At 42.3% G+C, this 72,089-nt stretch overlaps 3 protein-coding genes across 4 annotated transcripts in view; 2 read left to right on the forward strand and 1 right to left on the reverse strand.

Annotated features, from left to right (window-relative positions):
• LOC310854075 (grancalcin-like) overlaps positions 1-6,031 on the forward strand; it is a 13,370-nt gene extending 7,339 nt beyond the window's left edge. Inside the window, exons 6-8 of the mRNA XM_083758556.1 lie at positions 2,110-2,223; positions 3,154-3,212; positions 4,412-6,031. Coding sequence (XP_083614682.1) covers positions 2,110-2,223; positions 3,154-3,212; positions 4,412-4,438 — 200 coding nt within the window. The 3' untranslated portion in view covers positions 4,439-6,031. The remainder of the gene's footprint in view (positions 1-2,109; positions 2,224-3,153; positions 3,213-4,411) is intronic.
• Positions 6,032-8,851: 2,820 nt separating this feature from the next.
• On the forward strand, positions 8,852-40,916 carry zc3h13 (zinc finger CCCH-type containing 13). Of its 2 annotated transcripts, none has more exons than XM_083758741.1 (25): positions 8,852-8,989; positions 10,778-10,960; positions 12,580-12,683; positions 12,852-12,966; positions 14,196-14,307; positions 16,674-16,837; positions 17,282-17,433; positions 17,593-17,799; positions 18,538-18,711; positions 19,238-19,638; positions 20,501-20,932; positions 22,038-22,268; positions 23,927-24,392; positions 25,421-25,617; positions 25,953-26,414; positions 27,171-27,632; positions 27,986-28,582; positions 28,978-29,107; positions 30,992-31,294; positions 32,075-32,253; positions 33,297-33,467; positions 34,914-35,057; positions 35,491-35,691; positions 36,392-36,555; positions 40,238-40,916. In XM_083758741.1, exons 2-25 carry the CDS (start codon positions 10,787-10,789, stop codon positions 40,427-40,429), a joined length of 5,934 nt encoding a protein of 1,977 aa, XP_083614867.1. In that variant the 5' UTR covers positions 8,852-8,989; positions 10,778-10,786; the 3' UTR covers positions 40,430-40,916. The 2 variants fall into 2 exon arrangements, with proteins under 2 accessions (XP_083614867.1, XP_083614868.1); XM_083758742.1 differs by having other exon boundaries at positions 33,306-33,467.
• Positions 40,917-43,875: 2,959 nt separating this feature from the next.
• On the reverse strand, positions 43,876-49,733 carry LOC310854165 (stonustoxin subunit alpha-like). Its single transcript, XM_083758695.1, has 6 exons — positions 49,665-49,733; positions 48,085-48,355; positions 47,642-47,721; positions 46,835-46,865; positions 44,976-45,029; positions 43,876-44,677 (listed from the first exon to the last, which is right to left on the reverse strand). The coding sequence occupies exons 2-6, from the start codon at positions 48,344-48,346 to the stop codon at positions 44,148-44,150; spliced, it is 957 nt and encodes a 318-aa protein (XP_083614821.1). The 5' UTR covers positions 48,347-48,355; positions 49,665-49,733; the 3' UTR covers positions 43,876-44,147.
• Between the last annotated feature and the right edge of the window lie 22,356 nt (positions 49,734-72,089).

Raw genomic sequence — 72,089 nt, forward strand, 5'->3', positions numbered from 1 at the left:
CACACACACACACACACACACACACACACACACACACACACACACACACACACACACACACACACACACACACACACACACACAAAAACATGGAGAAGTTGGAGGGCCCTTGTCTCATCAGAGCAACCAAATATAATGCAGAAATCTGGCTGTCCCTTTCCAATTGTCTGGAGAACCAATTAAATATATTTCCCCAGAAATGTGTTATTAGTATTATTTCTGTGACAGAGAACCCTCTGCAATATACCACATCTATCACTCATAGGGGAGACTTTAGATTAGGAGTAATGCAATCTGTGCAAAACTTTAAATTGAATCAATCTATACTAGAATTGATAGAGCAGCTCTAGACGGGCCCTCCTCCCACAACTCATCTGATATTGAAATAGCCCAGCTCCTCAACCCACAGCCCCACACATCTGATGACCAGAGTCCACTGACGCCCCAAAGACAGCAACAAAGCTAGAAACTAAATGTATAGAGTTCGGATGTGTGAGAATTATGTCATAGAACCAGTGGCCCTTGGGTTTGACTGTATGTCCTGGGATTGTTCACCCCCAAGGTGCCTAATTTGGAGGAACCGGAGAAAATGTGCTTGAGGAAGATGATTTAGTCTACAATTGAGTTTATTGTAAAGATCTTTAATGCAGCTCAGTCCCCTCCTCCTCCAATCTGAAAATACGCCATTGATAATACCTGGTTTAAATAATACAGAGACATTAGGCAAAACAAAACCCTTTATAATCTGGTTCAGTACACAATTAGGATTTAACCGTTTACGTGAATGCTGTGCTCTGGAGAGAAGCAGAGATCGAGTGAGGTTACTGAGACTGCCATGGATTCAACCAGAGGGGGGCGTCAGAGGACCAGGCAGTCATGCATTTGCAGCCCAATAATAATGTTTAAACATTGGGAGGTCAAGGCCTCCTTCACTTTCTTACATCCAGCGCCGTATCCGGCACTTCACAGATGGGGGGGACGAATCCGAACCGGCCCACATGCACGGGCGCGAAGCGCCCGTGCATGTGGGGCGATTCGCACGGGCGCTTTGCGCCCGTGCGGAAAAAAATCGGGTATTTGCGGTTATAAAGTCGTTATTTTCGGGTAAAAACGGGTCTGCACAGCAGAAATAGCCTAGTGCAAATCTTACCTTTTTGATGAGCCTGCCCGAGACATACACGGCTTTAACCAGCACTGGGCATAACATATAAACAACTTCCTGAATCCTATCCAAGTTCCCCCATAGAAATACATTGAAATCTCCACTATAGCAGAATCACACGCACTCGCACAACACTGACAGCGAGTCAGCGGCGGCCGCATGGTCCAAGTGCCTGCCCAATTTGAGGCTTTTTTATTCCCCGTGGCCGGCGGCCCAAAACGGTTCGCGGCCCCGAGTGGGCCGCTCCGCGGCCCGCCGGGGACGTGTCCCCGGGGACCCCCGTGGTTCCTACGGCCCTGCTTACATCCTTCTGTAAGTGAGTTTTGGAAATGTGAGGTGTTTTATCCACCCATATAAATGAAGTAACAATTGAATCCAGTTGTTTAAAAAAAGACAGGCAAAAAAAATCAGGGAGATTTTGGAACAAGTATAAAAAGCCGTGGCATTGATGCGAATCTACTTTTAGGGACATTTGTGGGGGAGATGAATAATTGACGTACAGCACACTTATTGAACAAACAGTGATATTCTTTTCTAGCTATGCGACATGTGCACATGGAATTTAACTTAGTCCTCTTGTTACTCAATTGAACTCACTATTCTACTCAGTGACGGACGCACATACCTGCCATGCCCTTAATCCCTGTCGTGCTTATCAGATAAGCTAATTTGGTGATCCAGTCCAAACAACTATGCAGCAAGCACACAAAAACAGTTGATGTCACATACCACACATGCATGCAGCACACACAATGATATTGCAGGAGTTAACCTGAGCACTATAAAATGGTTATTTCGATATTAAATGTTAAATGCATCACGAGACTGTCTCTTGTTTCACTGTCTGTTGCCTTTTGGGGCCGGGATTGAACCCGTAGTGTTTCCTCCATTTCAGGATAATCTATAACTCCCAAGTTTATTGTCTTTTCTTTGTTGTGATATTACAGGCTACAGAGTCAGCCCACAGGCCCTCAATGTGATGATCAAGCGCTACAGCAAATCAGGAAGAATCTACTTTGACGACTACGTGGCCTGCTGTGTTAAACTCAGGGCTCTTACAGGTATCATACTATTCACTACCGGACCCAACAGTCGTCATCTAGTCTGCATTGAGCCATCAGTGGACTGCCACAAGTGTTTGCTTGTGAGGAGTTTTGGATCATTTGGCGTTGACAAGGTTGTAGAACGTTTCCAACATGGAAACGATTGATAATTATTCAAAAATAATTGCGATTTATCAATTTATCTCAATTGTGATTAGGAGATTATGTAATAATTGTGAGAGGCATAATCTGGACGATTTTAGCTGAGATTATGTGCCACAGTTTAACAAGACAAGTTTTATTGCAGAATGATGCAATTTGCAAAAGGAAATTGCATCCCGTTCGATATACTGACAGTACTATTCCCTCGACTAATACATGTAGACCTATACTGTACACGTTATGAGGTGCACAGCTTGTTATGTTTACTACAAGCACCAAACACTTACAGTAATGACCAGTATTGTCAGTCAATGTGATCCTATCATGACATGAGGACTAATGAATGATGCATCTTTTAAAAATATAGCTGCAAGATTAATATTAATGGGGCAAGGAACAACTGTGCACTTGAATCTGCAGTGCAGTATTTCCCAAACCTTTCAGCCTGTGACCCAAAACAGAAATTAGATATTCGCCCGGGACCCAAACTGCGTGAAAATAGCCGATCTACAAGCTCACAACGTGTCTCTTCGCACCGCATTGTGAGGTTGTAGATCGGCCATTTTCCCTACTTCTTAAACATTTGTTTTCTAATTCATGAGATTTCTTTAAAATGTTCTTTGATTTCTTCATGAAATTACTGACAAATCATTTATTTGTTATAATAATTTGTTTTTAATTCATGAAAATTGTTGCTTCTTTGGGAACCTTGAGTCCCGACCCAGTGTTTGGGAACCACTGCAGTAGTGTATCTGTGAGTTGACACTGTACCTCTGCTCTGTACAGACACCTTCAGACGGAGAGACTCTATGCAGCAGGGAAATGTGTCCTTCCAATATGATGATGTAAGTCTGTCCATTTGTTACAGGGGTTATTTTTGTCTGGGGACCCCCGGAGATGCTTTTGCCATGTCTTGCGACCCCTGCCCCACCCTCACTCCCCACCCCCAATACAAACTGACTGCAAAAATACCGGTAACCTAAAACCTAAAATAATAGAGAAAATATATCATAAATGAATACGGAAACCAGATATGAATGAAACCAGATATAATCATTAACCCATTTTGGGGCGGGAACCCATTTTGGTGTTAGCATTATGTTATGCTTTTTAACTATTGAAAAATAGCAGATCTACAAGCTCATAGCGTGCCAGCGAGCTTGTAGGTCTGCTATTTTTGAAAAGTCGAAGAACGACTGACATAGAAACATAGCTTTTTCAGAAAATTGTTGAGATCCAGCTTGAGAACCCCTGCATTTACACACACACACACACACACACACACATACGCTCTCTCCTGGCCGCATGCAGCCTTGTGTTACATTCAGTTGCATGGCAGAGCCGTGCCCGAAATAAGCTCACAACGTGCCGCAAGCTTGTGGATCGTCTGTTTTTGTCTTGTGATACTGTTGGGTGGTATTAGTAGTATGAATCAGGCTTCAGTCTTTATTTTTCTCTTTTAAGTAAAACTAATATATATATTAGGGCTGTCAAAGTTAACGCACTATTAACTAGTTAACTCACAATCCTTTTAACGGCACTATTTTTTTTGACGCACGATTAACGCACTGTGAAGTTTGACAGAATGGTTGAGAGACGCATGGCAATTTTACACTGAAGAGTTGAATAATTGTTAAACAGCTGCATTACTTAACTTAATTTAAGTCCACACAATTAGAAAACTTGGAAAACATGTTATTTTGATCAACATGGCCTGTTATCTCTCGTAATGGTACCATTGGCCAACATCAATACAGTTCTTTAGTTTGGGTCTGGAAGGCTAAATGTCATCAAATGGTGGTCCGTGGCTCAAATGCAGAATAAATAATGGACCTTGATATGAAAAATCTTGAAAACCACTGATTTAAGGTATATTTAGAATGGATAAAAAATATGCGATTAATTTGCGATTAATCACAGTTAACTATGGACAATCATGCGATTAATCAGATTAAATATTTTAATCGATTGACAGCCCTAATATATATATATATATATATATATAAATAATAAAATCATCATCCTTCCTTTCTCTCTTTCTCAGTTCATCCAGTGCACGATGGCCATCTAAATGCTTGCCGTCCCAACGCTGTTAAAGGCTGGCGCATTTGAGAATGACCCTGTCGGTGGTCTCTGCCCACTGCCCCGGAGGAATGCAAATGGAGGTTAGACCACTACTTCTCAGCGCCGGTTCCGGGGACCACCATCGGTCCAAATGGAGACTCTTGTGGGTCTGTAACTCTGGAGAGTTTATAGTGCAGTAAAGTGCAGTACATTGATCTACACTGTAAAATCTGCAGCGTTGATTTAACTCTGAGAGTGTAACAAATGGATTTGTTACACTCTCAGTGTTACAGACCTGTAAGGGTCCATTTGGAGTTTTGGACCCCTGGTGGTCCCCGAAGCCGATGTTGAGGGCCAGTGTGTTAGAATAACTGATAGACGATAGGCTGCCAAGGGAACATAATAATCGGCAGTCGTTTGCTTGCTTTACCGCTTTACTCTTATAATGCTGCAGAGAGACACGCTGAACAGGTCTCGAATATAGACGGACACAGCCACAAGTACCTGTTTGATTACATGCTAATGCTAAATATAAATGAAACACAGATGTGTGTGATATATATGTTGAGGATATATATGTTGAGGATATTTTCCCACTGCAATAGTGCCATAGATCTGGGTACCTTACCTTGACCACACTGCCTGTGCAAAACTGGATTTTAACCAAACCTAAAACGGACCATGCTGTGGCATTATGGGTACGATTATGGGACACTTGCGCACTGGAGAAAATGCATAACGGAGGAGTCTTACATAATTACATTGATGCTAATCTGTGAGTCGCCTATTGTGCCATCAACTACTCTGAATGTACGTGTTGACCCCGTCTATATGTGCCGTTGCAAACACTCTTTCACTAATAGTGAGACAGCGCCATAGTTACTGCTTACAGATTTACATATCCCCTTACATTAAAATGCCTGAAAAATCTAACATGTATTTCCTGGTGCTAGGACCTTTTCACATGTCGTGTGTGATGCCATGTCAAACTTAGCCTGGTTATAGCTTAAATGGCTTGACTTAAAAAGTTAAAAGCCATTTAAGCTATAACTGGGCTAAGTTTGAACTTAGTGTGAGGTGGTGCAACTGGCTCCCAGGAGAATTACAAAGCATTTCTTTATTTTAGGGAAGAAGAAAAACAAATGTATTCTAAATGTGTGTAATAGCTAGACAGTTAAAGGAGCACTAAGTGTTTTTTTCCCCACAACCGTTCCTGGAGTTTTTTTAATCATCTGCTTGAGAGTGAAATCAGATACATTTTTGTATCAAATCTTTTGGGGTAAAAAAATAATTTAGTGCTATTTTAATAATAAGTTAATAACATACTAATAACTGTTGATAACAAGGTGTGAAGTTATGTGCCACTGTGCTGAGATAAATATGCACTGATAATCATTACTAATATGGACGCATGTCAGCATTTGTTTTATTTTGCAGATATTCAGTCAAAGTATGTTACTTGAGTGAGAACGATTTATGTTACAGATCAAACACAAGTCTTGCGTTTGTGTTGTGAGTCCTGTGCTGTGAGTTCTGCCTCCATATGTGCTCAACAAAATTTTATATTGTTATTCACCAGTAAACTCATTTTTGTACCCTGTATGCATTCATTCTCTCGTTTATTGTGTGTGTGTGTGTGTGTGTGTGTGTGTGGTGGACTGCATCAGTAGTAGTCAAATTTCCTGAAAACATTGCACAGGGGTTGAGCCTTGAGGCAGATATCTTTTATCACAATAGAACATGTGACATGCAGACGCCCCATCCAGAAATATTTTAAAGGACAAGTTTGTTTAGTTTTTTCTTGTTTTTTAGGTTATCAGAGAATGTAAAAGATGATACATTTTTGCATTTGCTGCTTTCTTTTGTTTGACGGGGCGGGGGCATTCCAACAAGTGGCATTTTTCTTTTTTTTTTTTACAAATGTTTGTGGAAATTCCAGCTGTCCACAAAAGATACGGGATCCACTGAATGTGAAGGGGGATACCTTACTGTGTCGTAGGCTCAATATGTCAGTTTGTAATCTCCCCCTTCACATTCAATAGATCCCGTGATCTTTTGTGGGCAGATGTAATTAGCTGAGGTCTAGTAGGACTGTAGTAAATGATAATAAAGAAATCTGCGTAAAAACGCTAAAACGAAAGCAGCAAATGAAAAATAAATGAACACTCTTCTTTTACTTAACCACCTAAAACATGATACTTGGTTGAAAAAAACCAACCATTAAAAAGAATCTGAAGAGAGAATCATATTTTCACATCAAAGGTTTACAAATTAGATTTTGTGCAAGCTCCATGAATTATTCTTATCTGAAATAAAACTATGAAAAGAAGGTAGTACACTACAGTGTACACACCTTGTTGATGCACCTCATGCAAAGAAGATATGGAATTATGTAAAGCAGGAGTTCTCAAAGTGGGTTCCACTGGCTTTTTCTGCCTTTGATAGTGGATAGTGAAGATGGACAAGAAAGATGGAGGGGGAGAGACATGCAGCAAAGGTCATCATGAACGGGACTCGAACATGCGACATGCTGTGTGGCATGCGCCTGGACCACTGGCCCAAGCTCTTGATATTAGACTTTGTGGTATATTTTTTTTACTATTTAAAAAATATATATATATCAACTAGCCGATCTACATTGACACGTGAGCTTGTAGATTTGCTATTTGAACTATTGTAAAAGCTTTTAAAAGAATAGTAAAAAAAATGGCAAATAGGTTTAGGGATATACTGTAGGAGTAAGTGATAGAGATCAGCACCTGATCTTTAAGGTCATTACAAACTGGCGAATTGGCGACGCGATATATTCGTGCGAATAATTCGCATTTAAAAAAAAACAATTGAAGTCCAGTCTGTTATCAACCTGTGTTTAGCCTAATAGTGGTTCCTTCCTTCCTCGCCTGTTATTTCACATTGGTAGTCTCCACTTCTCCTGCTCATATTCATATCTCTGTATCCTACTTTGTAATAATTGTAGGCCATTACTGCTTTGTGACATTGTTCATTTTAACTCTTGTTTTTATTGTTGTAATTCAGTGTGAAATTGATCTGCTACCCATATAAAAAGGTTTTATGTATACATAACTTGTTTCCTTTATGAATTATGTATTAAAAATAATATCAATGTGGTTATTTGTCCAATTGTTTTCAAGTTCACCTTTCCTTAGAATCCTGCCAACTTGTACATCACATTGCCTGTTTCTTGGTGAAGTCGATGCAATATGAGTACCCGTGCACGCATCCGCATCGTTGACGGCAGACTACTGGGCAAGCGCTGGCGCTTTGGCATGGGGGTCAGATCAACACGGAATTAATTCTGTACTGGCCATATAAGGAGCATCCGAGCATGTCTTGAGTGTACATGGTTTGATGAGGTCAGATATAGGTCCACTCCATATACATATGGAATATCAGATGGAGATCTAAAGGTGGTAGCGGGGACATTCTTTTGAATGCACAGCGTTTGATGACGGCCCATGTTGGTATACGGGCCTTCATTTTCAGGCCTGTTGAGAACTCTAGTTTTTGCAGGCTGCCGGGCGAGGCTGCACTAATAACTTTTGGGCAGGCCCGTCTAGAGTTTGAAATTTGAATGGACTGGAATCAGTCAAAAGGGAGACATCGAAGAGGAAGGATGGATGGGGAAGGATCAACATAATGGAATGTCAGAACAGGCTCTGATATATATCCATAATTATGTGGAGATCTAAGGGTTTGAGGCTTGAGGTCAGATGTAGAGTTGCTGGACAATATTGATCACATCAGAGATCTCCATATATGGGCTTAACTACGAGTCTACGACAGCACGCCGCATTTACTATGACATCAGGGTCTCCACATCTCCATCCCTGATGATGTCACATGATGTCACAATTTAAGACCTCGGCACCATATGTGGGGGCTTGCCTGGGGTGACCAACCAACCAACACACTGACTGGATTTGGAAATGCACGTGACGATTCCATGGTACTGTAGTGTAAATATAGTACTGAATGGCTACTATATAGTACCTATAGTATAGTACTACCTATAGTACTTATAGTACTATACTGTATGTAGCAATTTGTGTATTGACCTATACTTTAGTTTGAAATGTACCCATTCTATAGACTATAGCCTGGCTTGGCCAGCCTCATAGTGGGGATTCACTGAAGATCCCTGCTATGAGGATCGATCGATCAATCAATCAATCGATCAATCGATCAATCAATCAATCAATCAATCAATCAATCAATCAATCAATCAATCAATCAATCAATCAATCAATCAATCAATCAATCAATCAACTCACTCTGCAGGCTGCGGATCCGGTCAATAACCGGATACAGTGGGCGGGCTGAGCTCTCTGAGCTGAGCCCGGATATGAGCACCAGTTTTGACCACATCTCGTTGTCGTCGCCGATAGTACCGCGTCGGTCCCTCCGCGATTAGCTTCGTTGCCAACATGAAGGCACACAGGGAAGCTGCATCTTGTTTTTCCTCCACTGCTTCTTGTTGTTCTTCCTCCTCCATTGAGATAAAAGAATAAACCTTCAGTGTTTATTTCTCTTGAAGGCAGTGAGTGGCTCTTATTTGGACTCTTGACATACACGACAAACTCTTCACATTCTGAGTGTGTGTGTGTGTGTGTGTGTGTGAGAGAGAGAGCTTTGTTGTGCTAGCCTTCTGCTATAGCTTAGCTTCGTTAGTTAGCCCCGCGTTAAGACGCCGAGGCTAACCTCGTTAGCTTTAGCATGTGCTGTTGTGTGTGTGTTGTTCAAAGGTAGGCTCTGTTCACTACACCACCACCCACCCTAGGCTCTTTCATTATTTAGTTTGAATTAATTCGGAACAGACTAACAGTCGCTTACTAGCCACAGAGTTTCTGGAGTTAGCATTTAGCCCTGAGCACAACAAACCCAAAATGCTTCATATTGTTGTCGTTTGGGATACAGGCTAGGTGGGCACTGACTAGTGACTATGCACATTAAAGTAAAGTATACAATTCAATTCAAATGAGCTTTATTGACATGAGAAAACATTTAGTTTTCATTGCCAAAGCAAGTGTCAAAATACAATAAAAACTGTTGCAAATGGGGATTATGTGCAGTTGGAGGGGGTACAGCATTTTGACATGATGTGATTGTGAACATGCACGGTACATCATTATCAGACTTTACGAGATTTAGCCTCTCAGACCCAAGAACAAGACTTTGAGTATGTTGTCGTTGGATAAGATTTTGTCCACAATGCATGCTCTGCTGTATTGATGTGGCCCCATTAGGACAGGCAAATGTTGATACAAAAAAGTCTACATTAAGTTATTGTTACAGATGTGTAACAATAACTTAACTTTTGAGACCATACAATGAACGGGTCCATTCGGTTTCATGATGTTACGCGCTCAAGAGTTAAAGATCTATAAGGGTCCATTAGCTCTGGTCCATAGCTCTAATGCCGTTGCTATATGGACCAGAGCTAAGGGTCCATTTGGTGAGTTACCAACTCCCCATCATTTAGCTGGGGACCCCCTGAAGGACCACTGGTTGAGACGCCAATGGTCTAATATTCATTTAAAACAGTGACATGATATTTGTTGTCCATGTCGACTCCACAGTGAAATAATCACTGTCCCTCACTCACCACTTGTGTTAAGAGACTATATACGATTATACGTCAACCTGATTTAATGTTTACAAATGAGCCGTGCCGACACTGACTGTGTGCATTATGTACATGCCATGAGTGGCTTATTGAAATAATATACGTATTTATTTATCCATCATTCTCAAAGGAGATGACGATAAAATTAACATGCATTCATTTAAAGTCCTGCAGAATGTGATGGGAGATTAATCAGCAAACGGTACATCGGTAAACAAAACTCGGTATCTGCCGATTCTAATAGTTTTTTGATGAATCGGTATCGGTCTGATTAATCTTTAGAGATAAACAAGCCCAAAGTAACAGCTTGAACAGATCTACAAGCTTACAATATTAAATATAAGGTATTTCAGTTAAATGTGACTTGCTTAAGCCTGCAGTGCAGACACCCTGTTACATGTCATGTATTACATCGGTAATATCGATTATCAGCCATAACAGCAATTAATTATATCGGATATTGTATCGGCCAAAATGTCTCATCGGCACATCCCTAGTGTTTCTAGTTTCAATGTACGGATATTCTACTGATAGACTGACAATGTTCTTTGTTTACTGATGATCCTTACCTAGATCACTATTTATATGCAAGCATGCCTTTGTGGTGTTCTGGCTTACTGTAAATTGCTCTGGATTAAGAGCGTCTGCTAAATGCCTAAATTGTAAATGTGAAACTTAACTGTTGCTGTGGTCTCGTTCCAGTCCTGCAGAATGTCCAAGATAAGGCGGAAGGTAACAGTGGAGAATTCGAAGACCATATCGGACAGCAGCAGCACCACCGCCGCCCCCAGCAGCAGCACCAGTAACCCGGCAGCAGCACCACCGTCCCGCCGGCCCAGCGTGTTCGAGAGACTCGGCCCCAGCACTGGGAGTAATGCTGTTGACGTACGTACAGCTTATTGCCATTATCAGGCAGGGCAGGGCAGGGGGCCTTGGAGATACTCAGGGGCCCAGGCTGACTGGTTTGCTGTTGGCATTTTCTCTTATTTTCTAGGAAAACAAATAATACGCTTGACTTAACCTGTGTATTGTGAACACAATACACAGCGCTCCGTGTTTTGCTTCACCCTTTTGCCATTGCATTTGTGGCACTCTAGGCTTTCTGTAGAGTAGACAGATCTGTGACGCTGCACAGACACCTGTAGAAACCAAGCCCCCAGGGAGGCTCTCCAGGGTTGAAGTACTCGGCCCTAGTGGTTAGAGCGTGAACTGCAGGCGCACCCGTGGATTCATGACGAGGAAACCCCGTGCAGCTGGGCTTTGACATTGAGCGCTTGTTTGCACTTCCGCATTTGACCACCAAAATGTGGTGGTCAAATGCGGAAGTAGACAGTTCTTCCGGGTGCTTCAAAACACCACTGAGTAACTTCCACTGAAATAAATAGTGGGGGGTGGGGCTGTCGCTCCGGTTTGGTTTCTATCCTTTTATTACTCTATGGTAGAAACGGTGTGAGCAAAAACAGGATTGAAGCGTATCACAACCAGAGAGCAAGTCCTCTTTCTAATGAACTGACAAAGAATGCAACCTCTCTTGTGCTGGGAGTTTGTTTAAAAGGGATTATATGTGGAAATATCCTAGTCTGGAAGGCTGGACAAGTGCTAATTGACTAATTGGCATCAGGTGTGGCCCATGGCGCCTGCTAGCAGTTCCTCTGACCAAGTGTACCAGACTGCCAGTCCAGTCCCCACACATTTCTATTCTGATGGTAGGGTTGTCTGCCACTGAGGGGGATTACAAGTTCCATACACTTTGTTTTGCAACACATATATTTGCTTGTATATGTTGAAAGGGATTCAAAGAATGAATTCTCCCACATAATAAGTGAAGAAGAGTCAGTGTTATTCTGAATGTTCTGCACTGCTCTTTTATCTTATGTGCTTCATCTGATGTATACGATGTGTGCAGTTTTGTGTGCGCACTATTTGATGAAGCTATTGTAGCTGATGATGTTATGGCGTGTTTTTTATATGCCAGCAATGATGACAGTAACAGTGTCATTAGATATATTATGTTGGTTACTTGTTCACACACTTTTGTAATTTAGAATTAGTTTTGCTTGACAAAATTATGTTAATTATTTAGATGCCATGTTTATGGACAGATGCTAGGTGTGATGTTTACCTCTTGTCTTAGTTGCTCTTGAGGCACTACATTCACATTATTCTCTCTGTAACTCTACATATCATCGCTGTTGGCTAGAAACCTATCTCCATATTTTAGCTTTTTGTGTCCCCCCCCCCCCCCCCCCCTGTAAATTAACGCCCTACTTGATCATACTACAACTTCAAACAAAAGCATCAAAAGTAACAGATCCACAACAAGCTTGTACATCTGTTACTTTACATTTTTTTAATCCTGAAAAGTAACAATGTTAGACATAAAAGGGGACGATAGTACGTGACTTTATTTGTAGTTTGTTGACTAGGATGTGGATAACAGAGCATCTACTAAATGCCTGCATTGTAATGAATGCCACTGTGTGTGTGTTTGTGTCATTCTTCAGAGTCATTGTAGAAATTGGTTGAAAACCGGTATTTGCAGTTACGGCAACACTTGTCGCTACACACATGGAACTCAGCCACGGGGCAAGGGATTTAGTTTTAGCAGGTAAGGTGATCTTTCCAACTTGGCTCGGTTTTTGGCTTTCAAATATTCTTGGTCCATCCTACATGCTTTATTGCTGTCTCACTGTGTGTGTGTGTGTGTGTGTGTGTGTGTGCGTATTTGCGTGTGGGTGTGTGTGTGTGTGTGTGCGTGCGCATGCGCGTGGAGCAGGTCAGCAGAGAGACCCACTGGTGATCTGCGGGAGAGGATGAAGAACAAGCGACAGGATGTTGACCCAGAGAATCTGAAGCGAGAACTAGAAGAGCCCACATCCCCTACAGTTAGAGTGAGTTTACTGTCCTTTAGTTTAGAACTAGAAGAGCCCACATCCCCTACAGTTAGAGTAGAGTTTACTGTCCTTTAGTTTAGAACTAGAAGAGCCCACATCCCCTACAGTTAGAGTAGAGTTTACTGTCCTTTAGTTTAGAACTAGAAGAGCCCACATCCCCTACAGTTAGAGTAGAGTTTACTGTCCTTTAGTTTAGAACTAGAAGAGCCCACATCCCCTACAGTTAGAGTGAGTTTACTGTCCTTTAGTTTAGAACTAGAAGAGCCCACATCCCCTACAGTTAGAGTAGAGTTTACTGTCCTTTAGTTTAGAACTAGAAGAGCCCACATCCCCTACAGTTAGAGTAGAGTTTACTGTCCTTTAGTTTAGAACTAGAAGAGCCCACATCCCCTACAGTTAGAGTAGAGTTTACTGTCCTTTAGTTTAGAACTAGAAGAGCCCACATCCCCTACAGTTAGAGTAGAGTTTACTGTCCTTTAGTTTAGAACTAGAAGAGCCCACATCCCCTACAGTTAGAGTAGAGTTTACTGTCCTTTAGTTTAGAACTAGAAGAGCCCACATCCCCTACAGTTAGAGTAGAGTTTACTGTCCTTTAGTTTAGAACTAGAAGAGCCCACATCCCCTACAGTTAGAGTAGAGTTGACTGTCCTTTAGTTTAGAACTAGAAGAGCCCACATCCCCTACAGTTAGAGTAGAGTTTAGTTTAGAACTAGAAGAGCCCACATCACCTACAGTTAGAGTAGAGTTTACTGTCCCTTAGTTTAGAACTAGAAGAGCCCACATCCCCTACAGTTAGAGTAGAGTTTACTGTCCTTTAGTTTAGAACTAGAAGAGCCCACATCCCCTACAGTTAGAGAAGAGTTTACTGTTCCCTCCATACACTTTGCTTTTGAATTCTGTCAAATATGAACTGCTAGTTGGCCTTCAGTATCGGGCTGTCAGTGCACCGATATGATTACAAACGTAACATTTGTAAAAGAAAAGAAAAATCAATTCTAGAGAATTATTCTTCAAAAACCAAGGGGTTAAGTGTGTGTGTGTGTGTGTGTGTGTGTGTGTGTGTGTGTGTGTGTGTGTGTGTGTGTGTGTGTGTGTGTGTGTGTGTGTGTGTGTGTGTGTGTGTGTGTGTGTGTGTGTGTGTGTGTGTGTGTGTGTGTGTGTGTGTGTGTGTGTGTGTGTGTGTGTGTGTGTGTGTGTGTGTGTGTGTGTGCGTGCGTGTGTTACAGAAGAGAGATTCGTCCAGAGGCCGACACAGGGAGAAGGAGGACATAAAGATAACGAAGGAACGCACGCCTGCCAGTGAGGAAGAGACCGCTGAGTGGGAAGGCAACCGAGAAGGTTTGACCGACTTCCTGTCTGTCTCCCGCTCTTTATCACACGACGGCCAATCATAGCTTCAGGTCGGAGCTGTGGTTCTCAAAGTGGGGTCCGGGGACCCCCGGGGATCAACTGTTTTGGAAGCAAATTCTTAATAAATTAAAAAAAAATCTCTAAAATCTTTTCAGATGGGGCTCTGTGGCCAAATGCAATGTCAATGTGGGGGTCCTTCCTTGACATGAAAATGTTTGAGAACCCCTTTCTAAATACCGTACCCCTTCCACCTCCCATGCATCAACTAGCAGCACCCAGCACTTTGTAGTGCAAATGTTCCCCAAAATTATCATAATTTGAACCGGTAAGCACTTGGAATATAGGAGTTGAGGCATTCAATTTCGTTTGACTTGGTTCCACAGATAAATATAGTAAAAATAGCCAATCTACAAGCTCACACTGCCTCACGTTTTTGCCTCTATCTTATTTTATTAATTGGCCAATGTTTGACCAGTTTTGATAGTATAGGTTGTAGATTACTTTTGAAAAAATGTTTTTTTTTAATTATTATTAAAAAGGTCTTAAAAGTCCTTAAATTATCACTTCACTGTCGTCTCCGACCCTCCCCCCCCCCCCAAATCATGTGTGGAACCCCAGGTTGAGAACCACTGCTCTAGAATGCTCTTAACGTTCGTTGTCTGTGCAACTGTATGCTTAGTTTTTGAGTGGTGCAACCACTCCAAGGAACAGCAATGTCCGTGTGTCTGTGTTCATCTATGTGTGTATGTGTTCACCTATGTCAGGGGTCGGCAACCCAAGATGTTGAATGAGCCATTTTCGACCAAAAAAACTAATTCAAAATCTATCTGGAGCCGCAAAAAAAATGTAAGCCTTAAAATGCTTATATAATGAAGACAACAGGGCTGCAAGTGGATATTAGCCTATCTATCAAAATAAAAAGTGCGCTATGGTTCAAGCCCGTTCAGAAATAGCGCACTGTGCAATGCAAACTAATAGGCGAGTGCGCTCCCGGTGCGCATTTCCGAACGCAGTCAACGCACCCTCCATTATTATGCCATGTTTTTTGCATTGTGTTCTTACCCGTTTAATGTGATTTCTGTGTGTGGACATCGCTGGAGAGCTTCTCAACATTGGGCATGTAAAATGTCACTTTAATCTTCACACACGACTGCAAGCTCTCATCGGTGAGGCGTGTGCGGTATTTGGATTTAATGTAGTTCATGTTTGAGAATATCTGCTCACAAAAGTACGTTGATCCAAAGATGGATAATACTCCAGATGCGAGTTTCTTCATGTTCACATAATTCCCGGGAGATAATAAAACGTCTATATGACTCCTTCATATAGTCACCGTCTGTGAATGGCTTGCCACGTTTTATTTATTGTTTGATAGTTTGTCACTGCAGATTTAGCCATGGTGCGTCATGGCAACTGCAGCCTGTTTTACGCAATCGCTACATTTACATTGTAAACGTGTACATAAACATTCAGATTCCAAATATAAAGTCCTCGCCACATGTGCCACGGGTGTTAGAATGTTGCTGGTACAGCGATTAGCATTGCTGCATCCCGCGTTGTTTAATAAAAAGCATTTTTATCCGAGCAGTTATTTACTGGCCATTGGCTTTCAACTACGCGCCCCCACCCGGTGTGCAACTGTTTCCCAACCACGTTTGAGAAAAGGGGCGGTCGGATAAAAATGCTTTTTATTAAACAACGCGGGATGCAGCAATGCTAATCGCTGTACCAGCACATTTCTAACTCCCGTGGCACATGTGGCGAGGACTTTATATTTTAAATCGGAATGTTTATATACACGTTTGGACTGCGATTGCGTAAAACAGGCTGCTGTTGCGTCATGACTGACAGTCATGTTTCAGGGCTATACTGCAGATTAAGCATAGGCTACAGGCAATCCATCATAATATTTATTCTACACACTTTTTACAAAATTGGGAAACTTAAGAATGTTTCTGTCACGTTTGGCCTCCTACAGAAACCATAAATGAAAAATAAAAATGTGAAAAAATAAACATTATACATTTTCATAGATTCTTTTGTAATGCTACAGGGAGCCACTAGGGGAGTGCTCAAGAGCCGCAAGCGGCTCTTGAGCCGCCGGTTGCCGACCCCTGACCTATGTGTACGTTAATGAGCACCAGTATATGACTATTAGTACCAGTAGGGGCGCCGTTTGCCAGAAACAGAGAGACAGTGACAGCACTGTTGCCTGCTAATGAGAGAGAGAGAGAGGGGAGTTGCACCACTCGGTTCTCACAGGTGTGATTTTCTTTCTTTAGACTCTGACATTGACCACCATGAGTTGTCCTATAGTGTCTCTGAGTGACTGTATGCTTTGGGGGTTTCTTTAGACTCGGACATTGGCGACTACGACTACGAGTTGTCCCTGGAGATGAAGCGGCAGAAGATCCAGCGTGAGCTGATGAAGCTGGAGCAGGAGAACCAGGAGAAGAGAGAGGAGATCGTCATCAAGAAAGAGGAGCCGCTGACCAAGGCACGCACCAGCAGCTCCAAGGTAATGTCCAACTAGCAGCATGTCGCCACGACTGACTTCAGTCATCCAGAGTCCAACAGACTCTATATTCATACTTAGTTGTATGCCGGTGTCGTCACTGAAAATTGCAGATTTACAAGCTCTTTGCTTTCTGTTACTACAGAACTATAAACGTGGGGAAGCAGCATTTAGTTTTTATGCACCACATACTCTGGAACGAACTGTAGAAAACTGCAAGTCTGCTGCCACTTCTTGTAAAACACAACTAAAGACGGTTCTGTTTGCCGCTACCTTTGATTGAGTTACTTTTCTTTTCTCTTTCTCTTCTGCACTGTAACCATATCTTTTATTTTTAATTGTGTTTCCTTTGCTTGATGTTCTGCGTAAAGCACATTGAATTGCCTTGATGTCGAAATGTGCTATACAAATAAAAGTGCCTTGTCTTGTCCGTTGTCCTGCTCTCAGGTGTCTCCTGAGCGCTCCAGCTCCAAGGACTCCCCCTCGTCCCGGAAGTCAAACGGTTCCCCCAAACACAACAAGAGTGGAAACAAAACCCCAGGCTCTGGGAAGAAGGAGAAGAAGATATCTGTGTCCTCCCCCGTGTCAGACTCCGCTAGGTTAGGAGGCTGTTTCTCTAATAATGTGTGTTCCAGTGTTTTTTAGACAGCTTTCGCCCTGGCATTTTATGGGTGAACTACTCCTTTTAGCGTTGTTTATTTATGCAGCTTCCGTGGGAGGTTGTAGTTCAGTGGTTTAATGATTTCCTCTTTATCCAGGTCCTCTAAAGGGAGCCACAGCAAGAAGAAAGGTCCGCGTACCCCCAGCCCCCTTCCCCTGGTGCCCCCCGCTGACCCCCCGCCGACGGGGAAGAAGCACAAGGGCAAGCACAAGAACAAAGACAAGTCTGATGAGAAGACCCCCAAAGAGGGGAAGGACCGTGGGAGAGATGCTGAGAAACACAAGGAGAAGAAGGAGAAACGAAGGTACTGATGATAGCATTTTATACAGACTTATAGCATGTTACGCAGATAGCACTAGAATCGCATTTTATGTAGTCATAGCACTTTATAGTATATATGAATAGTATAGTATGTATAGTTTATATGTATAGTTTCATTACATAGATATTCCACTGTTACGGTCTTACCTTACGCATGTTTCATGATAACTACTTTTTATGTATGTGATGTATTGCCATGCTTTTTGTTCTTGCTTAATGTAAGTCGCTCTGGATTAAGAGCATCTGCTAAATGCCTAAATAGTTTAGTGTTGTTCACCAGTATCGGAAAAGCTGCCGATACTGCTTAAAATGCAGTATCGGCGACTCTATGCCAGTCTGTGCTATTCCGATATCACGTCATTTATCACATGACGATTTCAAGTTTTTAACGCTTCAGTTGATGTTGTCTTGACTGCCTTACTGTTCTATTTACATTATCTTTGCTAACTTGTAGCTGCACATTAACAACTATTAATGGAATTTGTATTTATTCCTGGATCAGTGGTTCTCAAACCTTTTAATTACATGGACCCCCATAACTGAGAGTTCTGGTCTGTAACTCTGAGAGTCTGTAACTCTCAGAGTTTTGGTGGATCCCCAGTTGAAATATTTGGGGGGTCCCCAGTTGAAATATGATCATTTTGGGGGGTCGATGCCTGAAAGGTTTGGGAACCCAACCCTTCCTTGTCTTAAACAGATGTTTTTATGTGTGTTCTTTCAGGGACCGCTCCCACAGCTCCCACAAGGCCAAGCGGTCTGTGATGTCAGAGGAGCGTTCAGGAAGTGTGTCGTCTCCCTGCAGAGAGCTGTCTCCTCCTCCGGCCAGGAAGAAATCCCCCTCCTCCCCTAAAGCCTCGTCCCAGAAGACCCCCGTGCTGCCCTCCCCTCCTCGCAGGTCAGCCACGTTTTTATTTTACATCTTTATTATAATTATAATTATTGTCCAAGATGGACTTTTCAGGATTCAAATGTCAAAATTGGCAAAAATAGCAGACCTGCAAGCTTCGGTGCTTTTGTGTGGTCAAGTAGAGCATTCATTTATGAAAAACATCACACGTGTGAAGTGAGGGGTCATGTTGAATGAAGCATCATTTTGACTTTTAGAAGCCTATGAGTCACTTTCGTTCATTGCACTAAATAGACAAATCCACAGAGAGCGGCTGCGGTGAAAAAGCAGCTAACAGCTAGAGTGAATGGGAACGTGACAGCTGTTCGTCTGCTCAAGTTATTCTTTACCTGCTTCTTACTAACTTTACAAAGATGCCCAGGACATCGGGACAAACCGGTTTAGTTTATGACGGTAGTGGCAAAATTCAACTTTATAGAGAAACGGAATGGCAAATTCATAAACCTCTACTACCTCTGCAAGCACCCGCCCGAATTGCGTTGTGCATTAATATGTTCTCTTCTGTGCCCTGCAGGTCTCCCAGTCCCCCTCACCGCCAGCGGACGCCCACCTCCCCCCCTCGCCACCACTCCCCTTCCTCCCACTCCGGTTCGTCCGCCCAGAGGCACTCCTCGCCATCTCCGCGCCGCCGGGGCCGCTCGCTCTCGCCGGCCTACCACCACCACCACCACCACCACCGCAGCAGCGGCGGGGGCGACGCCGCCCCCACCTCTCCCTCGGCCCCGGGAGGAGGAGGCTCGTCCTCCAGGTGCTCCCGCTCGCCCCTCCCCTCCTCGTCTCCCTCCCACCGGCGCTCGGAGCGCTCCAGCCCGGCCGCCACCCGGCGACACTCGTCGCCGGGCCGCGAGAGGAGCCGCGGCGAGAGGGAGAGGAGCCCGCCGCCCGTCCAGGAGCGCAGGCACGAGCGCAGGGATGGTAAATGTTCCTTTGACACCCATTCTGACCTGAGATCAGATTCATACGAGGTTTCCACTGGACACACACTGGTCTGATTAACCCATTCTGACCTGAGATCACATTCTAAAAATGTAGGTCTGTCGAAGAACGACTGACGTAGAAACATAGCCTTTTCCGAAAACTGTCATTTTCAAACAGCCATTTTTAGAATCTGATCTTGGGTCAAAATGGGTTAAATGTTCGCCGTTAGACTTCCATGCTTCTGTTCACAGTTGTGGATTTATATCTCGGGTCAGGACGATAATCCTTATCATTTATCGTGATGAAAAGACGAATAATCGTATCGCAGTGATTTGTATTTATGGTGAAATCGTCCTGTCGTACACTAGGATGAAATAGCTTTCGTTGAGCTGCACACGACGTCCTAATTTGAACCAGTAGTTTTATTTTATTTTTTAAGTAACACATTTAAAACCAGGGACTTTAAAACTCATTCAGACTTTTACATTTTTCTCCAGTTGTGCGTGATTGTGGTTATTTCCTGTTTAAACCATTAAATCCAGCAAAGCATCTGTGTGATTTTAACCATTATTTTATACTTCATGGCTATTCAAAAATAGAAGATATACAAGCTCATAGCGTGGCACGGAATCTTTGAAACAAACACAACATTTAACTCCAATCCTTTCTTCTGTCGGGTCCCTGTAACAACAGTGGTCAAAATACACATCATTTTGGGGGTTCTTGACATGAAAAGGTTTGAGAACTACTGATATAGCAACATACATTTTTCAGAAAACTGTTAGGATTCATTAGAAATTTGTAGAATCTTCTCAGGTTCTTCTCTTCATACGTTTCTCTGCTTTCCCCCGCTGGACAGAAAGCCGCAGCAAGCGCGAGAAGGACAGCGGCCGTGACGACCGCGACTACGACTCGGAGCAGGCCTCGTCCAGAGACGAGCGCGAGGGCCGCGAGCGCCGCGACGGCGGCCGCGAGCGAGGGAGGGAGGCGTCTCGCGGCGACCATCGGGACCCCAGGGACGGCAGGGGAGCGGAGACCCGCTCCAGCCGGGAGTCTCTGGAGCGGCGTGAGCGCGACAGGGAGCGGAGCGACAGGGAGCGTGACAGCAAGGACGCCCGGGACAAGGACAGGGACAAGGACAGGAAGGAGGAGCTTCCACCTCCTCCCCAGGAGGAGAAGGGCTACGGAGGGAGAGGTGCTCATGGGGGACGAGACGACGGGAGGGCCGGGGAAGTCCGCTCGGAGAGGAACGGCCGAGGGAGGGGCCGCGCTGCCGACACGGCGGAGAAAGGTTGGAACATGAAAGGGTTCGATTTATGCTCTCATCATACGCCGACACAATTATTACATTCTCGCCTAATCACAATTATTTGAGATAATTGCGATACGTTTCTGAATAATCGGCATAATTATTTCCATGTTGAAAAATGTAGAATGTATTTTCAAAACATTTTCACCTGATTGTGAATGTGAACGTGAAATAATAAATAACAGATGGCAAATTACCATGATTCCAAAAATCTGCCCCCATCAACCAAGACCGTTCTATTATTGAGCATTTCACTTTTAATATGTCCATTCATTTCACATATGGAATATCATCTTAAATATGGGGCCAAACCCCTCTGTGTCGTCCGTCAGACTGCAGCTCGACACTTCGGATATCTTCCCAAATCTCGCAAGAGTGTGTTGATGGGATAGAGCAGTGGATAACAAAGTAGATTTTCTCATGATTTGTCTCGCCAAAAAAAAAAAAGGCATTTTAGTATGAACTTCTTGGACGTGAGCCATGTGATGATTGGGTCCAATATTTAGTTCAGTAACCATGGAGCTAAAGAATGGTTCAGAAGCTGTGTTCACGTTCATTCTCCCATGGAATGAATAGACTTCAACCTGCTTCCCGTCTCCGTAAAAGGTGTGTGCCACATCACACAGACAGGGGATGTAAACCAGATCCTGTGTCTTGCTATTTCCGTCTTGGCCTTTATTCATGTTGTGGCTAACATGTTGCTAACCAAACAAACACGGTAGAATATGTCGGATGAAGATGATTCTAAGAATCGCCAAACTGTATTTATCAACGGGCCATTTACAAACATAATTATGCTCCTATATTTGGGTGACCAACACAGCCTTAGAGAAAACACTGTCCGATCGCTAGTTATTGACGTCATCGTGTTGCAACGACACTGTTTTGGCCATGCAGATTTTCAACCGAGTCTTCCCCGCCATAGGCGGCGCCACCAGACCTGAATCAGCCAGAACATACTTTTGAGTGTCGCAAAGGGGCAGCCCGTGGCTAGCGACTCAGGGGCTGGAACCAGGCTAGGACGATTAAGACTCACCCAAAGCACCACATGGCTGTGACATCAATGTGTCTTTCCCTCTTCCATCAGCCTCCAGCAGAAACGCCAGGGGCTCTCAGCTGGAGAGCAGCCATGACAGCTGGGAGTCGCGGGGCGGCAGCGTGCGCGAGAGGAGCGCGGAGCGCAGCGCTGCGGACCGCGGCTCAGAGAGGAGCTCGGAGCGCGACCGCGACCGCTACGAGGGCGACCGCCGGGAGCAGGGAAGAGACTCCTCCTACGACAGGCGAGGAGGCCACGATCGCAGGGACAACCGAGACAGAGGTAGGGGAGACTTGCAGGGTTCATTTTGATTTGAGTTTTAGTCAGCCTTTTGTGTCTCGTTGACAACTAAATCGAAGAATGAGTCAGGTGTTGAGTGCGTTTAGTTTCTACATGGCACTAGAAACTGAAAGCGGATTTGAATCTTAATACTGGGACTATGGGTAATTTGAAAGTTGAGGTCTGTGGCCTGCTCTCAGCATGCACAAGAAATGGCGCTCATCTGCCCAGTAACATGCCATATTAGCTACACACACACACACGCACACGCACACACACAGAGGAGCGAATGCATCGCCTGGTGGAGATGAAATGGCGTACAATGTGCTGGACACATTCAAAGGGACATGCCATTTAGTGGCGGATATCGCCAGGTACCTGGCGATGCGATTACACATCGTTTCCGAGGGTCACGATTCGATTAATCCCGATTAATCCTGATTAATTGGGCTATGTTACGATTCGATTAATCCCGATTAATCATGATTAATCACTCACTGTTAATCACTCAGTCACTGTGTGACTAATAAACAAAGTGCTTTATAATGATTATGAATATATATATTCTTTCACAGTGCACGTTTTTAACTCAAGTCTTTGCTTCTGGGGGGGCCCATAGAAGAAAATATTTTCAGATGGGTGTCCGTGCCGTGGCCAAATACAGAACAGCAATAAGCAGCTTTCTTTAAAAAAAAAAGAATGAGTTTGTACAAGCATACAATAAATATATATTAATAATGACATAAGGTGTCATGTCATAGAAATACATGGGCAGGATTTCGGTTGAGGTCAGCAGCACTCTGTCAAATTGCCTTTATTCTTTGTTAGGACAAAAAAAGGTGCTTTTCTTTGTTTCCTTATTCAGGGATTTAATTTTCAGTTACTGAAGTGTCATTAAGGAAGCTTTGGGTCAGTTCTTGAGACTATATGTTGCACTTTTCTGTTTGTTTGCACACATTAAGGAGCATTTGGTTTAAAGTATTTTACAAGTGTATGGCAACATTTTGGATTCTATGATGTTGAGGGGACACGGTAACTCGATACACTCAGTGTACCATATTGCCCACTGACATCCAGAGATGCAGTCAAGACAACCATCCCGATCCCGAACACACGGACAGCTGCCCATGCACTCAGAAAAGGCGACTAGAATTACGAAGTCCATCGGCACTTTTATTGCAAAGGATTTACGTTCACATTCGGTCGTGGGGAGCGATGGATTCCGGGCCATGTTAGCACTTTGGAGCCACACCACATCGTCCCATCTCGGCCACATTTCACAGGCGGTCGATGGTGTGAGTTTTATCGAGTTCTCGTGTCCCCTCAACCTCATACGATCCAAAATGTTCCCTTTCTGTCCCTTTCTTTTTTCTCTTCCCCTCCGCGTTGGTAACTCGTTGTTTTGGTTGTTGAAAGCTAAAGCGTGTGCGAGCGCTGTGTGCGTCACTCTAAACAGTCCGGTACGACGACGCAGCGCAGTCGCAGATTAGTTCCGCCCTTTTGCTCCGGTAAAAAAAATACATTATATAATCGATGTTTGACATTTGTGCATCGATGAATTATCGCCCATGATGGCATCGCGATTAATTGACTAATCGATTTTTTTCCCCACCACTAATGCCATTGGTTGTTCTTAACCGAATGCCTTGTGTTTCTTTCAGAGCCAAGAGTGTCTTCTCCCAGTAGACACCAGGGCAGCAGGGAGGAGTCGGAGAGAGACGACAGGAGGGACGAGCGCCGTGTGGACAGAGGAGGCGAGGACAGAAGGGACGACAGGGGCCGCGACCGCGACAGAGAGCGGGAACGGGAGAGGGAGAAGGAGAAGGAGCGCGAGAGGGAGAAGGAGGCGGAGAGAGAGCGGGCCAGGGAGAGGGAGCGCGAGCGAGAGACGAGGGAGCGCGAGAGGGAGCGGGAGCGTGAGGAGCGCGACAGGGAACGGGAGCGCGAGGAGCGCGACCGCGAGAGGAAGGAGCGAGAGAGGGAGCGCGAGCAGCGGGAGAGGGAGCGGGAGAGGGAGAGGCAGCGGGAATGGGAGGAGCGGGAGAAGCGCGAGGACCGCCGCGACAGAAGGGACGACCCCAGAGACGAGCGGGCGGTGCGAGACGCCCACGAGGAGCGCAAAACCAGGCACGTATCAGCAGAGCCAGCGTAACTCTGACCTCGGCCATCGCTGTAGCTCAAGACTCCTTCACATACATAGTGGTTAAACTAGCAATAGTTTGACCACAATAATGTTAAATCCTCCAGAAAATCCTAATGATCTTCGGGGGTGTGCAGAATTTAACATCCTTTGAATAGAGGGTATGCGTGTGACATCATCATCAAACCAGGAAGTTATGCAGGAATGCCTGCAAAAATCTTTCTAGCCTTGACAGCTCATACATCCAAACAGAAAAGTCCAATATGATTGCATTAAACGACGTTAAACAACATTAAACTCACTTTGCCAGTTTGCCCCTCACTTTGCCACTCGATTTGTCACTTTATGCATGCGCATACCCTCTATTGAAAGTTCTGCACAAGCTGTCAACAACAACAACACTGATTTTACCACACCGTTTACGGCAGACATTTGTAGGAATGTCTGTACCTTTTAAAGTTACATTACAATGTTAGAAATTGGGACAAAATTTACCCATATCCTCCCGCCTTCCCCAGTCCTGGATGGCAACACTGTGACCGTGTGATGTCACAGATAGGTCTAGCTTGCCTTTCGTAAGACTGCAGCCATTCTTTAGAATTCACTGTAGGTCAATGTTTTAGCATGACATTTTTGATGTTTTTTGATGTTTCTTTTTAATATATTTGGCTATTCGTACCGGCAGAGAACATTGGTCAAGATTGCGTCAACTCAAGACCTGTGACATAACTTGTTTGGAATGCATGTTAGCAGCTAGATAGTAATATTCTGTACAGATATGTAAGCGACAAATCATAATATGGCCTAAAATCTTTGAACTTACCCTCTACGTTTTTGGGAGTGTGTGTGTGTGTGTATATACAATTGCATATGCTCAGAAAACTGGCTTATATAAAGGCACCATTAATAAAATATAAAGTTTAAGCTTCTATAAAGTCACCGTTATTGGTCACCATAAACATTGCCTCATGTTAAAGGGCTTTCCTTCTCTCCCCCTTTTCTCTCTCCTCCTCAGTCGTAAGAGGCACAGGGTAGAGAGCAGCCCCAGCCCGCGGCCGTCTCCCAAGCGGGTGGCGCGAGACCTCACACCGGGAGACAGCGACGGCTACAACAGCGCCGATGAGAAAAGTGAGCGCCCGAGTGGCCGAGGGCAGGCCAAGCTCCACCCCCAGCCCCTCCTCCCCAACCCAGTGTGTCTTCCTCCACCTGACAGTAGGGACATTATTTATTAAAGGGACACACTCTTTTTCTCTTTGGAAACACACCTCTTAAAGGGAAGTATAGGCATGTTTGCGGTTGTCTTGATAAACAGTGCTGCTCTCTTGCTAGTCGGCACAGAGAGTCTGTTAAACCTTTATTTATTACTGTAAGTTTATGGCAGAAAACGAAAAATACATTTTAAATGGAAAATCCCACAGTAGTCGCAGCTACTCGACTCAATTTCAACTCAAAGTTCTTTTGCAATGTTTTGTGACGATGAGAGTACACTCTGTGTGTGTGTGTGTGTGTGTGTGTGTGTGTGTGTGCGCGTGTGCGTGTGCATGCAGGTGGGGACAAGCATCGCCTGCTGAGCCAGGTGGTCCGCCCCCAGGAGCCTCTGCTCCGCACCCCACCCAGCGCAGCCCTCCTATTGGACGAGAGGCCCGGCCGCTGGAAGGACGAAGAGCGACGCCCGGCAGTACCGGGCGACAAGCGGGAGGGCCGCGGTGGTGGCGCCCGCCACGAAGAGGAGCGGGGCAGGGGAGGCGACCGGCGAGGGGGGGAGCACCTCCTCCTCCCCTCGGACGCTGGAGGCCCACTCCTCCGCGACGCTCGCAGAGACCAGCGGGAGCCCAGCCCCCCACCGCCAACGCCGCCACCCCCCGTCACGGCCGCCGCCTCCCTCCTGCCCAGCGTGGGCCCCGAGGAGCCCCAGGGTCACGAGGAAGGCAAGAAGAAGACCAAGTCTCAGAGGAAAGGCCAAAAAAAGGGCCGCAAGGACGAGGAGGCGGGGGGAGCCCCCGCAGGAGGTAGGCCCTGTCACATTATGATCATCAACCCGTTTCATATCATTTGAGCCACACGGACCACCATTTGATGAGATTTAGCCTCTCAGACTCAAGACTTGGAATATTTTGTTAATGTCAGACTCAAGACGTAGAACATTTTGTTACTGTTGGATAAGACTTTGTCCACAATTCCATGCTGTATTGATGTTGTTAGCATTAGGAAGAGATAACGGGCAAACGGTAATCAAAATAACAATCGTCTGCGGTCTCTAATTGTGTAGACTTCATGTAAATTAGAACTGCAGATGTTTAACAATTATTTTACTCTTGGAAGCATAAAATGAAGCCAAATGGACCTGTAAGGGTCCATTTCTTTTCATTGTACACTCTTATCTTTTTTTGGAAAGTAGAAAATAGTAAGTGTCCGTAATTTTTCTTTGTATATTTCAGTTATTTGTCATCTCTGCCCCTGTGCAACTTTTGATTACGAAACCTAAATCAGAAAAATAAATGTAATTTCTACTCCTAATGGTCCAGTGACAAAAACAATTATTTGCGTGACAATTAATGGTTGCATGAAAAGAAAAAAGTCCCGCACACTAGCTGTATTGTAAATATAAAATAAAAACAGATTTAATGGGAAAAAAACCTCCAGCCATGTAAACATAAAATAAATCAAAAGATTTAATGGGAATAAAATGTCGGTCTTTGAGACCGTCATCAGGTCATCGGGTTATTTCGTTTTAATGTAAAATGCCATAATCGTTCCATTAACAGCCCTAATTCCCGGAGGAGGAGGAGCAGCGGACCAGCGCTTCAACCCCGAGCCCCCTGGAGCCAGCTGCCCACCCGGGGCAGACGGCGGCGCCCCGCCCCCTCCGCCGCCGCTGCTGCACTCCCCCCGCAAAGGCCCCAAGAAGAAGGCCCTGGAGCGGAAGAGGAAGCGCGGCGTGGACTCGGAGGTCTCCGACGAGGACTCTGCGGTGGCGGCGGCCACGGCGGCTCACCAGCCCGCGGGCAAGAGGAAGCGCGGGCCGCGGACCCCGCCCCCGTCCTCCTCCTTGAGGTCGGACCAGCGGGCGGGCACCGTCCCGCCAGGGGGCGGGGCCGGCAGTGGGGGAGGGGGAGGCGGCGGCGCTAGCGCGGAGCCTTTGACACTCCCCAAGATGGACGCCAACTTCAGCGACTGGTCGGACGAGGAGGTCGGGGAACGGGCAGCAGGAGGAGGAGGAGGAGGAGGTGGGTTTTGTCAGTTATTACCGCTACGTAATGATCGTCTGATCGCAATTATTTGAGATTATCGCAATTATTTTGTCATCATTTCATGACCGTTTCAATGTTTTCAAATATTTTAAATGGCAGAAATGGCAGATCTACATGTTTGCAACGCTTGTCGATCTGCTATTTCCGTGTAAAAAAAAAAACTTATTTTATATGTCCAGTAATTTATTTGTCTCTTCTTCATTTTAATTAAAAGGCAAAACTGAAATGTAACATGTATTCATTCACTGTTCAATGCCAAAAACACTTCTTTATTAGCTTAACAATTAATCGTCACCTTCAATGTTGTAACGGTGACATTACAGCAATAGGAGGAGGAGGAGGAGGAGGCGTGGAGACGGCCATGGCCAGCGCCCCGCCCCCCCTCCCCGCTGAGAGAACCCTCGCTGAGCAGCCGAGGCGAGGGGCGGCGGTGGCGGCGGCGGCAGCAGCAGCAGCAGCAGCAGTAGGAGGAGGAGGAGGCCTCCTCCAGGCGGGACGGGACCGTGCCAACCGGCCCCTCATCGCCCCCCTGCTCCCCCAGGAGCCTGCCATGTTGCTGCCAACCCTGCCCCCGCAGCCCCTCATGTCCCAGCCGCTGCTCCGCAAGCCCCCGCCCGAGGTGGGGCAGCGCAGCAGCAGCATGGGCAGCAACCAGAGCCGCGGCGCCGCCGGCGGCGGCTCCCGCCGCCTGCGCTCGCCCTCCAGCGAGTCGGCCCACCGGGTGGGCGAGGACCCGCAGGGGCCCAGGTCCCGGCGCGGGCGGCCGCAGGGCGCCGCCAACTCCCGCGACAGGGAACGCGAGAGGGAGCGGGGGGAGAGGGAGCGCGACCGGGAGAGGCCCGCGGTCGGAGAGCCGCCGGGGGCGGAGAGGAAGTCTCGCATCGACCAGCTGAGGAGAGGAGAGCCCAGCCGGAGCACGTCTTCAGGTAGACACCCACTGTGATGCTTAACCCTGAGGCCCATTTCTACAAATCTTCTTCTAAATCAGAACAGTTTTCTGGAAAAAACATATGTTGCTATATCAGTGGTTCTCAAACTTTTTCAAGTCAAGGAGGAACCCAAATGTATAATTTGACCCACCATCTCAAAATATAACACTAGTGTTAAAGGTTCAAGGTTGTGTTAAAGCTACATAATAGTCAAACTTTTAGCATCAACGGCTCCTTTCATATTGTTCCACAAGTTGCACATTTAGGACTTGATCATACAAAAAATTTCAGTGGTGAGATTTCATTTAGTTTAAACCCCTGAGCCACTGCTTCTGTCTGGACAGATGCTAAACTTGAACCTCCTGTCCGACTCTGTCTCCTGGCTCTTGCAGATCGCCAGGACTCGCGCAGCCACAGCTCCAGACGCAGCTCCCCCGACTCGGAGCGGCAGGGGCGCTCGCGCTCCCGCGCCGGCTCCTACGACAGCCGCGAGAGGGAGCAGTTTGAGCGGGAGAGGGACAGGTAGGGATGGGACATTGTGTCATGACATGACCAGCTCAGTGGCCTTGTGGTTAGAGTGTCTAAAGACTCTAAATAATGGGACCCAGTGCCTCCCTGCTTGACACTCAGCATCAAGGGTTGGATAGGGGGTGGGAAGTGAGGACGCTGGCGTCGACTGTTCGCCGCTTCACCTCCCAATGTATGTATGAATGAATGAACTATTGTAAGCGCTTTGAGTAGGCACATAATGCATAGAAAATCGCCATAAAATGCAATTCATTATTATTATTGTGGCAAAAATAATTGTGATGACAGATATTTTGTCGTTTTATGCTTGAAACTTTAAATGCCACTTTGTCAACCACTTGAAACCCCCAGCATTCCTATTCTGGGTGCGAACGTTTGCGACAAATAGCTGATCTAGATCTGCTATTTTTCAACTTCAATTCAACTTGTGTAGAGTGAAATAAGAGCGCTGAATTATTAGGTGTAACTATTTGCTACCTACCTACTTTTTGCATATAAACACCTATTTTAAGTATGGTTCAAGTTTCTATCTATATACTGTAAGAAATACAGTTTTATCGATGTAGATATATTCTGGATCCCTTTTTAGTTTTTTAAAGAAAAATAAATCATTGATATGTGATGAAAAAAAAAGTATATAAACTGAATTAAAATGTTATACAGTATAATTATTCTATTATTTATTCTAAATTGTCAATTGTTTTAAATGTATTTAATCTTGGAATATAGTGATATTAATACTAAATCATGATCAGAGTAATAGGTGTCTCTAACTTCAATTTCTGTAATAATACTATCACATTTGTTAAAATATACATGATCTAAAATACTTCCGTAATCTAGACTGTAGTTGGATTTGTATTTAATTGTTTAAAGCCTAATCTTGACATGAAGGTGACGTAAGACATACGTATACATATACATATACTATATAGAGTATGTAGTTGTAAGTTGATTAGCGGTATACTGTGGTTACTTACTACCAAAAACTTACTACCAAAAACCGTGCCAGCCAACCCGCCACTTGATGCGTATGCAAATAAAACAGCAGATTTGTGCCTGGTTTGCTGGGACCAGATTACATAAATTACCATATTTCTTACGTCATCATTGAGAGCTAGTCATACATATACACACCATGTACTCTGGTCCCAGCAAATCAGGCACAATTTGCTATTTTATTTGACTGATTATGTATATAGTATACGTATGACTAGCTCTAAATGATGACGTAAGACATACGTATACATACACATATACTATATAGAGTATGTAGTTGTAAGTTGATTAGCGGTATACTGTGGTTACTTTGCGCCAAAAACCGTGCCAGCCAACCCGCCACTTGATGTGTATGCAAATAAAACAGCAGATTTGTGCCTGGTTTGCTGGGACCAGATTACACAAATGACCATATTTCTTACGACATCATTGAGAGCTAGTCATACATATACACACCATGTACTCTGGTCCCAGCAAATCAGGCACACTTTGCTATTTTATTTTACTGATTATGTATATAGTATACGTATGACTAGCTCTAAATAATGACGTAAGACATATGGTTATTTATGTAATCTGGTCCCAGCAAACCAGGCACAAATTAGCTGTTTTATTTGCATACGCATCAAGTGGCGGGTCGGCTGGCACGGTGCACACAGACCGGGCGAAATTATTACTTGCGCGCTCTGCTTGCGCAAGTAAAAAGTATTAGTATTAGTGCTGCACTGCTGCCTGCTAATGAGAGAGAGAGAGAGAGAGGGGCGGGGGGGGAGGAGAGAGGGGGGAGTTGCAACACTCGGTTCATACGGGTGTGATTTTTTTTATTATCGCAATAAATGACGATAACGAACGATTGTGGTCCCATCGTGCCTATACTAGGGACAGGAAGGACTTCCGCCCGGGGCAGCAGCAGCAGCAGCAGCAGCAGCAGGCTGCCCCTCCTGCCCTGGGCCTGCAGCAACAGCTCCAGCCACAGCCCCCGCTGCTCCTGCTGCCTCAACAGCAGCCTCCTCACCCCCACCCCCATCCCCAGCACCCACAGCACCCACAGCACCCACAGCACCCACAGCAGAGGGACTGGGAGCCCCCCGAGCCCCGGGAGTGGGGCGGCGGCCGCCGCGAGCCCCTGCTGATGCGCCCGGGACGAGAGCCCCTGCTGAGGGAACGCGACATGCGGGAGAGGTAAGGGGCCTTGTATGTCGGCAGTTAATAACCCCATTCTGACCTGAGATCAGATTCTAACGCACAGAAGAATGGTGGTTCTTTAACGCATTTTGACCTGAGATCAGATTCTAAAAAATGTCTTAAATCCTGACAGTTAAAAAAAATAAATAATAATAGCTAAAAAATATTTTCCAATAGCTAAAGCATGACGTAAACACCAAAAAGGGTTCCCGCCTAAAATGGGTTAATAACCCATTGTAAGACCTGGGCCTGTATCTACAAATTATTTTTCAACCTTTTTCGAGTCAAGGACACCCACATTGATATACCGGTATATATTTGCCCACAGACCCCCTTTCCCCATCTGAAAATGTGTGACCCCCAGAAGATTTGTGTTAAAAACTTTTCAAGATTTTTTCCAAAATCATCAAAACAATTGCAGATGTACAAGCTTGCGGCGTGGCACCAAGTGACGTGCTGTGAGCTTGTATATCTGCTATTTTTTTTGCTGTTTTTTAATTTGAATCCTGAAATTTTGGACGTATAAGGTATCCATCCCGACAGACGATTTTTAGGTTCCGGTTGTTTAACCCATTCTGGATGGGACCCCTTTTGGTGTTTTAAGGATTATGTCATACTTTAACTATTGAAAAATAGCAGATCTTTGAAAAATTGTGAAAACGTGGCGCAAATCTTTGAATATATATTCTTTCGCCGTGAGATCAGGCAAAACCCCCCCCCCCCAATAACCACAAGTAAGTAAAAGGTCCTGATCGTCGTGACAACTCTTGTCTCTAGGGAGAGGGACCGCCTGCTGCCCGAGTGCCTGCTTCTCCAGCAGCAGCACGAGAGGGAGCGCGAGAGGGAGCGCGGCGGCGGCGACCGGCCCGGCGACCGCGAGAGGGAGAGGATGATGATGATGATGGACATGGCGCCTCACGGCGAGCCCAGGGGCCCGCCGGGCATGAGAGGAGCAGGTATGGGCCTGTCACACGTTACTACACCATCGTCTAGTCGGGCATGAGAGGAGCAGGTATGGGCCTGTCACACGTTACTACACCATCGTCTAGTCGGGCATGAGAGGAGCAGGTATGGGCCTGTCACACGTTACTACACCATCGTCTAGTCGGGCATGAGAGGAGCAGGTATGGGCCTGTCACACGTTACTACACCATCGTCTAGTCGGGCATGAGAGGAGCAGGTATGGGCCTGTCACACGTTACTACACCATCGTCTAGTCGGGCTTGAGAGGAGCAGGTATGGGCCTGTCTCACGTTACTACACCATCGTCTAGTCGGGCTTGAGAGGAGCAGGTATGGGCCTGTCACACGTTACTACACCATCGTCTAGTCGGGCTTGAGAGGAGCAGGTATGGGCCTGTCACACGTTACTACACCATCGTCTAGTCGGGCATGAGATGAGCAGGTATGGGCCTGTCACACGTTACTACACCATCGTCTAGTCGGGCATGAGAGGAGCAGGTATGAAAAAGCTGAAATGGCAAGCTTATGATGCGTCACTGAAATAGCTTGATCGACAAGCTTGCGAGCTTGTAGATCAGCTATTTCTGCTAGTTTACCCTTTTTCTTTTTTATATATATATTTTTTATCCCACGATTTTGTAACCCATTTTTCACCCCTGTGTCTATCATCTAATGTGATCCTGGGCTCTACACACACTCCACCAACCTAGTCCCCATATATGGGGGACAAGGGGAGAGCAATGGACTTGAACTCATGCTTCCTTCATGCCTGACAGGGGAGAGTTTCCCTGGTTGGACGTAGTGTGTGCAAGGAACACGTTATTCCAACCAGTTCCTTTCCCCTCCATCAGTTTACCCTTTTTTAAGTATAAAAATAATGAATATGCCAGTAATTTTGTCATATCTGCCCTGTGCATTTCTTGATTAACACCAGGCAATTCTTTATTCATGTGTTCCAATGTTCGACACCAAAAACACAATTTAATCGAAAGTCATTTGGGTGACAATTAATCCAATTTAAATGTGTAACGTGACAGCCCTAGGAGGAGGAGGAGGAGGAGGAGGAGGAGGAGACATGATGCTGAGGCCCGACTACGAGCCCCTGTTGCCCAGAGAGGCCTTTGGTCTGGAGGCCGAGCGGGCCGGCAACAGTCACCACCACCCCATGGCGGAGCCGCGGGAGCTGGACAAACAGGACAGTGCGGACGGTAAGTCAGCAGCAGTGGTGGAAAATGTACTCAAAGTTAGTATCACATCACTGCAATCTAGAAATATTCTGTTACAAGTAAAAGTCCGGAATTCAACATTTACCTTTACTTTCAACATGTACTTAAAAGTACCAAAAGTAAAGGAACTAATTATGCAGAATGTCCCGTTTAAAGTTTTCAATGTATAATAAGTCTTTGAAAATAAAAGATCTACAAGCTCACAAATGCGTCGTATGTGAGCTTGCGCACATCGGCTAGTGTCAAATGCCCAAAAATGTATATAGGGCTGAAATGGTATATGTATGTTTTGTAATAATAATCCAAATTTATAAAGTCACTAGTAGCTAAAGTTTTAAAATTAATGTAGGGGAGTAAACGTACAATAATTGCCTCTGAGATGTAGTGGAGTAGAAGTAAAAGTATTGGTAATTGGAAATACTCAAGTAAAGTACAAATATCTCAAAATTGTACTTAAGTACAGTACTTAAGTAAATGTACTTAATGTTCTGTCCTAACTTCTGACTTCACCAAGAATCTCGTTTGGAATATTAGCGCTTCTAAAGAGAGATCAGACGAGGTAGCGCGAGGTACATTATACCTCAATCAATCTTTATTCATCAAATACAAAATACAAAGTAGTATTTCTAAAATATAGTGAAATGTATGTACCTCCCGGTTTTGGGGGGAAATGGTCGGAAGGGCGGGGCTTTTCAGAGTAAAATCTGCCCATCTGCTTCGCACTCTAGCGTCTTTATTCTGAAAAAAAATCACCGGCAAAAGTAGTGTTAAATACAAAATTGCATACTGTTTATACACAGAAGTGTGTATACTGTAGGTGGGCAGAGAGAAAATATAACCAGAGTGTAACCATTCTTATACAGTGCATTCTCCAATTGGGTCACCTGAAATGACTAACCCTTGTTTGCAAATTGTTCAAATTGTCTCAAAAACATAAAGGAAAACTGGCAGAAATAGACTTGCTTGCTGCATAAATTGTTAAGGAAGACTCCTTAGACGGAGACTTAAGAAAATGGTTTCATTTTATGTTTTAATGATCATAATAAAGTGCTCTCAAAGTGAGGTTAAAACGATCAAACATTTGTGTCCTGGGACCTTCGTCAGTAGTCGATCATAGCCACACAAGTTGCTCTTATATGGCTCTAAATCGGCTCAGCTCAGGTGTCACCACCATAGCAATGGTGGGGACTGGACATATTACAAAAATAAATATAACAGTGTTACAGTTGAAATGTTACTCATACTGTGGGGGACTCCCTGGAGCCGCCTCAAGGAGCTCTGGGGAGTAGAATTATACAGTAGAATTATCATCGTGGAACAATCCCTAAAAAGAGTGCAACTACATGCTGGCTGTCGGTCCGTCCGTGGGATTCTCCAGCCCGCCCCCGGCCTTACATTGTCCACGTTGTGTCTCCATGGTCTCCTCAGGAGAGGACGACGGAAAGGAAGACGACTGCCAGTCGACTGCGTCGGCCGGAGAGGAGTACGAGCCGATCAGCGACGACGAGCTGGACGAGATCCTGGCTGACAGCCAGAAGAAAGAGGACCAGCAGGACGACGACAAGATCACAGGTACACAGAAACATCCAACACAGTTTCCTGAAACATGTATGTTTCTATGTCAGTGGTGAAAGATGGATGGAGCCCGCAGCCCCGCACACCATATATGGTATGGTACAAAAAAAGGACTTCTTTATTTGTTAGGTCAGACTAACAAATAAAGAAGTATTTTTTCTTGTACCACATATGGTGTGCGGGCTCCATCCATCTTTTAAACTGAAGTCTCTTTAGCCCAGCACCCACCACGATGTGTGTATTCTACATCCTCTCTGTCAGTGGTGCTGAAACCTTTTCATGTCAAGGACAATTATATGTATTTGGCCACGGACCCCCATCTCAAAATATTACTTCGTTGCCAGGTCCTGTGGAATGACGAGGTGTTGTTGTTTATTGCATTGCCAGGTCCTGTGGAATGACGAGGTGTTGTTGTTTATTGCATTGCCAGGTCCTGTGGATGTGATCGACGTGGACTGGTCCAGCCTGATGCCCAAGCAGAAGGCAGAGGCTCGGACCCCTGGGGCGGCGCTGCTGCGCTTCACCCCGGGGGCCGTGCTCCTCAGGGCGGGCGTGTCAAAAAGGCTGGCCGGCCCGGAGCTCCTTGAGCAGGTCAGGGAGGTGTGCAAGGCCGAGCTGGATGACCCCAAAGGTAAGCTGGAACCCTAACCTAACAAAAAAGAGAAAGAAATCAACCTTAACCCGAACAAGTGTGTTAGCGCTGGTAAATAAATAATGAACCTAGAATAAACATCAACTTGGGGAGGGGAATGCGTGGAAATCGATTGTAAAAATAATATATTTATATATATAATATATTCATATTTTGATTAGTTGGCGTGGCTACAGCACAATGTTTTACAGTATAATGCATGCTGATGGTATTCGACACCGGACAAAAGACAGATCTACTTCACCAGAACATTATTGGATTCACTGAGATATTCACTCAAGCATTACTGTTGTGCCAAATAACGGAAGGATCAGCCCTACTATAGTAAATGGCTTGTATGTCCTGTGAAGCGCTATTTAAACAAGAATGACTCGGTCACAACTGCCAGGTGCAACAAGCTCTTGTAGCGCCCATTTTCCTTTGTTTCCGACGTTCTTTTGTTGATTCACTCAGTGTTTTGTTATGGCTTTCCTCTAGCTCCAGTTAGCTCATAACATTAGCTCCTGTTACCACTCGCTCCACATTGCGGCGTTCAGAGTATGTTTTTTCTTAAACTTTTCATGCCGCTTATTGGCTCAGGCAGCCAATCATGAAAAAGTGTCCTTTACGGTTATCAAGTGCATGGCGGAAATACACCGTTTGTGTAAACGAAAGTGTGCCGCTCTCTCCGTTCTTCCAGACGCGGAGAAGCTGTTTGAACACGACCTGGGAGCTATGAACATGGCCGCTCTGAAGAGGCGGGTGGAGAGAGCGGGGTTGCTGAGGAACCTGGGACCCTGCTGCAAGGCCCTGTGTGCCCGCAGAGACTTCCACATCCGCCGGCAGCTGCTCAAGAACGACAAGGTGACGGTTACTCTCTCACCCTTTTAGAAACAGTGGATTTAAACCCTTTTTGACCTGAGATCAGATTCTACAAATGTCTTCTACATCCTGACAGTTTTCTGAAAAAGCTATGTTTCTATGTCAGTCGTTCATCGATTATTCAAAAAATAGCAGACCTACAAGCTCGGGTGGCACGCTATGAGCTTGTAGATCTGCTATTTTTTCAATAGCTAAAGCATAACATAATGCTAACACCAAAATGGGTTCCCGCCCAAAATGGGTTAAACCCATCCATTTTATTCGGGGTTTGAGCCACGGGTTTGAGCCACGGACCACCATTTGATGAGCTTTAGCCTCTCGCGTCATTCAAAATTGCAATACGGTTGCAATACGTACCCGCTGGTAGGCCAATCAGAGGTAGGCCTGCCTCTGATTGGCCTACACACGTTGCCCGTCTTTGCTCCGTGGTTGGCAGACTGTCATCCGAGGTGGAATGTCTGGTGACACCGACGCAAGGTTACTCCGAGTCTGTGGTGGGAAATATTGCTGTGTTGGCATTGTCTTGGGGGGGGGGGGGGCTCCTCACTGGTAGGACAGTCGGTAGGATACAACAACATTGACAACACAGAAATGTGTGGGATGAATGTTGTGCGGCAGAAATAGCAGATCTACAAAGCTCTCAATGCGGCTTGTATATAGGCTATTTCCGGTTGACGATTAGATTTGAAGTGGTTAAATTTCATGTACAAGCAAATGTTTTATATGAAATGGCAGGAACAATGTTAACATCATAATTTTACATAATCCATGCTAATGTGAAGAGGGGCTCCACACTTTCATACCGTTTCACAAATCACACATTAGGACTGAGAATTCAAGCAAGGGATAATATACTGCCCCTATATTGCCCTGGGATTTTTCATAATAAAGGCGCTAGAGTGCCTAGCAGATTAGGCAAATTTTACTCTAAAAGCCCCACCATTACCCCCTAAAACCGGGAGGCATAATCGTCTGTTACTACCTTGCACTGTCACATCTAAAGTCTCTAAAGTCACCACAGTGCCAAAACTACTAGTAACTGCTGTACTGAACATGGTATTACTGTGCTTAACTGACCAGCCAACTGGCCTGACTTGAACCCCACAGAGAATCTATGTTTTATTGTCAAGAGGAATGTGTGAGACAGTAGATTCAACAATACAACTGAGTTTAAAGCTGCTATCAAAGCAAATCTGGGCTTCCATAACACCTCGACAGTGCCACAGGATTATCACCTCCATGCCACGATGAAATAATTTCTTTAAAAGTAGCCCAGGCCACGTATTGATTGCAAAAAGTAACATACTTTTCAGATGGTTGACATTTCTGTATTATGCAATTTTTTTTGGTTTGTTTTGGTCTCATAAAATATTCTAATATTTTGAGACAGGATTTTCATGAGCTGTATGCCATAATCATCTAAATTAAAACAAAAAAAGCTTTTAAATATTTCACTTTATGAATGAATGAATTAATGAATGAATTAGTTTATTTCGAACATTATTTGAAATCAAATACATTAAAACACTGAAACAAAAAAGAAAATACGCTAACAATGTCCGAAAAGGAGTAGGGTGAAGTATTAAACGTATTAGGCCCCTACCCCCTTTTGCTTTTACGCATATAACTTAATAGTATATATACATGTGTACACACATATATTTATAACAACCCGGTTTATCGTTGCAGGAAGACATGAAAATTGAGCAAATGAAAACAATCTCGGCAATAACAGAAATAAAATCGATACAACTGGTAAAACCGGTACTTTAACTAAAATATATATATATATATATATATATATATATATATTTCCAGAGGCCCACAACGGGCTGGATTGCCACAAAGGTGCTAGGACAGACAACCAGTTGTGTTGACTCAATGCGTCAACACCGCCCCTCCTCGTGTAAATACCTCCTAAATATAATCGTTTTATATGACTTATGACCTCCTAAAGTGGTTAATGTTAGGGCTGAGTTGCACCTCCTTACTTAGTCCGTTCCACAATTGGACTCCACAAACTGAGATGCACATACTCTTCGATTTTAATTTAACACAGTGTACAATTTGAATTATATGCACAATTTGAATTATATTACGGAAGAAAATCTACTTTTCCACCATATTCTAATAATTTGAGAAGGCCCTGTAAAGCGCCTTTGATAAAGGCCATGTACCTCAGCACTCCCTTAAATGCATGCATTCTCTGCCACCATTTGTAGGGTCTGACCAAGCAGATGTACCCCAGCACTCCTTTAACACTTCTTTGCCGGGGAATTTTTCAGAATACAGGCGCTACAGTGCCATGCATGATGTAGTCAGGATTCAGGAATTAGGACAGAACATCGCTGTTCTGATCAAAACCACAGACAGCACCGTAGATTCAGAGGAAAGGAAAAAAATCACACCCGTGTGAACCGAGTGGTGCAACTCCCCTCTCTCTCCCCCCCCCCCCCCCCCTCCTCTCTCTCTCTCTCTCTCTCTCTCTCTCTCTCTCTCATTAGCAGGCAACAGTCTGTCAGCACTGTCTCTCTCTGTTTCTGCATGGCACAACAGCGCCCCTACTGGTACTCATACTGGTGCTCACACATACATAGGTGGGTTAACGTCACATACATGTCACGGACATTGCTGGTTGTAGGAGTGGTTGCACCACTCAAAAACAGCAAAACAGCTCTGGGACGGACGAGCAGGGCGTTGCCTAACACCTGCTGTCCGCTGTTGTATATCATTTAAAAAGGACCTAAAGGTTCCCCAGGTTCTGTGTTCCCCACTGTGTTTCCCCACTGAGAATGAACCTAAACCTAAACCAGAAACCTAACCTAGTAATTTTAGTAATTCTAGTAAGACTAAAACTATTTGAGCAACTTAGTCTTAGTTTTACTTTTAGTAGCAAATTCAGATTTAAGCTCAGTCTTTGAACAATCCATTGAATAAAATAAACTAAAACATAATTTCTCAGACTCTTCAACAAAGATGGCAAAAACAAACATTCTTTGTTCTGTACTTATACATACAATTGTATAGTACAAAACTGTACAAAAAAATTGTATAGTCCTTAAACCAGAAACCTTTAACGCTAACCCTAAGGTAAGTGGGGAACATAGAACCTGGGGAACATAGGGATGACCCCACCTAAGGACGTGTCCACGCGTCCGAGGCATGCTGCAGTTTTATTTGAGAGGACGTGTGGACACGTCTTTACTTTAGCATCATAAGTACTAATCTGTGGTGCTCAATGTGTAGGGTCTGACCAAGCACTTTAATCTGCCCTCCATGTGTAGGGTCTGACCAAGCACTTTAATCTGCCCTCCATGTGTAGGGTCTGACCAAGCACTTTAATCTGCCCTCCATGTGTAGGGTCTGACCAAGCACTTTAATCTGCCCTCCATGTGTAGGGTCTGACCAAGCACTTTAATCTGCCCTCCATGTGTAGGGTCTGACCAAGCACTTTAATCTGCCCTCCATGTGTAGGGTCTGACCAAACACTTTAATCTGCCCTCCATGTGTAGGGTCTGACCAGGCACTTTAATCTGCCCTCCATGTGTAGGGTCTGACCAAGCACTTTAATCTGCCCTCCATGTGTAGGGTCTGACCAAGCACTTTAATCTGCCCTCCATGTGTAGGGTCTGACCAAGCACTTTAATCTGCCCTCCATGTGTAGGGTCTGACCAAGCAGTTGTACCCCAGCACTCCCGTGGTGGACAGTGACCTGCTGCAGCTGAGCATGCGTCTGTTCAGGAGGACCATGGCCGGCCAGCTGGCGGCGGGGCAGGAGAGGGCCGACGGCGACGTAGCAGCGGCGACCCCTAGCTGTAAACCCGCCGCGGTGAAGGCCGAGGTTTGCCTGTCCTGAGAGGAGGGTGTGGCCTCAACCTAGTAAAAAGAAAAGAAAAAAAAATGCATGAAATCAAAAAAACTGGTTAATCTTTTTTTTGGTCCTTTTTAACAGTTTAGATTTTTCCTTGTATTTAAATGATGGGAAGAAAAGAAAGTAAATAGTTCGTTTTTTGTTTTGTTTTGCTTGCAGTCCGTGCTAATCTATATTTGTCTCCGTCTCTCTTTTGATTGAGTGGCGAGTGCCGTGTGCCATAGAGACTATTTCATATGTTAGCCTATGGAGGTTTACAGAGGCCTTGTATGTTGAATTAAACGAAACGTGTACAGGAAAGACATAAAACAAACCCTGAAATAATGTCTTCTGCGTGTGCATTTTATACATTTTAGAGGAGCTTTGTTTATTCCCCGCTGTTCTTAACCATGTTAGAGTGCTCAATGTTTTGCTTTGTCGTGCTTTAAGTTACAAACGCGTACGTTGCATTAAAAAGGTTAGAGATGTTTCATTTCGTCCCGGTAATGGTTCTATTGCTTTTGGCTTGAAGACTATACTACTGTGGAGATGACGTGATGTCTTTGTCTTTGTCTGTTTTACACCGCTGACGTCAAAAGTATTAACGGGCCACATTTCCGCAGACTTTTGTCACAGTGACTCTAACCATATACCGAAGGCACTGAAATCCTGAAGAGACTTGAAACGAACTGATTCCACTGAGAAACGAGCACTGCCATTGCAACCATTCCTTCATTTGAATGTACTGTAGGTTGTTACACGTGTTGGGGAAGTGTTACATTCCATGTATTGTTATAATTGTTTTGGTTTGTCCACCAGAGGGGAACTGAAAAGTGACTGATCAGCCCTCTATAGACTCTTACCACCAACCCCACCAGAGGTGAAGCACTGCTGTATGGAGAACATCCTTAACACGCACAATCCCACACTTCCCCACAGGGCACTGTAAAGAAATGTACGGTTAGGAGAAAGCCCACACAGTAGGAGGACGGAACTCTGTATCTAAAAAGAAAACCTTTGACTGTCCAGATTAACAATGTGTAAGCATGGGGACCTGACTGTACCAAGGCAATGTCTGAGAAACCAGAAACAAGTTATTGTATTAAGAGAAAGCAGGATGTCGTGCATCATGCTCGCTGTTTGTTCCGGAACACAGACTGAAGGGGAAAGACTTTATCTTCTCTTGTGTTTCATGCATCCCACACAGACTAATTCTTAACAGATCTCTGTCACCCCGCTGCCCTGTTCAGGTGTTCAGCCAACCGTGACTTCTTTTAAAGTTAAGAGTTGGGGGCTCATATCTGAGGTCTTAACGTTTTTGACGATGAAGCTGTGTTGATGCAGAGCGTTTCTCATGTACCATGAGACAGGGTTGTACCTTTTTGATTTTAAAGCTGTGTTCATGTACCATGAACGCTCCAGTTGTCTGAAGATCAAGAATTGTCGTACGTGGTGGTAAAACATTCAGGTTCTACACCTACATTTGATGATTTTTTTTTCTTTTCTTTTTTTTTAACTTTTTTTTTTATTGTCAAATAAATGTCAAAAGTGAGATAGATGTCTAATCTGTTGTGAAAATAGATCTAACAAAGATGTGGACTGACCTGAAGGAATGGAACATCCGGTGTTTGTCTTCATGTTCGATCAAAGTCATGGCGTCGCCAGAGATCCTGCGCAGCCTCTGTGATGCAGGATTCGCCGTAGATTTGATGGTAAGTGAAAAAATAACTGGCAGGTTGCACTGCAGGCTATCTTGTTCAGTGATGATGTGACTCTTATGAGAGAAGAGGCTCGTATAGAGATCAGTGTAGAATTATAAATGAACGTTCCTTCTAAATGCATCACATGAAGTTTCACCCTTTGTCCAACAGGTGTCAGAAGAACACTGTTGGGCATCAAGCTAGTTGAATGACCTTTATTCTGTTGATCAAACTATACCTATTATGTTATTAAAAGATCAAACTACACACTACCTAAGTTATTAAAAGAACAAACTACACACTATACCTGAATTCGAATAGCTGAAAATAGTTCCAAAATGTACCCGAGGGGGCTGCTGGCGTTTCATAAGACAAATCCACTTGGAATGGGAAATTGAGGGGTAAAATAGAATTGGTAGTTTATTCTTTGTAATAGTATTGATGTTTGTGTGCAACGCTCTTGAAAACTCATTGTGGATTTGAGCTGACGGGCCCCTTTTGATGTCAATCAATCAAGTCACTTTATTCAAGTGTCGGATATGCCAAACCAAAGGTTTTTCTATTTCATTATATTTTTCATGCATGTCATGTGATCTACCTGTACAGTCTTTGTGATGTACTGGTAGATCACGATCTACCTTTTGGGCACCCCTGAGCTAGACGATGAGTTAAAAAATGAGAAACCACTGGTCCAATGATCACACTGCGCACTATCTGGTATGCTGTTTATAACTCACTGGTTCTGGGTCTCAAATGTTTCCATGCCAAGGACCCCCAAAATGCATTTGGCTGTGGACATCTGAAAATGATTGTTCTGCTCTAGTAACACATTTTGCCAGAGACCCCCTGAATAGGGATGGAGCTCGATACCCGAAAAAAACAAAACAGATAACAAGCTTATTGAGTACACGTTATCAATAAGCTTTGGGATTATCAAGCCTGTTATCGAGCATAGCTGCCCATGGCATCATGTTTAAACAATCAAGACACCACTTTGAGAACCTAGAGTTAAATGTTCACACCTACTCGGTGAGCTGTTAAATTATTATTGAATGATTGATTAAATCAAAAATGTATGCACAGGCCTTTTATTTGATTCTCACATAAAAGTAGAAACTTGAGAGAATAGTAGGCTAGTTTGAAGTTTCCATTAGGACAGATTGAAAATGACTTCATACTTGACATTTAACCCCAGATATCCCTAATTTGGGGGGAGCTTTCGCCAGAAATAGTGGATCTACAACTACAAGCTCACACAACGTGTTACGTTGTGAGCTTGAGAACCAGCAATCTAGACTGTTCAAATGTATACATGAATTAGACAACATATAGCCTAGTTATTACATATTTTCCCTGACCTTCTAGATAATGAAGACAAAACAAATGGATCAAATCACACTGGTTTAATTAAACCATAGCAGATGTCCCCAGGTATGAGAACGTTGAGAACTGATTTTCAGCATCACCTTACTTTATTTTATATATAATTTATTTTTTGTGGGCTTTTCTGCCTTGAATTAGAAAGCAGAGAGAGGGGCACGTTGGCGCAGTCAGTGGCACCGTCACAGCAGCTAGAATGTCCTGGGTTCGATTCCCGGTGTGGGCGCTGGGGCCGTGTTCTCTCCTCTGCGTCATCACATCAGTGCCCATCCCCGTGTCCCCTAGGATAGATAGGGTTGGAATAACGTGTTCTCCCCACACGTCCAACCAGGGAAGCTCCCCCCCCGTCAGGTGAAAAGAAGCAGCTTGGATTCCTCATGCACTGAATGAAGCATTAGGTATAGGAGTGTGGCGCCCATGTTTACAGACAATTGACACTTAGTGGGAAAAAAAGGGTTACAAAACATTGTGGGATAAAAATGTAAGAAGAAAATAGAGAGAGAGATAGGGAGTGAGAGTCCCTATCCCTCTGAGACCTGAGAAAGGCCCCCGGGGCTCGGGAATCTAACCCGAGACTTGCTGTCAGGCTGCATTAGAGCCTAAGTGTAGTATGCACACTAGGCCATTGGCACCCCAGCATATGACTACCATATCTCACACAGCTCTCCTGTAGAGCCCACACTGCAAGGCCCTATGCCTGGATGGAGAGCCTGTGTGAACGAGGTCTTGACTCTGTGGATGAGGCTCATGGTTGCAGTAACGCTGTAGAAGGACAGAGTGCCTGCACGGTGGTCCAGGTACACCCCCACCACTCTGGAGGGACGAGGGCCACACACCGTTTCCTCACGCTTCTTGTGTTTCAACGCGAAGCCTAGGTCGGAGCAAATCAACCCCCAGGACTTGTCATTGGCTCCGAATAGCGACTCAGCGCCGTCCCTGGGGATGTCGTCGTAACTGACCGCGATGACCACCTGACCACTCCATTCCACCTCCCAGTAGCGCCGTTCATCGAACAGACCCTCGCTGCACAGCGCCTGAGTGTACACGGCAAATCTCTGCGTGTCGGCGTGGTAGCTCTGGTACTCCTGGTCCGTGTACGTCAACTTCCTGTTCCCCGCTGACAGGGAGACCCAGTTGTGCACCGTGTTCAGGTCCAGGGACAGTCGCCGGGCGTCTGTGAGAACACACCACACAAAGACATGATCAGAATGCGAACTGGAACGCTCACCTTAAAACACGCTCACCCACATTGTTTCCCGCTGACCACCGCCGACCTCGGTGGGGCTCTTCTTGTATTAATCTTTACTGAGAATTAGGTGAGAAATAAGTTTAGGGTTATTCATAGTTAGTACTGGGGTTAAGTTTAGGAATAGGGTTGGGTTTTGTCACCGTTTTATTGAGGTCAAGGTTAGGAATAAGGTTAGGTTTAACCTTTTAGGCATAGTTTTGTGTGTGTGTGATCAACTACTCACACTGAAAGAATTCTCGTCTGGTCTGAGGCTCTGGTGAAAGATCACCTGTAGACACTGGAAATCAGAAACATCACGACACAATACTGATGAAGGACCTCAACTCATTTCACAAACTATTCAACAATCTCCGAATGCTATAGTTTGGAATTACACCGCCCGGAATCCAGAAGCTGTCATTTCCGTTCACAAAGATATATTTTAAAATACCTTTACATTTTATTTTTTAATTTCCATTCCGCTAAGCAGCACATTATATTATGCTTTGATGATTTTAATTTGCATTAGAGTAAATGTGACTGTAAAGACACAACGGAAGTAGGAGAGGAGGCTTCACACCCGCTTTCTTCTTTAATCATCAAACGAGCTTCCGTGTCCCAACTCAACAGTAGCATTTGGACGCGAGACTAGTTGCATGAAAAAAATAATGAAATAGAAAAACCTTTGGTTTGGCATCCGACACTTGAATTAAGTGACTTGATTGATTGACATCAAAAGGGGCCTGTCAGCTCAAATCCACAATGATTTGCGTTGCTCACAAACATCAATACTATTACAAAGTTATATATATAATAAACTACCAATTCTGTTTTACCCCTCAATTTCCCATTCCAAGTGGGTTTGTCTTATGAAACGCCAGCAGCATTATTCCAAAGCCCACTCGGGTACATTTTGGAACTATTAAAACGCCTTGATCATCCAATTGCCATCCAATGTGTAAGAAGAAATGGCACCCTTTTCACATTGGCCAATTATGGCGCCACCAGGAGGCCACAACCTGACCTGCCCTGGTGGAGACCTGTGCCCCGAGGGGCACTTTATCTAGTTTAATTTAAAATGCCATTGAAAATACCCTAGACTCATGAGGAATAAGGACTGCGTTTCCATAGGTAGACAGAACAAAACACATTGTGACCATACTTTACCCAGTGCTTCAATATGTTTCAGTATTCATGTCATGTCTACCTGCACAGTCTTTGTGATCTACTGGTAGATCTATAGTTGCTATAGTTTGGAATTACACCGCCCGGAATCCAGAAGCTGTCATTTCAGTTCACAAAGATATATTTTAAAATTTCCATTCTGCTAAGCAGCACATTATATTATGCTTTGATGATTTTAATTTGCATTAGAGTAAATGTGACTGTGAAGACACAACGGAAGTAGGAGAGGAGGCTTCACACCCGCTTTCTTCTTTAATTAATCATCAAACTAGTTTCCGTGTCCCAAACTGTCTGACATCCTGTACAACAGTAGCATTTGGACGCCATGCGAGACTAGTTCAATACTGAAACATATTGAAGCACTGGGTAAAGTATGGGCACAATGTGTTTTGTTGTCTACCTATGGAAACGCAGTCCTTATTCCTCATGAGCCTTGCTTTTCTTTTATTCTCCATTGTTCTTTGAGCTGCATTTCATGTCATGAAAGGTGCTATACAAATAAAGTTTTATTATTATTATTATTAGGGTATTTTCAATGGCATTTTAAATGAAACTAGATAAAGTGCCCCTCGGGGCACAGGTCTCCACCAGGGCAGGTCAGGTTGGCGCCATAATTGGCCAATGTGAAAAGGGTGCCATTTCTTCTTAAGAATTGGATGGCAATTGGATGATTGAGGCGTTTTAAGTACAACTATTACTTTGAAGCGTTCTACTCCCACCCTGAACTAAACACTGACTGACCTGCTGTCAATCTGCTCACTGCAGGATCAATGTTGTTCAGATGATTTAATGGTTTTCTTATTTTACTTCATGAGACCAGATGAATTCCCCTACAGACCTTTAGCAGCAAAGCAAGTGTTCTCTCACCCATTGTTTATAACATGATGACTGAACCATAAAATAAACTATTCATCTCACCTGTATATCCAGAGGGAGGCATGAAGTAGCTCTGGGGAGAGACAGACCAGTACAGATCAAAATATTAGTAAGTTGACCAGTAGAAATCAATACATTAGTAAATTGATCAATACATTACTACATTGCCCAGTAGAGATCAATATATTAGTATTTCCTGACCTCAATTACACCCATAAAACATGAACTTTGAACATTCAGTGTATTTTTTGTGGTCTGGGATTTCCGGAATAATTAGGCTTAGAGAAGTGCTGTGATTGGCCCGCGGACTTTGACCTCATAGTGCATTAACAGCTTTATTGCCATAATTAACATAAGAAGTTACGGTCGCTGCTGATGTTTACAGTTACCTTTGGAGAGTCAATGTGTCATAATTCTAGCTCCGTATCATGATTATCCTGCAAAAAATAGTCCCATTGTTTTTTTAGCCTGCCGACACATAAGCCACTTCTGCAATCCGATCAACAACAAAGAGCCTAGCAAGCCAAGATTGTCCCTTGCCCCCTCGTACCCTTGCAAGCCAGTTATAGGTCGATTTCTGGTTACATCATAACGTCGTCAGCCTATTCACGATGTCCGCGACAAAGCCGGATTTTCATAAGTCATCAAAAAACGTTGAATTAAACATATAAAACAAATAGTGTGTTTAGCATGTTAAGACAATGGAATACAAGGCGTGTTTAGCGGGTTATGCAGGGTTTTAGATGGGCAAAAAATACATATTTGGTAGGATATCAATATGAATCTTGATTGGCTGTTAAGATGCCGAGCGAAGTGACGAATTAAAAAACAAAATAAAAAAGGTTTTACCTGATGCTGTGAGGGACCTTTTGTGTTCCCACGTGGCACAACTGGACTTTCCTGGATGGGCACAACATCACTGGACACACCTGTTGAAAGAAAGAGGTGTATTATATATATATATATATATATATATCTATATATATATATATATATATATATATATCGTCTCTGTCGTGTGGAAACCTACCGTTACTTTTCAGGATTCAAATTCTAAAATAACATCAGTTTTGTGTGACGCTGAAGTATGATCAAGTTGGCCAGGGCGTTAAATTATAAGAAAACACGGGTTAAAATTATGGAGATTCCTGCCCAACAGCAATGATATACCAGTAGGCTACTACATGTGTGTATGAATATGTACACACACACACACACACACACACACACACACACACACACACACACACAGTCACACACACACATGTGTTATCTACCCTCTCTTCACCTACCTTTGGATGTGTTTGTAAACCTCAGCACGAGATCGTTCTTGTTCATCTTCGTCAGGACGTCCACCATGATCTGAGCTTCAGTTCCAGGGTAGAACTGCATGATCAGATCCGTGGTTCTGGTCCTCACGGCGGCTCTCTCCAGCTGGCTCAATGGGATTCCCTTGTGACCGTTCACCTCATCAGGTTGTTGCAGATACCACTTGAATGTCTCGAAGTCCTCTTCTCCCAGGTCCGTCAGCGTGTTGAAGATACGCTGCCTCATGGTTGATTCCTGGTACAAACCGAGGATGTTAACATCTCCGCTTCATTCCTCTGAACAGTTTTTACCTTGACTAGTACGTGGAAGTCCTTCATTCATGGACTCCAGTCTTTAAGTCTAGCGGATTTGAAACTCATCAGATAAACCTAGACTCAGATGTAATGTGGAATGGTACTACAAAGATTTATTTACAGCGTTGTAATATCATATAAAATTGCTTCATCACTAGTTAACCAGTGGTTCTCAAAGAGGGTCACAACAGTATCAGACTGTGGTTGTACTGGTGAGCTCCCAGGTTTTAATGTGCATGTGTTCCTATGTGCAGGGCGTGAAAATGAGTGCTTGTGCTCATGCAGCTACTACCCTGGGTAAATAATTAACAAACAAAAGAAAAAGTATATATAGGTTATACCCTGTTTGGCCTCACAGACAGCTGAGAAATCAAACGGCATATACAGCCCACATGAAGTGTCACAGATATCCCTCAAAGAAGCTGAGTTAATGATTAAAAGGAATATCCTGTTAATCATTAGACAGCGAACAATGCAAACTATAATATTGCTATGTGCTTACTGCTTACTGTACATTACACTTCTTTAAAGGCTTTTTTGAAGCACCCCGGAAAGTGGCTTATGTATTATTTATTTTTATCAGGCAGGTTTATATCAGACAGGATATAGCACTGACGAAGGTCCTAGGACCGAAACGTTTGCTACTTTTAATTGCACCATCATTTATCAGAGATGCCACATTCCTATATGAATCCACTGAGCTAGCATGCTACTCATTGGAAACACAGGTCCATGGTTCTGGTGACTGAATATATTGTCCTTCTAATGCGTGAGGAGGCTGTTATCTTTTGGGATGTACGATTTCCAGTCCAAAACAATTCACATACTACCCGAAATATCTTTGCTGTTGTGCAAAATAATATCTACAGTATTATTTGTGAATTACTAGCCTACTCTACTTAGTCATACTACCGTGTCACATGAAAGCTCTGCGAGCTTGTAGATCTGCTATTTAAAAAAAAAAGAGGATAAGTCTTTCTGAGAAGTATTTGTTTGTGAGCTAAACAATAACTACAATAGAACACAGTTTTATTTTCTACATTTCCTACAATTAACTTTTATTTTTTAAACGTTTATGGTTTTCACCCGCACGACATTATGGGTGCATTCGCGAATATAGCATATAGGCACACTGAGTGCACTGCTGATGCAAACTAATAGGCAAGTGTGCTCCCAGTGCGCATTTCCGATATTTCCATATATATTTTATTTAATATTTGCTATATATTTGAAAGAAACGTGTAACTCACCTGAAGAGAGGGAATAGAGGAGTATAGAAAGGTTTCTCTTACGATGTCTCCTTCTCTTCTCAACACCACACGTTGATGGAGTGGAGTTTACTTTCATTTTTCATTTCTGCTCTGAACTGACCGACTGAATGGGACCCCCCCACACACACACAGACGCACACGCACACACACACACACACACACACACACACATACACACACACACACACACACACACACACACACACACACACACACACACACACACACACACATATACACACATACCACCACCACCACTTTATCAGCTGCTGTGCTGTTTGGTTCACGTAACTGTAGTTCATAATGGTGTCAGACTGTCACTAATTCACTATGTGGATTCAGAGTTACAGGGTTCTGTGCAAGCATTGTGAAACCACAGGCCAGTCAACAGAACATGTACTTTTTTGAACTTTTTTTTAAGCAAGTACTTTAACTTAACAAATTGAGCAACACTTACTTTTTCAGGCCGCAACCCCCCCAAGATAATGATATTTGTACTGAGGACCCCCAACCTGACAAGCACTTGGAGGTACATATTGTGAAAACAGCAGATCTACAAGCTCACAAGGTGTTGTGAGCTTGTAGATCGTCTATTTAAAAATAATGTTTGCCTCTTACATCATTTGACAATGTGGCCAATGTATGACCAGTTTTTAGAGTTTATTGATTACTTTTGATGTCATGGTCTTTTTCTTTTGAGTAAATAAAGAATATTAATAATAAATAAAGAAAAGGGGGAAACAAAGGTTAAGAACCACCATTGTAGAGCAGTCATATTTGACCAGGAGTTTATTATCTAGCCTCTACTTTGACTCACTGAACACTGAGTCACTCTCGAGGCAGACAGCATACTTTCACTTTCTGTTGTTCTTCACAGCCCATTTCTGGGAAATGGGCTGATCTGCTGTAAAGCAGGCAGACGTGTGTGCACGCACGCACACTCACACACACTCACAGTGTCATGTTTTACAGACTGTGTGTTTACAGACAAATGTAAGCACCTTGCTTTTTGTTGGCGACTCATAATATGCCATTTTGAACAATCATGATTTCTCATCATATAGGTGCTTTTATGGAAATTGCTCTCAGGAACAGCTCAACTGATTTGGTCGTATTGTTTTCTTTTCCTTTTTTTGGCTTTCGCCTTTATTTTATATTTTTTATGGAGGTACAGACAGTAGGCTGACAGGAAATGGGGAGAGATATGGTGGGGTGACATGCAAAGGCCGTCCGGATCGGGAGTCTAACCCGCAGCACACTGTCTGCCAGACTGGGTTACCAGCCAAGGTGCCTGGACCACTGAGCCACGGCCCACGCCTTTGGTCGCATTTTGTATGTCATCAATGTCACCCTACTTCGTATAATTCTTCTCTTCAGTTCCAAATTTGCATTTCCATTTGTTTACAATGTCTTTTGTAAGCTGGCATGGAATGGAAACAAGCCTGTGTTTATCTAGCATCAGTATTATAATGACTAAAATATTAAATAAGTTGCATATCAGCACCCCCCAACAGCGATAGGGATGGGTGATTTAGCTTGGAGGATTTAGCAGGTGTTGGAAATTTACTATGGTGATCAATTGGCTCAACACTGGTCAACCACTGGTGGTCCTTGAGGGGGTTCCAGGTGGTCCTCATCCTCATCCAAAAGATGGAGTTAGTAACCAAATGCCATTTGGTTACTAACTCCATCTTTTGGATGAGGATTTGGCAAATGGACCCTTATTAAAAGAGTTAAAATTATTGTTAATCATCTACATCAGGGGTATCCAAACTTTTTTGGCTTAGGTACCCCTTGGGGGGGAAGATTTCTTTATTTGTAAGGTCCATAGAAAAATAAAAACGATTAATCGTTAATATTGAATTATACAAATCGATTTTCATTTTGGACACATTTACACATCCCTACTGCTAGAGTCATATCATTCTTCTCTTATAGGGGTCCTTGGCATATGTTTTTCAAATGGGGGTCCGCTTGCTAATAAGTGTCAATCAGGGGGTCCTTGGCATGAAAAGGTTTGGGAACCATTGTTTTACTTTATACTTTGTTGATTATTTGATTCATGGTTGTTACGGTACAGGCAGTGCAACGAGGGGCGGGAACCCCTTTTGGTGTTTTAAACATTATGTTATAATTTAGCTATTGAAAAATAGCAGATCTACAAGCTCAAAGCGCGCCACCGAGTTGCGTGCTACGAGCTTGTAGGTCTGCTATTTTTGAAAAAATCGTGAAAATGTGGCGCAAATCCTGACAGAAAACTGTCAGGATTTAGAAGAATCTTTTTAAATTTCGAGGTCAGGCCAAAATGGGTTAAAAACACAAGGCTTGTATCAGTTGTGGACCAACAACAGTGCAACTAAACGACACAAAAATATAGAATATCAAAATATATGTATTTATTTTTATTCACCCCCAGGAGCCTATCCTTGGCCCTCTTCTGTTAGTTTCCCATGACACCAAATCTCAAACTACATGCTCGCAACGTGTCTCGTTCAACACGTGAGCTTGGAGATCAGCAGTTTTCGCCGCTTTTTTTTGCCCTATTATGGCATTGGAGACGAACGTTAAGGTTCATTTGTGTGACAGATGAACTACAAGCTTTTTATTGTATTGCTTTTTATTGTTTGAAAATGTTTTATAAGCTGTCGTACTGTGATGCATGTTGTGACTGTGAGAAGAAAATGTATGGCAATTGTGAAAGTGGCTAAAATGTGTCCTCATGGCGCAGCTTGGGGCACTGTGGGCAGGTCCTCTGTCTATAATACTGCATGTGGCTGGGGCAGGTCCTCTGTCTGATACTGCATGTGCAAATCAAATCATATCACAAAAATTCCCCCACATTGAAATTTCCATGAACGAAAATGAGTGAGGGGGCGAAGCGAAGGTGGTGTTTTTCTCCTCACGAAACGCATGATGTATTGCATCATCGCTATGAGCTGAGGCTAGTTCTAAGATGTCAGTGGTTAACTTAACACTTGTGATCAACAGACACCTCAGCAGTCCAAGGATATGCCAGGCCTAAATGTCATCACGGATTAAAGTTCTCAGTCACCATGACTGATTTCACTCACTTGGATACTGTCACGGGGCAGCCCGTGCCCTATACACAGACAATGATTGGGGAAATGGCATAAACTTTACTACACCTGCTTCCAATTAATTATCATCAATTAGCCGGCTTGGAAGTGGTGGTTCAAGTTGTAAAGTGTATGTTCTATTTATTGATACTGTAACTGAAATGCATTGCTGAAGGATACTAATTGTTTTAAAGGTATTTATTGATGTGAAGTTGAATTGATTGTGAGTCACCTCTCCCTCTGCAGTGGCATTCCTGTTGACTGGGAAGGTGCCAAGTGCTGCAGAGGAGGAGGGGTGTTTGATTCGAGAGCAATCTTATTTAAAACCAAACTATAGTTTGTGTATGAATGGACGTCCGGAATTTCATGTTTAAGTTCAGGTTAAAACCTTCAGTAATGGTGTGTTAACTCATTGGCCTTTTGTATGCTTATGGTGAGTTAATTGAATTGCCAATTTGCTGTGATATGGTTTGGCATGTCTCTCTCCTATAAAGGGGAGACCGCAGCTGATGTTTGGGAGTTAGACCTTGGTTGACACACAGGTAACAGCCTAAGTGAGAGCTGCCAGGGCCCTTTGGAAAGTAAGGGTATGGCCTGTTACAGCTTCTCCTTGTTTTAGGTGTTGTTCAGTAGTGTTGTCTTCAAGTGTGTTTGTTTGTATCTGTTATTTTGGCCAAATCTTGTTTTTCGTCATTGTCTTTGCCGAGGCCGCACTGTACCATAATCTGCATGGGACTGGAAAGGTGAATAAAAAACCCCTAAAAGGGCATTCTTGGACTCGTCTGTCTTTTTGGAGCCTTGGCCGGTCGGCCAACTTCACAGATACCATAGATAGAAGCACTCTTGGCTTTCTGTAAAGGAGAAAGGGAGGCTATTTATGGTGTGCGACATGGTGCGCGAGTCGCGACCAAGTATTAATCGGGCATAACGCTAAGGGATTTGTCTGGTAAAGACTAGCCCTAAGCCTAAGGGATCTAGCAATAAGCATTTTCCATGAACCCCAATGGTCTTGGATATTCGATAAAAGTAAACTGCAACAACACAGGTTTAGAACATTAATACAAAATATAATGTTAAATTTTTTGCAATTGTGTGAGTGGCACATTTCATTCTGTTTCACAAATCGCAGATTGGAACTTGGCGTAACAAAATAGTCGTGAGATTCCGTTTCTTTCCCCCGCTTTGATCCCTGCTGTGCTCCAGATTGTATGTGTGGGAGGTTTTTTATAGTACAAGGGGACTGACTCGCACCCATGAGAAATCAGTTTGTTTTCAAATAGACTGAGGCCTTCCTGCAAGGCAAGTCACACCTTGTGTATGCTGGACACCAAAAGGTTCTCTTGATCTGAAATGTTGCTGACAATCGCCACACTGAAAGATGACTTCCACGACCTCATCCTTTCCTGTTTGTAGCCATAGTATAGTGCTCATCGCCATCTGCTGGCTGAATGGCTCAAATGTTTTCTCATTGCTCATTTCATGTGAGATTGCATGTTGTTCTCATGTAACACTTAAGACCACTAGGGAGTTCATAGACCTGTGTGACACATGTGAGTTAGACAGTTTTAGGATTATTTTATTATTATTATTATTTTGTATCTCACAGCCTTAATTTTTTATTCACCAGAGACCATACACTACATTATTTCTATATCTTTCAGTTTTTAAACGGTTCCAGATTACGTTCATGGTCGGCATACATTTGACCACATAACCTCCAACATGTTGATGTGCAGATACAACAAAACTTTACCTCTAATCCTAAAATTAACAAACAATGCATGACATGCAATCTTTTAATTATAAATTGCCACAAAATGGTCACAATCACAGAGAAAGAACGTGCGCCAGGAGCATTTAGTACATATACCATTGTGAAGTCAATCGATGACGTTGACCATTTCTCCTCCACAGGTTGACGCCAAAGATCGGTTTCCCCTGGAGTGAGATTAGAAACATCTCCTTCAACGACAAGAAGTTTGTCATCAAACCCATTGACAAGAAAGCTCCTGTGAGTAAACCACTATAGAAGTAATGTAAACACAATACTACATGGTACACTATACAGTAATATAAAACAATAATGTAGGGGTATCTGTAGTAGCTGAGTGGGTAGATAGATCTTCTGGTAATCGGATGGTTCGATCCATTCAGTCATCGTATCAAAGTGTCCTTGAGCCAGACCCTAATGACTTGTGTAGGATACTTCAAATTAAACTCACACTTTATTTACCGGTAGTCTACATTTAGTCTACATCGACACGTTGTGAGCTTGTATATCAGCTTTAAAAAAATAAAAAAATAATCTAATCTCTACACACCCTCCGCCAACCTGGGCAGAGCAACGGACTTGAACTCATGCTTCCTTTTAGGTAGGTTAAAGTGTGTTTGTTCCTCCTGTATTTAACCCTTCTGTGAATACTTTCTGTACAGTAGGTTAAAGTGTGTTTGTTCCTCCTGTATTTAACCCTTCTGTGAATACTTTCTGTAGGTTAAAGTGTGTTTGTTCCTCCTGTATTTAACCCTTCTGTGAATACTTTCTGTAGGTTAGATGACCAAGATGTGACTTCTATGTTTTCCCCTAATGAGACCATTAACCATTCTAATCTATCCTTCCAAGAGAGAAATGCTTTGCAAGAATTGTCTAATGATCTGTCTATAGTTATCTGTAGAGCTGATAAAGGTCTAATGATCTATCTATAGTTATCTGTAGAGATGGAAAAGGTCTAATGATCTATCTATAGTTATCTGTAGAGCTGATAAAGGTCTAATGATCTATCTATAGTTATCTGTAGAGCTGATAAAGGTCTAATGATCTATCTATAGTTATCTGTAGAGCTGATAAAGGTCTAATGATCTGTCTATAGTTATCTGTAGAGCTGATAAAGGTCTAATGATCTATCTATAGTTATCTGTAGAGCTGATAAAGGTCTAATGATCTATCTATAGTTATCTGTAGAGCTGATAAAGGTCTAATGATCTATCTATAGTTATCTGTAGAGCTGATAAAGGGTTAATGATCTGTCTATAGTTATCTGTAGAGCTGATAAAGGTCTAATGATCTGTCTATAGTTATCTGTAGAGCTGATAAAGGTCTAATGATCTATCTATAGTTATCTGTAGAGCTGATAAAGGTCTAATGATCTATCTATAGTTATCTGTAGAGCTGATAAAAGTCTAATGATCTATCTATAGTTATCTGTAGAGCTGATAAAGGGTTAATGATCTATCTATAGTTATCCGTAGAGCTGATAAAGGTCTAATGATCTATCTATAGTTATCTGTAGAGCTGATAAAGGCGGTGCTATAGTCCTACAGGACAAAGAATCCTACACAGTAGAAATTAAAAGACAGCTTGACAATGCAGATCATTATACCATGTTGACATGGCCTACTATTACATTCTCTAATTAAATTAAAAGTGCATTAGACAAAGCTTTGTCTGATCAATGTATATCTAAAGAGGAGTACAATTTCATGGTATGTGAACACCCTATCCGACCTATTCTGTATACTCTACCTAAAATCCACAAGAGTTGTACAACACCTGTTCCAGGGCGCCCCATAGTGGCAGCTAATGGTTCTCTAACTGAACCTCTCTCTCAGTACAGAAACAGAAACAGGAGAGATGTCTTGAAATCATCTTTTCATAGTTTTTGACAACATATAGGATCATACAACATAGGTTCATATGCATGTTTTTTTTTAACATTGTTATATGTTTTCATGGGATAAATATAACATGAAATGGAAGTGGTTGGAATCTATTCAAGGTAGACTTTCCATCTACATCCCTCTCCACAACTATTAATAGACTACCACAGCGTGTGTGTGTGTGTATGTGTGTATGTGTGTATGTGTGTGTGTATGTGTGTGTGTGTGTGTGGTGCACACAGCTGTGACGATCAACACACAGCTGATAAGTGATCATCCAATTACTTATCACTCTGACCAACGGACCAATGACGGACGGACTAGTTGAACAGGTGACCGGATCCAGTGGGTGGGGCTTTGGATTTAAATAGGAGCGGCCATGTTGTTTCCCAGCATGCTGTTTGCTTTGGGATCCAGGCTGTTTCACTGCATGCTGTCTGGGAGCCAAGCTGTTTGTTCCAAGGTAAGAAGTGTTAAACACTGTTGTTGTTTAGACATTAGAGGATTTATACGACTGTTGTTTATTGTGACACTAAATGGACATCAATGTCAGGAATGTTTGTCCTTTTAGGCCTCATTCACACATAAAGAACACATGTTCTGGTGCCCTGCCTGTGTTTGATGGCCGCCTCATAGCCGCAATTTGCAACTCTAGATTTTTTTATAATGGGATGAATCTAGAGTTGCAACAAGCTCCATCCACTTCCTATTCATTTTTTGTTTGTGATCTGCTTGTCTTAAATGACGTTAAACTCACCAACATTGCAGCTGTAGTCCAAGCTTGAATTATCCTCTTTAAATCTGCCGAGCTTGTTTTTTATAAAGATCCACCGTAGAGATGTTATGAGATACTTTCTGTCAAGACATCTGCAAGTGATTATTTTTTTAAGTGCTGGAGTTTGGAAGCACTCGTCGTACGTCACTGAACGGCCCTGCGTTCAACCTGTTTCGAATTTGCACATAATGCAGGAGGCAGCAGCGCGACCCGTTAACAAAAACGAGTGCTTCCAAACTGCAACACTTAGAAAAATAATCACTTGCAGAGGATGTCTTGACAGAAAGTATCTTATAACATCTCTACGGTGGATTTTTATGAAAAACGAGCTCGGCAGATTGAAAGAAGATAATTCAAGCTTGGACTACAGCTGCAATGTTGGTGAGTTTAACGTCGTTTAAGACAAGCGGATCACAAACTAAAAATGATGAATAGGAAGTGGATGGAGCTTGTTGCAACTCTAGATTCAACCCATTGTAAAAAATAATCTAGAGTTGCAAATTGCGGCTAGCCGCCTCAATGCTTTTCCAATGGGAGGCACATGGTTTGACCAAACAGTTGTGTTTGATTGCCCCCCTCCATCAAACACAAATGTTTGGTCAAACCATGTGACTTCCATTGGAAAGGCATTGAGGCGGCCATCAAACACAGGCAGAGCACAGAACATGTTTATCTGTGAATGAGGCCTTGGGCCTCGATCACACCAAAAAATCATTTGTCTTGTCTGTGTTTAATGGCCGCCCCAATGCATTTCCAATGGGAGGCACATGGTTTGACCAAACATTTGTGTTTAATAGCTGTGTTCTGTCCCCCTCCCCTGCATCAAACACAAATGTTTGGTCAAACCATGTGACTCTCATTGGAAAAGCATTGAGGTGGCCATCAAACGCAGGCAGAGCACAGAACATGCTTTTGTGTGAAACATTTGTCTTTGTGTTTAATGGCTGCCCCAATGCTTTTCCAATGGAAGTCACATGGTTTGACAAAACATTTGTTTGCTGGTGGGGAGGGGGACAATACAGCCACCAAACAAATGTTTGCTCAAACCATGTGACTTCCATTGGAAAAGCATTGGGGCAGCCATTAAACACAGACAAGACACAAGACGGGTGTTTTTTAGGTGTGATCGAGGCCTTAGAGAAGGAAGCTAACTAACACAAACAAACGATGTTTCCCAACAGTGGTGGAAATTGAATCATTACCTTTACTGAAGTAGTGTAGAAAATGTACTCAATTTGGAAACGTTTAACTAGTTACTTTGTAGATTTGTATTATTATTATTACTAAACATACTAGCCTATATTGTTCATTTACCACTACAGCCATATTTTGGTAATTTGAAAATGGCTGATCAACAAGCTCACAATGTATTGTGATGTGACGCATTGTGAGCTTTTAGATCTGTTGTTTTCAAATGGTCTTTTTGTTTAAACATTTCAAATGGGACAATCTGCATACTTTTGGTCATTTTGAAGTACTAGTATGTATGAAATCTGGATAAAGAGTAATGTTGTTTTTATGTCTGTTTTACAGGTTAATCATGTGACCTTGGTGTCATGTGTGACCTTGGATGGGGTCATCAGGAGATGGCTGGTATTGGTAATAGAGTGTCTACTCGGCTGAGCTGAAACGTATAACGGTGTCAAAGAACGCTCCCTGAGATTACGAGGCGTACAGTGCTCGGGACGTATTGTGCCATACAACCTACGCGGCTCTATTAATACCGGCTATCTTCAACCGAGCGACGGAAGGCCCCCCACGGTACGTAGCTGGATTACATGTGGCTGTAGTAGAAACTAGGGCTGTGTCACCATTACATGTAGCCCCTCTCGGGACCCTACATAAAACTTTTCTGACATTTTGATGAGTTTTACGTTGGGTCCCTTATCAGAACTATATTTTCGTATGGAAATTCCGATACGCGGAAGTGAAGATTCTCTCTAAAATAGGATCTGCGCCATCTGACGGGATTATTTTCCTTGAGTTATTCTGAATTCGGTAACTTTAAGTAGCTATACATCCCGCTGCGAATATCTCCTGTGGCGCGGAAGCCGTTAAGTATTTTTAATCTTTGTTTGACCGATTTGGTCGCTTTATTTCTTCTTGTTGTATGGTGTACAGTGTTGGGTGTAACGGCGCTATTAATAACGACGTTATGTAACGGACTACTTTTATTGGTAACGGAATAAACTTACTAGTTAGTTTTGCAATATAGTAGTTAGTTACTTAGTTACTTTTCCAAAAAAGTAATCCCGTTATTATAATGTGTCCCTGTTCATTCTGTTGGCAAGATTTAAAAATAATAAAGCCCCGACTGCCTGCGGAGTTTATTTCTCCTGCCTTCTGTGTGATTTATCCTTCCAAGCCCACTATACCATGTACTACACAGCCTGCGTCTACTACATCCTGTAGTTCACTTAAGAAATAAAAGTATTGTTACATCCAGCTTTTATTTTGAAGAGGAAGAGGAAGTTGTTTCGGTTGTTTCCAGCTACCACATGACAGTGGTAGTGGTGCCGGGTGGTAGTGGAATAATAAAAACAACATGCTTTTAGCCAACGTTCATAAAAACCGCATGCGTCTATGACTTAAACAATGTAGGCTAAACACTTTGGAATTACGTTAAACATGGAATATCCTCCGTGGCGGCGTCATTAGGTGAGTAGTAGTACTAGTAAATGAATTGTTAAGTTTCATAGTATCATTCATCATCAACAGGCTGTTGAAAATGAACAGGTTACACAGCCTACAGGATTCTCATTATGTTACTGTCACTGCCTGCAAGGATGGCCGCCGTGCCATTTCTTATAAACTATCTAATTCATACGTGGGTCGTCGTGGGTACACGTGGAGTTGTTGTTATTGTTGTTCATGCGCCACGGTGCGGCGTGGAGAGGGCGTCAGAGCGCAGCGCAACAGCCTTATGGTATTGTCTGTACTCTCTGCACTAGCTCTTTCTGTCCAGTCCTACGTGTATAGGCTGGCGATTGTGGCGACTTATATTCGTTAATAAAGAGAGAGCTGTAAAGGGGATATATTGTCTATGGTCAGTTCATGGTGTGTATCATTCTCGTTTTTAACCGGGCCGTGATAATGCGGCGCAATGACGGTAGGCAGTAGCCTAATACAATGTAACCAACTTGCGCAAGCATTAAAAAATGGGTTTTAATTGTCGGGTAACGGAAAATAACGGAAAATAACCTAACTTGTTACTTTTCTAAAATGGTAATCTGTAACGGTAAGGGATTCTTTTTATGGGCAGTAATCCAGTAACCTAACGACGTTACTTTAGAAAGTAACGATGCCCAACACTGATGGTGTAGTAATCCATGGTCGTTCTCTGTGAGGAGGCCGGGTCCACGGTCACACTTTTGATTGGCCCCCGTGAAGAGGCCGGGTCCACGGTCACACTTTTGATTGGGCCCCGTGAAGAGGCGTGGTCCACGGTCACACTTTTGATTGGCCCCCGTGAAGAGTCGTGGTCCACGGTCACACTTTTGATTGGCCCCCGTGAAGAGGCGTGGTCCACGGTCACACTTTTGATTGGCCCCCGTGAAGAGGCGTGGTCCACGGTCACACTTTTGATTGGCCCCCGTGAAGAGGCCGGGTCCACGGTCACACTTTTGATTGGCCCCCGTGAAGAGGCCGGGTCCACGGTCACACTTTTGATTGGCCCCCGTGAAGAGGCCGGGTCCACGGTCACACTTTTGATTGGCCCCCGTGAAGAGGCCGGGTCCACGGTCACACTTTTGATTGGCCCCCGTGAAGAGGCCGGGTCCACGGTCACACTTTTGATTGGCCCCCGTGAAGAGGCCGGGTCCACGGTCACACTTTTGATTGGCCCCCGTGAAGAGTCGTGGTCCACGGTCACACTTTTTTTTTTTTTTTTTTTTAAGATATTTTTTTGCGGCTTACGCCTTTATTGATTTTTTTTAAGGGATAGAAAGTAGGCTGACAGGAAACGGGAGAGAGATGGGGGAATGACATGCGGTAAAGGCCGTGTCGGGTCCGGGAGTCGAACCCGCGGCACACCGCGACTGGATCACCAGTCCGGTGCCCAGACCGTTACGCTACGGCCTGGGCCCACGGTCACACTTTTGATTGGCCCCTGTGAAGAGGCCCGGGTCCACGGTCACACTTTTGATTGGCCCCTGTGAAGAGGCCGGGTCCACGGTCACACTGTCTCACTCGGCAGTCAGTTGGGGGTCCATGTTAGAGGTCAATGGAAGGAACTGCAGAGTTCCACACATCAGAGTCTGCCATCGCGCAAATTCCAGCTTTTCAAAATATCGCTTCCTCGATATCGCGACAAACTCGCGCTAGCCCATCGTTTTCATTTTTTTTAAATCCTCAAAAATGATGGGAAAGAAATAAAAAAAAATGAAACGATGGGCTATAACACCCTTTTTTTTTTTTTTTTTCAAATCCTCAAATGATGAAAAACGGCATGCTATAGTATGCCGTACGGTATGGGCTATAAACACGTCTATTTTTAGACGTTTTTATCCCATTTTTAGACGCTCGCCTAATAGCCCATACCGTACGGCATACTATAGCACGCAGTTTTTTATCATTTTTGAGGATTTGAAAAAAATGAGAAAAAAAAAAAACGATGGGTTATAGCCCATCGTTTTTAGATTTTTTTCAAATCCTCAAATGATGAAAAACGGCGTGCTATAGTATGCCGTACGGTATGGGCTATAGCCCATGGTCAAAAATGGGATAGACGTCTATTTTTAGACGTGTTTTAGACGTCTATTTTTAGACGTTTTTATCCCATTTTAGACGCTCGTCTAATAGCCCATAACGTACGGCATACTATAGCACGCCGTTTTTCATCATTTTTGAGGATTTGAAAAAAAAATAACGATGGGTTATAGCCCATTGTTTTTTTGAAATTTTGATTTTTTTTTTTATCCTCGTTTTTCATCATTTTGGACCATGGGCTATAGCCCATATCGTACGGCATACTATAGCACGCCGTTTTTCATCATTTTTGAGGATTTGAAAAAGGAAAAAAACGATGGGTTATAGCCCATTGTTTTTTTGAAATTTAGATTTTTTTTTTATCCTCGTTTTTCATCATTTTGGACCATGGGCTATAGCCCATATCGTACGGCATACTATAGCACGCCGTTTTTCATCATTTTTGAGGATTTGAAAAAGGAAAAAAGGAAAAAAACGATGGGTTATAGCCCATTGTTTTTTTTGAAATTTAGATTTTTTTTTTAATCCTCGTTTTTCATCATTTTGGACCATGGGCTATAGCCCATATCGTACGGCATACTATAGCACGCCGTTTTTCATCATTTTTGAGGATTTGAAAAAAATGGAAAAAAAAATAACGATGGGTTATAGCCCATCGTTTTTAGATTTTTTTTCAAATCCTCAAAAATGATGAAAAACGGCGTGCTATAGTATGCCGTACGGTATGGGCTATAGCCCATGGTCAAAAATGGGATAAAAAACGTCTAAAAATAGACGTCTAAAACACGTCTATTTTTAGACGTGTTTTAGACTATTTTTAGACGTTTTTATCCCATTTTTTGACGCTCGTCTAATAGCCCATACCGTACGGCATACTATAGCACGCCGTTTTCGTCATTTTTGAGGATTTGAAAAAAATGGAAAAAAAAATAACGATGGGTTATAGCCCATCGTTTTTTTTTTTTCAAATCCTCAAATGATGAAAAACGGCGTGCTATAGTATGCCGTACGGTATGGGCTATAGCCCATGGTCAAAAATGGGATGAAAAACGTCTAAAAATAGACGTCTAATACACGTCTATTTTTAGACGTGTTTCAGACGTCTATTTTTAGACGTTTTTATCCCATTTTTAGACGCTCGTCTAATAGCCCATACCGTACGGCATACTATAGCACGCCGTTTTTCATCATTTTTGAGGATTTGAAAAAAAAAAATATATAAAAACGATGGGCTATAACCCATCGTTTTTGAGGATTTGAAAAAAATGAAAAAAAAAATAACGATGGGTTATAGCCCATCGCTTTTTTTTTTTTTTTTTTCAAATCCTCAAAAATGATGAAAAACGGCGTGCTATAGTATGCCGTACGGTATGGGCTATAGCCCATGGTCAAAAATGGGATGAAAAACGTCTAAAAATAGACGTCTAATACACGTCTATTTTTAGACGTTTTTGTCCCATTTTTAGACGCTCGTCTAATAGCCCATACCGTACGGCATACTATAGCACGCCGTTTTTCATCATTTTTGAGGATTTGAAAAAAATGAAAAAAAAAAATAACGATGGGTTTTTTTTCAAATCCTCAAATGATGAAAAACGGCGTGCTATAGTATGCCGTACGTTATGGGCTATAGCCCATGGTCAAAAATGGGATGAAAAACGTCTAAAAATAGACGTCTAATACACGTCTATTTTTAGACGTGTTTTAGACATCTATTTTTAGACGCTCGTCTAATAGCCCATACCGTACGGCATACTATAGCACGCCGTTTTTCATCATTTTTGAGGATTTGAAAAAAATGAAAAAAAAAATAACGATGGGTTATAGCCCATCGTTATATATATATATATATATATATATTTTTTTTTCAAATCCTCAAAAATGATGAAAAACGGCGTGCTAAAGTATGCCGTACGGTATGGGCTATATATAGCCCATGGTCAAAAATGGGATAAAAACGTCTAAAAATAGACGTCTAAAACACGTATATTTTTAGACGTGTTTTAGACGTCTATTTTTAGACGTTTTTATCCCAGTTTTAGACGCTCGTCTAATAGCCCATACCGTACGGCATACTATAGCACGCCGTTTTTCATCATTTTTGAGGATTTGAAAAAATTGAAAAAAAAATAACGATGGGTTTTTTTTCAAATCCTCAAATGATGAAAAACGGCGTGCTATAGTATGCCGTACGGTATGGGCTATAGCCCATGGTCAAAAATGGGATGAAAAACGTCTAAAAATAGACGTCTAATACACGTCTATTTTTAGACGTGTTTTAGACATCTATTTTTAGACGTTTTTTTTTTTTTTTTAATGTTATGGGCTATTAGACGAGCGTCTAAAATGGGATAAAAACGTCTAAAATTAGATTTTTTTTTGACGTTTTTTAGACGTCTATTTTTAGACGTTTTTTATCCCATTTTTGACCATGGGCTATAGCCCATACCGTACGGCATACGCAGTTTTTCATCATTTTTGAGGATTTGAAGAAAAAAAAAACGATGGGCTATAACCCATTGTTGTTTTTATTTTTTTCAAATCCTCAAAAATGATGAAAAACGGCGTGCTATAGTATGCCGTACGGTATGGGCTATAGCCCATGGTCAAAAATGGGATAAAAAAAGTCTAAAAATAGACGTCTAAAAAAACATCTATTTTTAGACGTTTTTATCCCATTTTTAGACGCTCGTCTAATAGCCCATACAGTACGGCATACTATAGCACGCCGTTTTTCATCATTTTTGAGAATTTGAAAAAAATGAAAAAAACGATGGGTTATAGCCCATTGGTTAAAAAAAAAAAAAAATCCTCGTTTTTCATCATTTTGGACCATGGGCTATAGCCCATATCGTACGGCATACTATAGCACGCAGTTTTTCATAATTTTTGAGAATTTGAAAAAAATGAAAAAAACGATGGGTTATAGCCCATTGGTTAAAAAAAAAAAAAAATCCTCGTTTTTCATCATTTTGGACCATGGGCTATAGCCCATATCGTACGGCATACTATAGCACGCCGTTTTTCATCATTTTTGAGGATTTGAAAAAAATGAAAAAATGAAAAAAACGATGGGTTATAGCCCATTGTTTTTTTGAAATTTTTCTTTTTCTTTTATCCTCGTTTTTCATCCTTTTGGACCATGGGCTATAGCCCATATCGTACGGCATACTATAGCACGCCATTTTTCATCATTTTTGAGGATTTGAAAAAACAAAAACAAAACAAAACGATGGGTTATAGCCCATTGTTTTTTTGAAATTTTGATATTTTTTTTATCCTCGTTTTTCATCATTTTGGACCATGGGCTATAGCCCATATCGTACGGCATACTATAGCACGCCGTTTTTCATCATTTTTGAGGATTTGAAAAAAAAGAAAAAATGAAAAAAAACGATGGGTTATAGCCCATAGTTTTTTTTTAATTTTTGATATTTTTTTTATCCTCATTTTTCATCATTTTGGACCATGGGCTATAGCCCATATCGTACGGCATACTATAGCACGCCATTTTTCATCATTTTTGAGGATTAAAAAAAAAAAAAAAAACGATGGGTTATAGCCCATTGTTTTTTTGAAATTTTGAAAAAAAATTATCCTCGTTTTTCATCATTTTGGACCATGGGCTATAGCCCATATCGTACGGCATACTATAGCACGCCGTTTTTCATCATTTTTGAGGATTTGAAAAAAATGAAAAAAACGATGGGTTATAGCCCATAGTTTTTTTTAAATTTTTGATATTTTTTTGTATCCTCATTTTTCATCATTTTGGACCATGGGCTATAGCCCATATCGTATGGCATACTATAGCACACCATTTTTCATCATTTTTGAGGATTTGAAAAAAATGAAAAAAAAAAAAAAACGATGGGTTATAGCCCATTGTTTTTTTGAAATTTTGATATTTTTTTTATCCTCGTTTTTCATCATTTTGGACCATGGGCTATAGCCCATATCGTACGGCATACTATAGCACGCCGTTTTTCATCATTTTTGAGGATTTGAAAAAAATGAAAAAATGAAAAAAACTATGGGTTATAGCCCATTGTTTTTTTGTTTTTTGTTTTTTTTATCCTCGTTTTTCATCATTTTGGACCATGGGCTATAGCCCATATCGTACGGCATACTATAGCACGCCGTTTTTCATCATTTTTGAGGATTTGAAAAAAATGAATGAAAAAAACGATGGGTTATAGCCCATTGTTTTTTTGAAATTTTGATTTTTTTTTAATCCTCGTTTTTCATCATTTTGGACCATGGGCTATAGCCCATATCGTACGGCATACTATAGCACGCCGTTTTTCATAATTTTTGAAGATTTGAAAAAAATGAAAAAATGAAAAAAACGATGGGTTATAGCCCATTGTTTTTTTGTTTTTTTTAAAAATCATTTTTCATCATTTTGGACCATGGGCTATAGCCCATATCGTACGGCATACTATAGCACGCCGTTTTTCATCATTTTTGAGGATTTGAAAAAAATGAAAAAAACGATGGGTTATAGCCCATTGTTTTTTTTGAAATTTTGATATTTTTTTTATCCTCGTTTTTCATCATTTTGGACCATGGGCTATAGCCCATATCGTACGGCATACTATAGCACGCCGTTTTTCATCATTTTTGAGGATTTGAAAAAAATGAAAAAATGAAAAAAAAACGATGGGTTATAGCCCATTGTTGTTTTGAAAATTAGATTTTTTTTTTATCCTCGTTTTTCATCATTTTGGACCATGGGCTATAGCCCATATCGTACGGCATACTATAGCACGCCGTTTTTCATAATTTTTGAAGATTTGAAAAAAATGAAAAAATGAAAAAAAACGATGGGTTATAGCCCATTGTTTTTTGTTTTTTTTTTGTTTTTTTTAAATCATTTTTCATCATTTTGGACCATGGGCTATAGCCCATATCGTACGGCATACTATAGCACGCCGTTTTTCATCATTTTTGAGGATTTGAAAAAAATGAGAAAAAAACGATGGGTTATAGCCCATTGGTTAAAAAAAAAAAAAACATCCTCGTTTTTCATCATTTTGGACCATGGGCTATAGCCCATATCGTACGGCATACTATAGCACGCCGTTTTTCATCATTTTTGAGGATTTGAAAAAAATGAAAAAATGAAAAAAACGATGGGTTATAGCCCATTGTTTTTTTGAAATTTTGATTTTTTTTTAATCCTCGTTTTTCATCATTTTAGACCATGGGCTATAGCCCATATCGTACGGCATACTATAGCACGCCGTTTTTCATAATTTTTGAGGATTTGAAAAAAATGAAAAAATGAAAAAAACGATGGGTTATAGCCCATTGTTTTTTGTTTTTTTTTATATATATTTTTTATCCTCATTTTTCATCATTTTGGACCATGGGCTATAGCCCATATCGTACGGCATACTATAGCACGCCATTTTTCATCATTTTTGAGGATTTGAAAAAAAAAAAAAAAAAAAAAAAACGATGGGTTATAGCCCATAGTTTTTTTTTATTTTTGATATTTTTTTGTATCCTCATTTTTCATCATTTTGGACCATGGGCTATAGCCCATATCGTACGGCATACTATAGCACGCCGTTTTTCATCATTTTTGAGGATTTGAAAAAAATGAAAAAATGAAAAAAACGATGGGTTATAGCCCATTGTTTTTTTGTTGTTTTTTTTATCCTCGTTTTTCATCATTTTGGACCATGGGCTATAGCCCATATCGTACGGCATACTATAGCACGCCGTTTTTCATCATTTTTGAGGGTTTGAAAAAAATGAATGAAAAAAACGATGGGTTATAGCCCATTGTTTTTTGATTTTTTTTTTTTTTTTTATCCTCGTTTTTCATTATTTTGGACCATGGGCTATAGCCCATATCGTACGGCATACTATAGCACGCCGTTTTTAATCATTTTTGAGGATTTGAAAAAAATGAAAAAAACGATGGGTTATAGCCCATTGTTTTTTTGTTTTTTTTATCCTCGTTTTTCATCATTTTGGACCATGGGCTATAGCCCATATCGTACAGCATACTATAGCACGCCGTTTTTCATAATTTTTGAGGATTTGAAAAAATGAATGAAAAAAACGATGGGTTATAGCCCATTGTTTTTTGATTTTTTTTATTTTTTTATCCTCGTTTTTCATCATTTTGGACCATGGGCTATAGCCCATATCGTACGGCATACTATAGCACGCCGTTTTTCATCATTTTTGAGGATTTGAAAAAAATGAAAAAATGAAAAAAAACGATTGGTTATAGCCCATTGTTTTTTTGATTTTCTTTTTTTTTTTTTATCCTCGTTTTTCATCATTTTGGACCATGGGCTATAGCCCATATCGTACGGCATACTATAGCACGCCGTTTTTCATCATTTTTGAGGATTTGAAAAAAATGAAAAAAAACGATGGGTTATAGCCCATTTTTTTTTTTTTTTTGATTTTTTTTTAATCCTCGTTTTTCATCATTTTGGACCATGGGCTATATCCCATATCGTACGGCATACTATAGCACGCCGTTTTTCATTTTTGAGGATTTGAAAAAAATGAAAAAATAAAAAAAACGATGGGTTATAGCCCATTGTTTTTTTGAATTTTTGATTTTTTTTTTATCCTCGTTTTTCATCATTTTAGATGAAGAAAAAAAATAACGATGGGTTATAGCCCATGTTTTTGTTTGTTTTTTGTTTTTTTTTCAAATCCTCAAAAATGTGCTATAGTATGCCGTACGGTAGGTAACAAGAAGACTCGCCCCGTTTCTGTTTTCCTCCCAGAAATGTCCCCAATGTGAGGGGTGGGAGAGGCTGGACAGCAGACGGCTGGACTTTGAATTTCTCTAACTATAAACTTTCATGACAGCAGACAGCCTAAGTACAAATATAATTTATGAAAATCTACTACATTGAAGTCTGTTCACAGAAGTTGTTGTAGGATATGTGAGGATATTCTGACGAGGTACCATTTGAGTGTGCAAAACCTTACATATACTAAATAATACTAAATTGTTTATAGGGTCAATATAAGTAAAATAATATAGCCTTTCTACAGGAGTATCTTTTTATATTTTTCCAAAAAGACTACAAACAGCCAATAGCATATTACAAAGTTATCCCCCTCACTGGTGACAATTCCGGGAGGAAAAACGGGCAAGCACCGGGTCGAGTCTTCCGGTATTCGTACGGTATGGGCTATAGCCATGGTCAAAAATGGGATAAAAAACGTCTAAAAATAGACGTCTAAAACACGTCTATTTTTAGACACTCGTCTAATAGCCCATATCGTACGGCATACTGTAGCACAGCGTTTAGATTAGTTTCAGGTGGGGTAATCTAAACACAGCATCTTAACACTGGTGAAATAGTGAATTTCATATTTAATGTGAACATACAACAGGACTAAGGTGAGGCAGTCAGCAGGTTACAGCGCTGTAGGGCTTCGAACCCTATATCCAGGCAGAAGCTTGGATAGTACACTACCAGCGCTTTCTTTTGCTTTGCAACACCATGTCTTTACTTGCATGTGAATTCAGAAATATAAGATAGCCGATCTACAATATGCTCAGTATGGAACAACTCACATCCTAATAATTAACCCTATAACCTTAACCCAATTTAGCTATTTGGAAATAGCAGATCTATAAGCTCCCAACATTGTGATCTGCTATTTTCAAATAGCCGAGGTATATATAGCCTATGGTTTAAAGTGGCTAGCTTTTTTTATGCTATATTACACAAAACAAACATATGTTGCTATTGGACCCAATCTGAGAACAACTGCGCTATTGTACATTGTCATTACAGGTCAATCAGTAAACGATGAAGGAAAGCTGTGTTGGTGCTTGATCAAGGCAGGCTATTATCATATTTTATACCTTTTCACCCACAGCGCCTGGAGCATCCACTTGGACACAATCCGGTGTCTCATCAGCCGTGGTCGGGTCGCCTGGAGGACGGTGTCTGTTGCGAGACGCAGAAACATCCAATGATTCAAGATTACAACATTGACAGTCCAGGTTTGTGCATCAGCAGATGTTTTATTTTATCATGCAAGTAAGGACATGTTAGCATGGCCAAAACAATCACCGGTAGAAGGTACTTTCAGGTTTCTGAAATGGGGTTCAAGTCCCTGCAGTGATGGAAGGCTTAATGTTTTACATGTGTCCTGCTTGTGTGTTTACATGAAATGTTATCATAAGTCATAATAGTACCTGCATGCACAAAAATAGCAGACCTACAAACTCGTATGCCTATGTCCAAATGCCTAACCAAAATCATTAGGGTTCATTATGACAACAAATGAGATTTAGCTTGGAACTAATTTAATATTTCAATGAGCAGTGTTTAGTTTATTGTCATCTCTTACTCTTAGTCTTAGTTTTAGATGACCAAAACTTTTGCACTTTTAATCAACCAGAAATATAATTTTGTTTAATACATTACTTTTGCTGCACTCCAGACTTTATTTAAACAATTAAGTTGGATATAAAGTTTTCAACTAGTTTCTCAAACAGTGCTGTGACCACAGCACTTCTTTGATACGCTGAATAAAAAATGAACTACTTTAAAGTGAGAACAAATGCACTATAGCCTGTTTATCAAAACCTAAAGTGTTTGTGATTAGTATATATTTTTTTTACACTTACACATTTTTGTTAAAGAACATTAGCTGTTCTCACTTTAGACTGTTAAACGTCTTTAAAGTTTTCAACTCAAACAGTGCTGTTATGACCACAGCTCATCTTAGAATAGCTTATTTAATTTAAAAAGAAATACCACTTTATACACTCATGGCATGCAGCATGTCAATACATGTAAGTCATGTATTTATTTCAACAAACACCAAACAATTAAATACAAAAACAAACAACAATTTGGGGTAAGAACAGGACTATGGAAATTGTATACATGTGACCATGGCAGAGTAAGAACAGCTCAGTAAATTCAACTTGATGGTATTCCATCTTGAGAATCCATTAAAAGTGCTAAGGTGACCACACTGTTGATGTGTTCCACAATGGCAAGAGTAGACAAGCCTATAAGTAGAACTCTGTTAGAACCACAATGGCGAGAGTAGACAAGTCTATAAGTAGAACTCTGTTAGAACCACAATATGAAGGTACAGATAAGGCAACATTTCTGCACATTTGGTCATCAACACTGATGTGTAGAGAAGGGAGGCCTGCGAAACATACATTAGGACCACCAAGTCCAAAAAGAATCAATGGCCTAAACTCAAAAAGTGCTAAAGCAATTACAAGCAGTTTCCTACTTTGCTCAGTCAGTGCAAACAAAGAAAGACCAAACAGGAAAGCTAGCATGGCCAGTAGGCTTTATAGGGGAGGGGCTAATCAGTGACTACTTACTCCTGGGTAATTGGGGGAAAGGTTAAGTGTATGGTTATCAGAGGCATCTTCCATGCCTTTGTGGCATAAGTATAAAAACAAAGGTATATAAACCAAAAGTGATAGGTTCAAAACTCAAACATGACTCAATATTAAAACTAAAAGAAACAATACCATTGAAGATGTCAAACAACTCCAATTTATGAGTAAAATAATTTTCAACAAAAACGTACTGACTCAAAATTTATGTAATGTTCTCAACTGCATTTCTCATGCATATGTGGCTGAAGAGTAAAATCCAGAGTTCATTTCTGCGACAGAACATTTTCACTGTCCATCTAAATTCTAAAAGGTGGGTTAAATATAAGTCCCAGATTGTACCTTACAGCCCAGCGTGGCTCAAAGGATAAATCTGAGGTTTACAACCCAAAGGTGACTGGTTCAATACTCAAACAAAACTAATAATCAACAAAAAACTCAAACAAAACAAAAAGAAACTCAAACTAAACTAATAATCAACAAAAAACTCAAACAAAACAAAAAGAAACTCAAACAAAACTAATAATCAACAAAAAACTCAAACAAAACTAAAAGAAACTCAATCAAAACTAATACTCAAACAAAACTAAAAGAAACTCAAACAAAACTAACAATCAACAAAAAACTCAAAAAATAATCAATATAAAAACTGAAAAACAAATCAAACAATTAGAGGTTCAAGCCTCTTGAATAACATTTTCACTGTCCTTCTGAAAGGTGAACCTCCTAAAGTGTGCATTGTTTTTTAACCTCCTAATGGAACTCCTAAAGAACCTCTATATTCTGAAAGGTGGGTTAAGTCAGACATTCTCAACTGCATCACT

This window comes from Protomyctophum parallelum (assembly GCF_964188405.1).
Source record: "Protomyctophum parallelum genome assembly, chromosome: 23".
Classification (NCBI taxonomy): Eukaryota; Metazoa; Chordata; class Actinopteri; order Myctophiformes; family Myctophidae; genus Protomyctophum; species Protomyctophum parallelum.

Coding starts and splice junctions, on each gene's coding strand:
- zc3h13 (XM_083758741.1), top strand. CDS start 10,787: ATGTCCAAGATAAGGCGGAAGGTAACAGTGGAGAATTCGAAGACCATA. Junction 22,269..23,926: donor CAGGGACAACCGAGACAGAG/GTAGGGGAGACT, acceptor TGTTTCTTTCAG/AGCCAAGAGTGTCTTCTCCC. Junction 36,556..40,237: donor AGCTGCTCAAGAACGACAAG/GTGACGGTTACT, acceptor CTCCATGTGTAG/GGTCTGACCAAGCAGTTGTA.
- LOC310854165 (XM_083758695.1), bottom strand. CDS start 48,346: ATGAGGCAGCGTATCTTCAACACGCTGACGGACCTGGGAGAAGAGGAC. Junction 47,722..48,084: donor GTTTACAAACACATCCAAAG/GTAGGTGAAGAG, acceptor TTCTTTCAACAG/GTGTGTCCAGTGATGTTGTG. Junction 45,030..46,834: donor GCCTCCCTCTGGATATACAG/GTGAGATGAATA, acceptor TCTGATTTCCAG/TGTCTACAGGTGATCTTTCA.